At 39.9% G+C, this 72,089-nt stretch overlaps 1 protein-coding gene, 1 long non-coding RNA gene and 1 pseudogene across 3 annotated transcripts; all 3 read right to left on the bottom strand.

The window, feature by feature from the left end:
- Window positions 1-13,607: 13,607 nt before the first annotated feature.
- On the bottom strand, window positions 13,608-15,357 carry LOC148158231 (uncharacterized). Of its 2 annotated transcripts, XR_015763701.1 has the most exons (3): window positions 15,005-15,357; window positions 14,546-14,658; window positions 13,608-13,906 (listed from the first exon to the last, which is right to left on the bottom strand). It is a non-coding gene; the product is annotated as an uncharacterized LOC148158231 (long non-coding RNA). The 2 variants fall into 2 exon arrangements; XR_015763700.1 differs by lacking the exon at window positions 15,005-15,357 and having other exon boundaries at window positions 14,546-14,721.
- A 20,649-nt stretch (window positions 15,358-36,006) lies between these two features.
- kcnq2a (potassium voltage-gated channel, KQT-like subfamily, member 2a) lies at window positions 36,007-71,168 on the bottom strand. Its single transcript, XM_088006873.1, has 19 exons — window positions 70,653-71,168; window positions 58,968-59,058; window positions 54,432-54,558; window positions 54,079-54,254; window positions 51,190-51,315; window positions 50,845-50,955; window positions 49,443-49,538; window positions 47,768-47,862; window positions 47,198-47,257; window positions 46,297-46,326; window positions 44,506-44,559; window positions 43,515-43,684; window positions 42,268-42,315; window positions 41,987-42,004; window positions 41,091-41,196; window positions 39,965-40,096; window positions 39,400-39,468; window positions 38,613-38,706; window positions 36,007-36,949 (listed from the first exon to the last, which is right to left on the bottom strand). Exons 1-19 carry the CDS (start codon window positions 70,949-70,951, stop codon window positions 36,086-36,088), a joined length of 2,766 nt encoding a protein of 921 aa, XP_087862999.1. The 5' UTR covers window positions 70,952-71,168; the 3' UTR covers window positions 36,007-36,085.
- Window positions 64,544-65,748, bottom strand: LOC106910133 (general transcription factor II-I repeat domain-containing protein 2B pseudogene; annotated as a pseudogene).
- Window positions 71,169-72,089: the final 921 nt, after the last annotated feature.

Below are 72,089 nucleotides of genomic sequence, written 5' to 3'. Positions count from 1 at the left end.
ACGACGAACCGATCGTACTGTTATACCGAGGACTTCTGTCGGCTAATGTGTCTCTCAGGTTTTGAAAATGGGCCGACAATCGGCACAACTCGTGCCGTGTGCGCTGGACATTACACTAAGGAAATGAGGAAGGGAGGGTCAGTGGAGAACACCGGAGTTGAGCCTTTTTTCTCTTCCTGCCTTTTTTTCAAGAGAAAGAAAAAAAGGCAGGAAGAGACGATAAAGCCCATATTTAAAATGAGGTCGATAGGTTTAATTTATTGTGCGATTAATTCATTTATCGTTTATCGCGACAGGCCTAGTTGTGTAATTTTTTTTTTTTTCTTTAAAGACAAGGAGTTTCTGGGTGATCTGCTGTTTATTTCCTGAATGAGAACATATCGGGTTCGAATCAGTGCAATGGCTCAGTTTCAATCAGCACACTACAACAGAGCGAGCCTTATGTTAGCTTTTTAACTTAGCACATGAAGTGTTTTATGATCAAATTAAAAGTACAAAAATTGGTGCCAGGCACGTATCTAGTAAATATTAATTACACACTATTTATCTAAGTTAATAAAAAATTATGTTTTATCTGTTGCTAACATTTTTCTACTCGGTGTGCTGCAGAATGCAACTCACCTCTTGTGCAGCTTTCACAGACTGGCACTGAGTGCAGGAGCCAGCAGTATATAACCAACCACACAGAGAGGGGGCGGTATTTCCCCATTGCACTGATACATAAAGCAAGTGGGATTCTACACACTGTTACACTGGCAGGGCTGTTGCTAAAATTAATATAATCAAACTTGTCCCCAACTACATATAGTTAAGTTCAAAAACTGGCATATTTTAAATTTATTTTCCTAACATTACACACCTTGTAATCAGGCAACACACACGCACACACACACACACGCACACACGCACACACACCAACCTGCACACAACTCTTTGGATATGACAGTTGTCCTGGGTTTAACAATAAAATGTTAAAGTTGTTTTGTTCAGCAATTTACGCTTCATTTCTTCTACTAAAAATGTAAGCTAGTTTGAAAAAAACCCACAAACTTATGTAATAATAAGGTCTTAATCATTTAAAAGCTAGAGTGATTTATTAAATAATTTGTGAAAAGTTTATACTAATAAAATGTCATTTGAATCAAAGTCTAAATGTGATTCAGTGATTTGATCTGAAAATCTGAAGATAGAACTGGTTTCTGTCAGATTTTTCTGTGCAGGAAAAGATTCAGTGAAAATTTTTTTTTTTTTATCTGCCAGCAATTTCAAAACTGAAAATGTAAAGTCATAACCTGCTGATGGTCAGATTATGAGCTCAGCCTCCCTCTTCTATCGAGCTAAGTTCAACTAAATCCTCCTTCACAACATCTGAAGTTCAGATTGTCAACTCGGTGTTGGACATAAACTCTGCTTCACAACAGCCCTAACACTATGATGAGGAAACACGGCTTGTTTACAGTCAGGAGACTTTATAAAATCTCACTATGTCTGAAATATTTTTTGTTTTAGTTTGCTGTGTTGGTTTCTTATTATCTGCAGGAGTAAGATATGCTGAGGAAGCACATGTCAAACCTCCCACCCAGAGAGACAGAAGCACACGATCACCCAGGAATGGAGTCTAAATGAAGGCTTGTTTGTTTTTTCACCTTCTGTGTCACTTTGTGTGATACGGGGCCCCTAGGGGACATGGAGGAAATGTTTTCTTTTGTTCTTTTATGTATTTAGTAGTCAGTTCATTCAACATCTTGAATACTGAAAGTCTTTCTCCTACTATATAAGTTTTTTGTAAAGTTTTTCCATGTAGGAATTCTGTGTTGTTACATTGGTGACTTATCTAAAGTTTTATATCTTTGCCTTGTGGATAAAGGCACCAAAGTTAAGAGTAAAATGGTGCAAGTGGTTTTGAGTTAATCACCTGTTCAGGTTATTTTGCCTTTGCATTACAGCCGCTGCAGTTTCTGAACGTTCAATAAACGACGACTACCCTGCCAGCATAGGTGGGCCCCATATGGGGAAAAGGAGGGCAGACCAGATGAGTCTCACATGGGTTTGTACGCGGGTTCCACGGTGGCCCCACATGGGCAAACTCATGTGGGGCCACCGTGGAACCCGCGTACAAAACCATGTAGGACCCATCTGGTCTGCCCTCCTTTTCCCTATATGGGGCCCACCTAGGCATGCTGGCTGGGTAATTATCTCATTCGTCTGTGAGTATCACGTCATTCACAACAAACATCAAACATGGTAAATATGTTTCATTAAGTATTTAACAAACAAATGGCTTCTACCGCGATAATTATGTGAAATTTAATTAATTGTCTAATTAAAAAAAAAAGTTTTATTGCTCTCTGGCATCTTGCTTTGAGCTCAGAGTCTGAGAGGCTTTTCCTCTATCAAACTTTTTTTTTAATCCTCTTATTTAGTGGAAATATTGATGTTGTTGAGACTTTCTCCAAAATAATAACCTTTCTCAACCTTTATAGCTCCACTGTTGAAAATGAGGCTCTAACATTCACAAATGACAGTGAAATAAAATCCAGTCCAACATCTGGTTTGAGGTGATTCCTCTGGAACCTGTTGGAGGAAAAATATCCCAAGTTCAGAAGATGAGCTTTAACCTAACAGAGCTCTGTGGTTCCTCCTGTCAGGATGAGAGTCAGGGTGAGGAGGAGCCATGTTAGGAAGATGAAGCTGCAGGAGCTTCAGAACAAACAGGTCATGATGCTGGGCTACTGATTATCCCTCTGTCTGGACACAGGATCAATAGAACCAGTTTAAAAGATAAAATTAATGGTTATATGCCAGACATGGAAACCTGGGATGGACTCCATGCCATGATGTTCAGAATTTAGGTCTCATGGCATCTCAAGGTGTCAACATTGCAGCCAGTGGGCTGAAGGAAATACAGCTTTATTTTGTAGCAATTCAAGAGCTACCAGTTTTTATCACTTCACAAAAAAATTCATTAGCACATAAAATTTGTCATAGTACCCCCAAAAATTTAAAACTACTTTCAGCCCTGCAGAACACCAGTCATAAACAACCAATCAGAGCCTGGAGGCGGGTCTTAACGCTGTCAATCATCCCCCTGTACCAATGTCCTAATGGTGGATAAACAACTTACTGTGACGGGAAAAACATTTGTCAGCCGTTATTGGTGGCTGTGCTTACTAGCTTTGGCATTTGTGGCAGGCTATGTTATTGTGAGCCAGCTGTAGCTTAGCAAATGTCAGCGCTGTCAGTCACAGTGACTGACAGCGCTGACAGCGTTGTTTCTGACTCAGCGATGATTCAGAAGAATCTGGGAGAAGGCAGATCAGCTCAGGTTTTTCACAGATTATCTGTCTTAAATTATACTGACATAATGATCATTTAACAAAAATTATTTTTTAAAATAAAAGCTACATACTGCAGCTTTAATATATTGATTTTAAACCAGTTTTCTGCACCAAACAGTTAAGAATGTAGAAACACGTTTTTCAGAGGCTCTTTAAAGGTGAACATAAGCCCAACTTTAAATCCACATTTGTTACTAACGGTGTACAGAATAGACCGGAGTGTAGTCTCAAATTTATTGTGAAGTAACGCAAAAGAAAAACAATCCCCCATGTTTCCTGGAGGGTTCTGTAGTATAAGGAAATATTTCAGTGGTAAAAAGTTTAGTTCATGTGACCGTGTTGCTCTTTGTTCTTGTAAAGTTTTTATTAGACATCGTTCCATCTGCTCAGAGGGATGACCTGATGCAAGTAAATTTATGGTTTGCTTAAAACGTCATCCACAGTCTTGTCAACAGAAACATCAGTTCCAACCCTGTCAACAATGAATCCATAATCAAACTTGTAATTAGACAATGTGCTCACCAGATACACAATAAACATAATGAAGCCAGGCTAATATTCATCATAAAAGCAGAAAGGAAAGGCGACTGACTGCAGGCAGCAGCAACTCCTCACCGACTGGGAGGAAGACATTTTTATTACCCAGATTATTTTTTCAGAGTGTCAACAGCCTGGAGGCTTCTCTGCTATTCCATATCCACTTCATTCATTGGTTGATTGAAGTGATACTAGAACAACAAAGCAGGCACTCTAATCATTGGCGGTATAACACACTTTCACCCCATAACGTTAAATTACAGAAAGATGTAAGTCGCCCATCAAAGTGAGACGTTTGTCTAAAAATACTTTGAAGAAGAAACACAGATGGCAGACTGTACTGGTGACTCATTCAGGAACAATGTCTGTTGGATCTCTGCCTTTCTCACAAATAACTTCCTCAGATATAACCGAGGTGACACTTGGGTACATGGAGTGTGTGCTTAGCTTAGCCAGCCTGTGTACTCATTATGTTGCCTTTCTGCCTCCTGCATCAATTTTATGTTTTCCTTCCCTTTTTATTGTCTATTTTTTTTCTGGAAAACAAACAGGCTCATTATGTTGCTCAAAATCCACCTAATGCCATCTTAAAGGTGACCAAGGGAGGAAGAAAATTGGTGTGTGTATGCGTGTGTGTGTGTGTGCGTGTGTGTGAGTCCATCTGTGTCTTCTTGACCTGCTTTTCAGCTGTATCCATGGTGCAGCAGCTGACAGGATCACTCACTGTCATGGCTGCAACAGTAAAGCCTCTAAAGAGCTGCTTCTGCTGAACATAGATCTGTAGAAACTGAGCATATAGAAAAAAATATATTCACATTATTTGTAAGTTTCCTGACAATTAATGAACTTCAATGTACTTTTATGGAGGGTATGGAGGGTATTGTGCAAAATTGATTTTCATCTGCTTCACATCATATCATTTTTCCCTCATCAGAAAACAAAGTGTTGCTTTGATTCTTTCATGCTTGTTTGAGAAATCCTGTTATCTCCATGGCAACCATTCGAGGTGCTGCTTGGTCTCACTGATTTTCCATGAAGCTCCTCCTTGGAGCTGCAGTTTCCAGGCTTCTGCCTCACAGATCATCCCCACTCAGCTCCTTCAGACTAGCCTGCAGCAATTGGCAAACACCTGGTTGAGCTGCTGAGCTCATTATAGGAACTGCTGCTCAGAGCAGCGCTGGTAAAAACGTGATTAAAGGCTGTAGTGATGAGGTGCCGAAGGAGGAGGGTAAGAAAGAGCAGGTGCTTCTTAAAGATACAGACAACCAATTTCAAGGGGTTAAGTTTTGAAGCCAAATTTCTTTTGAGTCATATGTGATATATATACTGCTCAAAAAAATAAAGGGAACATTTCACTTTAATTTTGTGTGTGGCTCCAAATCCAGGCCTCCATTGGTTAATAAATTTGATTTCCATTGATTTTTGTGTGATTTTGTTGTCAGCACATTCAACTTTGTACAGAACAAAGTATTCAATGAGAATATTTCATTCATTCAGATCTAGGATGTGTTATTTGAGTGTTCCCTTTATTTTTTTGAGCAGTGTATATACTTATATAGCATTTCTACAACAACTGAAGGTAACTTAGTTACTTGATTGTGGTACATGGTGCTGGAAAACACAGGGTACTGTCCCTTTAAGCAGTAAATGACGTAAAGTAGGGCAGAATTGTGAAATATAAAGACGGATGGTTTAAATTTTGTTGAAGCATTTTGTCTGCAGTTACAAGTTGGTGACTTCTGAAGGCAACTAGATGCACTGTATTTTATTTTTATTTATTAGTCACTTCCATTTTTATTTTATTTTTCTAAAATATATTGAAGTTTGTGTTTGTGGCATCCAAGTTCACAGAGCTGAAATTCTTTTAGGAGATGCTGCTCCTGCTAATGCAGCAACTGCAAAGCTGACTGAACTCTTAATTTGGAAAATGACATTTCACCACGACTCTTAATTCCTTCAATTGGTTCAGATGGTAATGAATACATATACAGAAAAGTTTAAGTTTCTGAAAAGTAAGAAGACAGAGGCGAGTTGGAAAGTTCAACAGTAGCAGCTTGAGTAGACCAGAATATGATGCACAATACTCAAAATATGTTTTTCCTTCTGTTTTCTGTTGAGTTGCTTCCGATTGCTTTTTCCACCCAGGCATGACAGCTGCACACTGACTCATATGTGCAGTTTTGACAGGATTTGGGGATTTGGGGAAAAGAAGACTTTGTGTAATGAAGAAGTTTCTGAACACAAGGCAGAATAATAGAAGGTGAAGATTATCTCAGAGAGACTTCCCAGCAGACTCAAACACATGGAGCAAAAACGGAGCTGAGATTCACAAGTAAATCTCTATGTGCTTACACAGGCAGAAATTTGCATGTCCATTTTTTTTTTGTTTGAAACAGAATGGATATCCATAGTTCTTTTTTTGAATCTTTTTCTTTGTGAAACAGCTCAAATGATCATGAGTAAGCCATTTACATAAAATAAACTGTTTGGTCCAGAAGTTGTCAGATGAAAACAGCAGCAAAGAGAAGAAAAAAATTTAAAAAAAGGTTCAAGAATTGCATTAGCGATGTCCCGACACCTATACTTATATTGGTTAAATATAAGTTATTTGATGATCCCCTGAAATGAAAAAAGAAAAAAAAAGACAAAAACAGAAGAAGAAGAAGGGAGATGGTGTGAGGGAGAGAAATTATCTGCAGTTTAGAGATATTTGGAGGTAAACAAGCAGACTGTCCTCTGAGCTCAGCTGGGCTGCAAGAGGAGAGGAGAAAAATAAGTTGGATCAGACCTAAAAAGTCTAATAAGTACTAACTGGATAACTATTCTGTATTGGTACTGGGAATCGACACGTACCTAAACTGAAGAACTTTTATTTATTTCTTTTCAGATAAACTTCCCCACAGGAATTATCTTCATTCACTTCATGAACCTTCTGAAATGACAAGGAGTCGTAATAAATAATCCAACAGCAGCTTTTTCTCCTTAGCTTCCCAACAAACCTTTGGCTTGAGGCCAAAAATGCAGAAGCTTCATTAGGTTGGTGCATTTTAACAGCCCTCTTAGACACGACTTATGATTTTTAATTCCAAGCAGTAAATCAGAAAAGGTCCGCCTTAGAAACAACTTCTCCACATTCTGGCTTCGTTTCTGTATAATAAATTCTTCCTGACAGCTTTTTATAAGTTATGTTGTTGATTAGTATCACCTGCATTTATATCATTCTGGGGCATAAGATGTTTCTAATTAAGAAATTATTATATTTAATATGGGAATAAGGAGAATTGGTGCCACAACAGTAACTTTACATCAAACTTTCAGAAAATATATGAAAATTAATCATAAATCACAATAAATTAAGGAAATCCCAAAGAGGTTTTTGACAGTAATGTGAACAGAAGCCCAACAATGAACAGGCTGATTTTATTCAGAGGAAAATCTGTGAAGCTCATAAGAAGGTGAGTAATAAACACTATCAAAAAAGTTATGATAAACATTCATTTCAATGGGACAAATTCAAGACATTTTCGTATTAACATTAAAGGCAGAATTATAGAAAACAATGTTTTATACATTTAGTCCTCCTCCATGATTCCTGCACTCAGCTCCTCCAGACTAGCAGCAGCAGCAATTAGCAAAGAATTAGCAAACACATTATACAAACTACTTCTCGGCTCGGCGCTCCAAACAGTTAAACAGCATAATGAGAAGTATTGTGATGACGTGCTGAAGCGTCTGAAAGAGTTGCAGCTTCTTAAAGAGACAGAGGCCCAAGCCAAGGCAGCAAAACAAAGTTTCCTTCAGGTTTTATATACACATTTTTATAAAAACCGAAGGTAACATGTAACTTGATTATAAAATGCAGTACAGCGCATCTCAGCAAGAGAAGGGCAGCTTAAGAGCACAGTCAACATAAGAAAAACAGAAGTAAGTAAACAAAGAAAAGAGTTGGGGGGGCAGAGGGGTAATTATTTCTAATGTCCATTCTGTCACACAGGTAACGGTCAGAGAAGGTTTGGTTCTTAGATAAAATCCTCCTGCTGCTCAGCGATCAGCCTGAACGTCTGTCCTTCAGTTGAGGAACTCGGAGTTAGGGGGCATTCATCAACGAGTCATCTTCAGTCCAGCATATGATTTATTCGGCCTCAGTTATAAATAAGTAAATAGCATCCAGAATAACTTAGTCATCTGGGACCATGTCACAAAAACAGAAACAAAACAACTTTGCAAGCATGATTTATAAAGATGAGGTCATTCTGCTTGTTCATGCTCAGGCTGGAGATGGTAAGTTAGTTATGATTAGACAATGAAGCTTCAACCATTAAATTCTTTCTTTCTCCTTCATCCACCATCTGCTACACTTCAATACATGTTTTCTGTCAGTAAACATGAGACACAAGGTGAGACCTTTGTAACCATTTTGGTCCAAATCAGAGTTCACAAACACATTCACACCTTCCTAAATGAATCAGAGTTCAAACCAGAATTTGATTAGATTGGACTAAACAGGCCTGATCCATTAGAGTGTAAAATGTCAAACTGGCCTCAGAGGAGGGTCAGACTTGAAGTGATTAATCATCTCCATGCTATGAACCACAATGACAGGATAACTAACCTGAGCTGAATCTGAGAAAAGCCTGACCAGTCCAACCTCCCCACTAAACCACATGAAGCTCCTGCAGCTCAGCTGAGCTCAGACTGGAAAAGCAAAAGGAAACCATGGCAACCCACCACATGCAGGAAGATATGAAGTAGTTCATTCCCAGTTCAGGGACAGTAATTACATTTACTAAACTTTAGGAACAAAATCCAGGTAGTGACCTGCAGTCATGAGATTTGTTTCTAACTTATTTAAATAAAATTGTGAAAAATTGTATGAGTTTTTCAGTTGAAATGGTGGAAAGCAGGAGCAGAGTGGTTCTTCTGACTCTGATCTGGACGTCCCGGGTGGAACCAGAACCACCGGTGGATCCAGCTTCCTGGAAACCACCAGAGACTTTCTGCTGCTCTCAGCTGCTTCTAGTGCAGCACAAAACAGAGGGAAACATTTTGTTTTGTACTTCTGCTACTCTTGTCTTTTCTGTTTGTTTGTAAACTGTTAGCATTGGTAAGGTTCATGTTGATATCTGTTTTTGATTATTGATTTTTCCTTGAGGCTGACCTTGAGGGACCAAACCGGTAATAATGACAGTCACTGTGGATCTTAAGTCACACAGACTCTTTAACTGCAGCACTCTGTTTTACTTTACATCCTTTATATGTTAGAGTTTTTGGTGGTAGGATGAAGTAATTTTTTGGGCAGTATCAAAATTGGTTCCTTTCACAAAACTGAAAAGGAAACACTTTTTTTGCATCTGGTTACTGAGGAAGGAATAGTAACAGGTACATCAGAGACACAAGTCACATGTCACAACTGAATTGAACAAACAATCAACTGTTTAGTAATGTGGAGAAAAATTCAGGAGGTTTGAATATTTTTTAAGACACCGTTTACAAACCAACTTTCAGTTTTGGAAATCCAACAAACTAAACTTTAACATTCCTCATTGCATCCCTTGTAAAAATGATCAAATGAAATAGAAAAGATAAGATTTCCAGCAAATTAAATAAATGAAAACATCACCTAAACCAAAACCTGCATGGGGAAAAGGCACCGCCTTTTGAATTCTGTCCTTTGATGAACCTATTATAAGTCTTTCATAATGCATGTGGATTACCCAGTTTAAGGAGCTTTAATTAAATGGGGAATAGCAGAGTGTGTTTAGTGGCTAATCCTGCTCCCCTGGTGTTCAGGTTATCACCTTCAGTCTGGTGGCCGTCTGCTCTGCACCTCCACCTTCCTTTAACACCAAAACGATTACATAATAAATTTGTGCAATGCTTTCTGACAAAGATTTTTGTTTTTTTTTCTGATCGGTCTATTTTTAGCCGTGCTGATGGAGACAGTGATGCATTTAATTCAGAGTGCAGCCCAACCACAGCCCCAGGTCTTTACACTCCTCCTAATTCATTTGATGAGTGTTGGGCACTCATGCTGTCAGGCTCTTATCCAGTAGCACTTTTAATTTAATGGAAGTAGTTTCAGCACTGTTCATATTAAAAGGACAGATGTTTTTTTATTGTCTCTATAAGGTGCCAAATTCTTGCTTAAAAGTATTATTTTGCATTTGAGTGCAAAAATGATTATTTAGTACTAAAGGTTGGAGAATATTGTGAGGAATAAGATAAATTATTTTTAAAAATTAAGCCTAGAAGGAAAGAAAATTCTGTCCAAAATCATGAAAATTGAGAGTTGAGCACAAAAACATGAACTTTATTCTAATTACAGATTAAAGTGCAGCTGAACGTCTACATAAACACCGTCTGATATTTGGCAAACAACCAACAGACGTACCAACCTGCAGAGCGCAGAGAGCTGTGTCCTTGTTGCTGCATTAGAACCAGAAGCTTCTCATAAACTGGATTTATGATCCATCATCAAAGCTTTAGCAGGCAAGATGTAATCATTTCACTATTGGATTTATGGATCTTCACAGCAATCGACTTGTAAGTGAGACGTAGATCCGCAACATCAAATGTTCCAACAGGGATGGAGGTCAGGACAGGAGTCCGCCGGTGAGGAAGTCACATGGCTGCTAACAGCTTGTTTTCACGATATTTGTTTCAATATTTCAGAAATATTGGTAAGAAATAGATGGAAACAGTATAAAATAAAGATATAAATGTTAAGGTGTGAAGATGTTGCACATTTTAAAAACGATATTTTAATGTCAGACTGTTTAGCAGCTAATCAAAAGAAGGCCTAGGTGATATGGACTTAAAAGTTTTATTACAATATTTTGTTATTATTTTGATAACAATAAATATAAGAACTCTTTATTACATCTGTCTCAGGAAACTGGCTGACTGAGCTGCACAAACCTCTCAGTGCTGCAGCATCAGATACCATAAGACAGTCACATTGATTTAAAAGGAGTTGGAACAAAATAAAAGCATCACCTGAACTGAACCAGTCCTCCAGAAACATTAACAGATGGTGATGAAATCTGCTTAAATCTGATGTGCTGTCTGAAGATCCCTGACCAGACAAATACACAACAAACATGTTATACAGAATGGGAAAAATACAGTATTGTGAAATTGTTATAAGTTGACTAAACATAAAATGAATACAGGGAGATAAATAAACAGTTTATGTCCAAAATGGAAAAGCAATAATAGCTCTAAGTAATGATAACTGTATGTACTATTGGCTATACTGGCTTAAATATCACTGATCAGTGATCATTGATGTAATCAGTATACTATGCTGAATATTAAATAGGAAAAATAAAAGTTGAAGTTTTTTTAATATGTTGGCTTCAAGGAAACAAAAAGTGAATCAGCAGAAGCTTCTTAAAGTTATAATTAAAACTTTGAACGTTATTTGAAAACCATTACCTTCAAGAAAAGTTTTTAAAAAGCAAAAGTCTTAAATGTTTAATGACATTTTATTTCAGACTTTCGGTAGTGGTGTTAATTAAAGGTAAGAGTAAGCGCTCTCCCAAATGTGCAATTCAGTGACGACTTTCAGAACAATATGTGAATAAATAATGAAGTCACTTCACTATATGAATATTGTCAATTATCTTTCTTTCTGAATTTTTTTTTCTCCCTGAAGGAGAAAAAAAAAGATTCATATTTCTAGATGACAGCAGCAGCAGGACAAACTGCACAGTCTCACTGAGCCAAACCACTGAGGATCTGTATTAAGGAAAGACGCTGTATTTGAAATGAAATCAGAATGAATGCATGGCATAATCAAAGAAATGATCTTATAAACCAGGGGTCCCCAAACTTTTTCCTGCGAGGGCCACATAGCTGTTCCTTTCTCTGGTCGGGGGCCGGTCAAATTCTTGTCGACGGGGGTGGGGGGGTATTGGGGCGACTACACATTCGCGCTTTTAGATAGATTTTTACCCAGAATGCAAATGGAAAAAACCGTGAGTGAAACGTTGACTGGGACTGACGAGTATATATTCCATTGAGGGAAAGTTAGTTTCACATCTGCTCAAGAGCTCCCCTGGTGGTTGAAGAAAATTCCACATATAAACCAGAAAATACAATATATGAAAAAAAAAACACTGAATGCTCTCTGGTATGAGGAGGCGGGCCGGATCCGGCATAGTTCAGGGGGCCGGACCAAATGACGTGGCGGGCCAGATCCGGCCCGCGGGCCGTAGTTTGGGGACCCCTGTTATAAACTATCATAGAATGCAGCAATATTTTAACAAAGATGCGTGTAGTCCCCCACAGGGTGCAGTAAACAATCTAAATGCTTTTTATTTTCTTTGCATTTTTTGTCCACATCAATCATTTTTGAAAAGCAGCAGATCTGATTTCTCTAAAGCAGACAATGGCTGGGATATTAATTACAGAGGTGAATACCTCTCTGTAGGAGGAGAGGGAGAAACTGGATGGGATATTAAAGATAGATGAGCTATAATTGTTCTTACAAAGTTTCCTCTGAATCCCCATCTTGTTCTTCCCCAACACCCACAGCAGCACCGCTGGACTTGTCGTGGAAAAAATTACTTTAGCAAGAGTCTGGATGAGAAGAAATAAGAAATTTATTAAAACCTTGCAAGGTGAGAACAGAAATACAGAGTCAAGGGGTCTGTCAAGTCTGCTCTGACCAACAGTGGATCTGGCTTCCTTTTATAGGTTCTGATCAGAGAAGAGAGACTTGATTGGACAATAGGTATGAATCCCTGATTGTGACGTATCAGGGATTCTGTGGAGCCCAACACAGATGGTCTGGCCGTTTGTCTATTGTTAAGGATAGTGGGTTGCTCTTTCATGCTAAAGAGGGCAGATAAGTCCTGGGTTGGGGATGTAACTCAGATAGTCTCCAGGATGAAGGACGTCCCCTGCTGTTATATGACGTTGTGGAGCAGCTTGACCAATCCCATGATGAGACCATCCAGACACATGATCTCATCATCAGACACAATCTAAAGCACAAAAGAGGTGAAAAGCACATTATAAAATTTTCCATTACAGACTCTACTCAAATATAGTTTATGAATTTATTTCATATATGAGATTTTTGTTAGGACTAAAGTTATGTTACTTAACCTTCCAGCAATCTTTAACTTGAAGTTAATTACATCTAAACTGACTCAAAGTTACTAAAGAGCAATCATTAATTATATTTAGCACCAGAAAACTATATATTATAAATAAATCATATACAGCCTTGTTATTGCTTTTCTATCATATATGTGACTATTCCAAAACTTACAATTGAAAACACAGTGGATCATTGCAAAAATGGCTAAAATGACCCAGATAGCACAGAATCATTGAAACAACATTGAATCAACGTTGAACGCTGACATTGAAACAACATTGAAAGTGGTCGGTGACTTGTATGTTGAATCAACGTTAGGGTTTCAACCATTACTGACATTATATCAATGTTGATTCAACCATCATCTGTATGTCAACTTATATGCATATTTGTGTTGATTCTACATTGAATCAATGTTGATTCAACACTCATTTGACTGTGGATGTACATGCAGATTTGGGTTGTTTTTATATTGAATGAAAGCTAAGGATTTATGTACATTTTAGGTCTGATAGGTCTACATCATAACATGCCACTAAAAGTTTCTTCACTGGTGTTAAACACTATATTATTGGCAGATGATGGGTAAACTGTGTACAAAAGGTTAAAAATGACAACATGGGTTTGATTTAACATTTTATTTAAGAAAAGAGGGACAGATCTTTAAACATATTTGATTCCTTTTTGACTGTCAAAACAACAGTCTGTTGTCCACAGAAGAACAGAGTCCATGAAGTTAAGCTTTGTACTGTATGAAGTAGGGAAACAGTACAAGTTGTGGTAACCCCAGTTTGACTCTGGTTGGCGTCACTTTGATTCCTTGCGATGTCTTCCTCTCATTCTGGCGCATAATGAAGCCACTTCTTGACAATTTTGCTGCAGTCCTCAAGAGTCAGCTTTCGGTCAAACTGCAGAGCAACAGCTGAAAAAAATAAAAGTGAGGAGGGTGCCGGTTAGAAATATGATAAACATTTGAAAAGTTCTGAAACACAATGAAAGATTAAACAGTGTACTGGTTACAGGTCTGAGAACAAATACAAACCATATAGTTCCCCATGTACACTCACTGTTAAATTAATATCTTAATCTTTCATTAATATTTATCTTAATGTTTACATATACAACTACATTTACCCATCAAGCTGCAGTATAGTGTAGGATTTATGATATTGATATTAAATCAATATTTAAAATAAAGGGCTGTTTATCAGAAAACCTAACAATAAAACTCAGGGAGGATCAGGTTTATTTAACACACCAGAGACAAATAAATAGAACAAAAGGTGATTTATAGTGTAGTTGGAAAAATTATAATTTTTACAGAATAAACTTCCATCAAATAGCTGGTTCAATCTTCCATCAACTACAAATATTTCCAAATAAGTTGATTAAATTCCTTAAAAAGTGTCTATATGCTAATAAAGATCCCACACAAGTAACAATAGTCCAGTTCAATTTAACCAGTTACCAATCCAAGGATCAACAGACTGAATCAGTCATTAGCAGGTTTAGTTCAGTGTTTCACCTGCCTTACATGTTAAGTGTTTCCCTTCTGCCTCACCTGGATTGAATCTGTGGATGATTAACAACCTTCTGCACTTCTTGATGGCTGCAGACGGTCATGTAATCATCCAACTCAGCTGTTCTGGTACAGAGGCTCATTTAAGCACGACCCTAAGCATATCATAATAAAAAGTTAAAAACAAGTGATTACTATCACAACAATTTAAAGCCCACCTGGAGCACCCAGCCTTACACTTCCTTGTCCACCACATGCTCTCCCAGACCAAACAATAGGCCCTGCCCTATTTTAAAAACTCAAATCCCACAAAATCTCACAGGATTTCATACTTAGGCCTGGAGTGGTGGGTAGGATGAAAATAATACAAAAGGAGACATGATCTCAATTATTAAAAATATCCGTTTTGCCCCAAAATAACCAGGATTACTATGGGCACAAAACAATGCCCTTATTTTTCAATAAACACATTTAAGATCAAAGTAATATTGAAAAACTTACCATAAAAGTGCTCAGCGGAGAATTCAATTCAGAAGCCGGTAGCAAACAAGCCAGCAGCAAAGTGGCTGTTTGGTTGGGACAAACCACAAGTGTAAAATTGGGGAGGTGGACTGTACAACTCCTAGTACAGACTTGTAGATGTTTTTGTGTCAACACATTATGCACAGTCAGTAATAATATTTACAGACAAGTAAGAAAATGTACAGAAAGGAATCACAACCCACTGTTCTCAACATGTAGTGCTTAATTTGAAACATGATTAACCCCCACCTAGTAATAAAATGTTCTGACCCAGAGCTCAAGGAGGGGGAGGGAAGAAGGAATGAGAGGGGGTAAAGAGGAGAAGGTTGGGAGGAGCGGCTGGGTGGGGGAGGTTTGGGAGGGAGTAGGGGGAGATGAGGAGGTTATGAGGGATGCAACAAACTGCCCAGATTGCACACAACAGTAAATAAACGTTGAATTATAGTTAGAATGGTTGATTTTTGGTTGAGGTCAACAACTGACGGTTGATCAACCATCAAACAACCATCCACCTCTAGCCAAGTAACCAATGTTGAAACTGTGTCATTGAATCAATGTTGTTTTGTGGTTGAAATCTAATGAATGAAATGCTAATGTCTGATCAACGACTGATCAATGTTGAATCAATGTCAGCTCTTTTGCCACACCCCTTCCCCTCCTCTCCTCCTCATCAGAGCTCTGGGTCAGAGCATTTTATTAGTGAGTGGGGGGTATTACATTCTAAATTAACCTCTGTAAAGGATAGTGGGTGAAGATTCATTTCTGTACATTTTCTTTCTTTTTCATAAAAAAGTCCTACTGACCATTTGTGTGTGATATATTGACACAAAAACATCTACAACTTACTACAAGGAGTAAGGAGTGGAGCGGTCCACCCCCACCATTTACATGAGTGGGATGTCCCAAACACACAGCCACTTCGCTGTTGGCTTGTTGGCAAAAGATGTTAATTCAATGTTGAATTGCCATCATGTGCAATCTGGGCAGGTGCAGAGCTATGGGGGGGTGGGGCTGGGGTGCGGTTTCAAGTTGCTTAAATGTCTGATTATAGACTGAGAGAGTCTACCGCCTGTTGAGAAAGGTCTATTTAATGTTAAAGTTACTTTCCCTCAATGGAATATATACTAGTCAGTCCCAGTGACCGTTTCACTCACGGTTTAGCCGATGTGTTTCCTGGGTAAAGATCAACCAAAAGACGCAGACCAACCTCCTCGCCCCTCGCTCAACAGTTTCTGGTAGCGAAGGCGATAAACGTCAGGGGCCTGGTGATTCGTTAGGGGTCCGGTAATTAGCCCCGCCCCCCGGCCCAACGCTGACTTGTTCCGCTAGTGAATCTGGGTACAGAACGGAATCACAACTCAGTGTTGTCAACACGTAGTGCTTAAGTTAAAACGTGATTAACCCTCACCTAAAAGGAGTTGTGCTGTGGTGGCGCAGGGGTTAAGCACAAACCACAATCAAGGACTCAGTCCTCAACACAGCTGTCACAGGTTCAATTCCTGACCTTGGCAACCTTTGCTGCATTACCCACCTTCTCTCATTACCCACTTTCCTGTCAATTAACTATCAAATAAAGGCCACTAGCCAAAACAATCTTTTAAAAAATAAAATGTGAAAAATGAAAAACCCTCACTTAAAATTAAAGTTTCACCCAATTGAGGGGTAGATGGGCCCAGGTGGGGGGAAAGAGGTGTGTGTGTGTTTTTGGCGGGTGGAGGGAAGGGGGTTGGGCGTTTGAATGGCAGGCGGTGGTGAGGGGTGCAAAAAACACCTGAACACTTTGATTACTAGTTTTTCCTCAAGGCAAACTGACCTGCATGCTTTCAGTTCAGCAAAACCTTGTTAATCAAATGTTAATTAAAATCATGTGTGCTGAATTAGGGAAATGGCTAAAACTTGCAGGGCAGTGTGCCTGGTGCCGGTGCTGAAAAACACTGGATTCGATGTGGCATTTCAATCAATGAATGTTAATTGGCTAGAATTGAATGGTTGTTTGATGGTTGATCCAGCTTCTGTCGTTGACCTGAACCATACATGCAGCCTTTGTGATCATAATTCAACATTGAATTAACATTGTGTGCTATCTGGGTAGTTCTTCCCCAAACCTTGACATCAATCAAACTGACCTGCGTTTTTTCAGTTCAGCAAAACCCCGTTAATCAGACGTCAATTAATATCATGTGTGTTGAATTAGGGAAATGCCTAAAACTTGTAGGGCCTGGAGGACCAGTGCTGAAACACACTGGATTCGACGTTGGCATTTCATTTATTTGATGTCAACCACAAAACAACATTGATTCAATGACACAGTTTCAACATTAGTTAATTGGCTAGAATTGAATGGTTGTTTTATAGTTGATCCACCATCAGTTGTCGACCTCAACCAAACATGCAACCTTTGTGATGATAATTCAACATTGAATTAACATATTTTCCAACAAGCCAACAGCGAAGCAGCTGTGTGTTTGGGACATCCCACTCATGTAAACAGTGGGGGTGGACCGCTCCGCTCCTTGTAGTAAGTTGTAGATGTTTTTGTGTCAATATATCACACACAGTCAGTGAGAATTGTTATGAACAAGTAAGAAAATGTACAGAAAGGAATCACCACCGACTATCCTCTGCAGTGGTTAATTTAAATGTGATAACCCCCGCTCAGTAATAAAATACTCTGACCCAGAGCTCTGATGAGGAGGAGAGGAGGGGAAGGGGTGCGGCAATACATCTGACATTGATTCAATATTGATCAGATGTTGATCAGACATCAGCATTTCAGTCATTAGATTTCAACGACAAATCAACATTGATTCAATGACACAGTTTCAACATCGGTTACTTGGCTAGAGGTGGATGGTTGTTTGATGGTTGATCCACCGTCATTTGTCGACTTCAACCAAAAATCAACGATTCTAACTATTTTTCAACGTTGATTTAACATCATGTGCTATCTGGGGACAGATTAACACATCAGGTGCACATGATAAGAACATATTTCTAGAATACTAGAAGGGCACTTTCTTTCAAATATTCATATTTTCAATTTTTACAGTAACTCTAAAAATTTCCCATTTAATTACAATGTATGTTCTTTATGACTACCTTAAGTCTTTAGGACAGTTTGTTGGTGTTTATTAGGTAAGTATTTGCTGATTGCGAGCCAGGCTCTTGGATCTGCTCCACTATAATCAGTTCAGACCTTGAACAGTTGAGGGACATGATGTTGAAAAACAAGCCAGTGCAGTTCTGTTTATTCTAGTGTTAAATGACGCTGAATGATTAGCTCACCTTGTTTAGACAGCTTGTAAGATAGATTAGTATGTAATCTATGTACATACTTTACTGTAGATTTAGAAATGGGACGAGTTCCTCACAAAATAAATGAGTGGCAAGACCTCTGAAACAGCAGAATATTTAACGCCCAACAAAGTTAAGAGTGAAAACAAAATGTCCTTGAGTGGATTCTGCTCCAACACAAACTTCCTGTGCAGATTCCTCTTCCTCTGCTGCCATGGCATTCTTAAAGCTGCAGTAACATTTGTATAAAATGTCACCATGTTGTCACAGTAATCTGGGAAACAGATAATCTGGGAAAAGATCAATTTCCTTCATCTGTAATCAGAGGTGGGAGGCGGAGTCTTAGCGCTGTCAATCATCCTCATGTACAAGCTGCTAAATGTGCTAGTAGCAGAGAAACAACTCACCGTTCCAGGAGAACTGTTTATCCGACGTTATCGGTGGCTATGCTAACTAGCCTTAGGTATTCAGTCAGGTGCTGCTGATAGGGAGAAGCTATAGCTTATCAGAGAGCAAGAGGCATAAAAGCTAAGACAGCGCCAAGACCCGCCTCCTGGCTCTGATTGGTTCTTTCTGGTTTGCACAGGGAGAAGGCTGAGGAACTTGATTTTTTTCACAGATTAGTTGACTCATACTGTCACAACATGGTTTCAACAAATAAGTAAACAAATATTTTTCATAAGAGTTGCAGGGATGCCCAAGCAAAATGTTTGTGGCTCTGGTTTAGGAGTTCTTGCAGCTGAATTCATAACCTGAGCAGAACTTTTTTCTGTGGGTTTTCTGCAGCAGCAACTCTACAGAGACACCAATAACTCTGAAATATTCTGCATAAAAAGAACTCAGCTCCTGTTTTGGCAGAGTTGTGTAGAAAACTGGGTTCAGTGCTGTGTCACAGTTTGTTTAAATGTTCAGTTTTTGCTTTTTATTACAGCTTTAGGATTTTTAATGATTTCTTGCTTGTTAAAGTTTGCTCAGTGCATTTCCTGAACTCTTTTTATTTATTTATTTTTATTTTTTCATGAAATGTGCCTGCCATCACTCAGACTTTCCTGCAGATGTTCTGGTTTTTCCTGACAGCAGCTGCCTCTCTACATCAGATCGACTCTCTGGAAGCTTCCTGACTGAAAGCAGAGAATTTGAACCGGCTGCAACCTCTAAATGCAATCTTATCGATGCCACAGTCAGACTTTAACACACGTCGGGTTGGAAAAGTTTTGTTACTTCAATTTGGCGATTTTAATGTGTTCATATCTTTTTTCCTTGAGCTTCATCTCTAATGCCCTGAACTGCACCCCTTCACAGCATCTTTATTCTCTTTTCCTCATTTTTCTTGGAAACTGCTGACTTCTTCTTTAACCTTCATCTTCCCATTTTCACATGGGACTGAGACATTAAAACCTCTTTCGCCTCCATAAAGCCTTTATTTTTTTCCTTTAAGGCCACAATGTCTGAAATGAACCTAAACTACAGAAACTGTTTCACTTTGAAAGTCCAGCAGCTTAGGTTGTGTTTGTGAAATATGCTAATTATGATTTTTTTCCATCAACTCTTCCTTTTCACAATCTCTGTTCAGGTCACCAAAGACCTTTTAGTTTCAGGCAATCTGTTAACGTAAGATGGCAAATTGCTGAGGCAATAATTAGGGAATCAATAAATTATTTTCTACCTGAAGTGAAAAAAAGAATGAAACCAAGAGTCACATTCACACTTTAACATTTCTGGTTGCTTTTTCTGCATGAGTTTTTATTGTCCCCCTGTCAAATAAAAACAAAGAGCAAAGCAGTCAGTCTCCTGATGCCTCTTCACTCATCCTTTTCAAAAAGTTTTACCGCAGATTCTCCACTGGGTTCATGTCTAGACTTTGACAGGGTCATTCTGATTGAGCAATAAGTTTAGATTTAAATTATTCTATTTAACCTCTAGCTGAATTTATACTGAGATTATTTATAAACACTAAATTAAAACAATGCATGCTTTTCCTTCTGCATCAGTTATATTACTTCGTGCACAAACATAAAAAAAAATATCCATATAAAACACATCAGAGTCTGAGCTGAGGTGGTACTGTCACACAAAATAAGAAAAGGTTTATATATATATATATATATATATATATATATATATATATATATATATATATATATATATATATATATATATATATATTTATTTATTTATTTATTTATTTATTTTATTTTATTTTATTTTATTTTTCTTCATGAACCTTCTCAAAACTAATTTTCTTTGAATTGACATGTCTGTCATATATTATTTATGTTTTATATTGCTTTTATTTTTCGTTCCTAGTGTGTAAAAATCCATCCTCATCTATGAATATTTGTTTTCCTTTGTTTTTTAATTGTATTTTATTTTGGTGGAGAAGCTTTTATTTTCTTACTTCCTGTTGTTGTGTCACATCCTGTGTGTTCCCGCTGCCCTCCTCAGTTCCGCCGAGTTGCGCTGAGGAGAGGTGAGCGTTTTTCTATTTGTGTATTAAAATATTGAAAATGTTCTAAAAAGTATGTTGTAAACTCATACGTTTTTTATATTATTGTTTAATTGTTTTATGTTTAGATCAGCACCTCACTGGGCATTTAATTCCCACGTTTGTAACGTCTATCAAGTTTTCCTTGCCAAGGTGATTATTTTGTGTGGTTTTTTTTGGTTGGTTAAGGTGTGTGTGAGGAAGCTGAAGCCCAGGAGCTGCTGGAATAAAAATGTTCTTGTTTTGAACAGGAACAAAATTATCCTGGGTGAAAGTAAGGGGGTACAGTCGGGTACTGCTACCCCTAAAAGATTTAGTGGGGCTACGCAGTATCTGCAAGAGAGGGGAGCGGCTGTCTGCTATAAAGAATCAATGGGTTCACTGTGCATGATTAGTTTTTCAAGAACAATCTAAAATAGGACTTAATCAGTTAATGAATAACTTTTTTTTCATTTCATATTGTTTCTGAACTGTTCGTCCTTTACCACAGCAGCGGTGCAACATGTCGATCTCAGCATTAAGTGACAAACTGAACACAGCCAGGAGGCTGAGACCAGCACATCCTCCTCTGACTCGCTTAAAACCTTCGTAACTTTATTAAAGAACAACAAAAAAAATCAACAAAACGTTTTCAAATTAATGACCCAACAACAATAATAATTTCAGTAATTATTGTTTCAACAAGGTGTTAAGTAATTCTGTGCGTTTCGGTTCCATTATTAAAATATCGAGCAGAACAGGAGATTAAATTAACTAATCAACCACCAATGTGTTCATGAGAGGTTTATTAATAATCTCAAAATAAATATCAAGCCTGAAAACCTGATATCATAACGGACTGAATGTTATGTTTTTAACATAATCTCTGGTCTGCTTGTGGAGGGCAGGCGGTTGCCATGGCAACGGCTGTGCTTATATGACAAAGAGGGAGAGAGTAAAAAGCTGCGAGTGGTTTAGAGTTGATCAAGTTGTTTTACCTTTGCTTACCTTTGTCTTGGCTCTTCACAGCCGCTGTAGTTTCTGAACGTTCAATAATTGGACTAATTACCTCGTTCTTTGTGAGTATACGTCATTTACAACAAACGTCAAACATGGTAAATATGTTTCATTAAGTATTTAACAAACAAATGGCTTCTACCGTGATAATTATGTGAAATTAAATTAATTGTCTAATATAAAAAAATAGTTTGAGCTCAGAGTCTGAGAGGCTTTTCCTTTATCAAGCTAATTTTTATGCCTCTTATTTAGTGGAAATATTGATGTTGTTGAGACTTTCTCCAAAATAATAACCTTTCTCAACCTTTATAGCTCCACTGTGAAAATGAGGCTCTAACATTCACAAATGACAGTGAAATAAAATCCAGTCCAACATCTGGTTTGAGGTGATTCCTCTGGAACCTGTTGGAGGAAAAATATCCCAAGTTCAGAAGATGAGCTTTAACCTAACAGAGCTCTGTGGTTCCTCCTGTCAGGATGAGAGTCAGGGTGAGGAGGAGCCATGTTAGGAAGATGAAGCTGCAGGAGCTTCAGAACAAACAGGTCATGATGCTGGGCTACTGATTATCCCTCTGTCTGGACACAGGATCAATAGAACCAGTTTAAAAGATAAAATTAATGGTTATATGCCAGACATGGAAAACTGGGATGGACTCCATGCCATGATGTTCAGAATTTAGGTCTCGTGGCATCTCAAGGTGTCAACATTGCAGCCAGTGGGCTGAAGGAAATACAGCTTTATTTTGTAGCAATTCAAGAGCTACCAGCTTTTATCGCTTCACAAAAAAATTGATCAGCACAGAAAAAAAAAAATATATATATATATATATTTACATATATGTATATGTATATACATATATATATATATATATATATATATATATATATATATATATATATATATATTTTTTTTTTTTTTTTTTGTGGGGGAAACATACATTAGACATTTGAATCGTCATCTTCAGGAAATCACTGAAAAACTTTTGTTAGAATACGTTGTCAGGCTCAGGAAAAAGTCCCTCTAATATTTTATTGAGCCGTTTTATGTTTTATTGCTGCCACCTTCTCTGTGGCCTTCCAACAAGCTTCCTGAATGTCACAACGTTCATTTCTGTTGAGAGTTGCATTGTTTCATTGCTGGGATTTATGAATTATTCAAAGAGTTAGACTCTGTTTAAAGTCATCCCATTGTTTCTAAATGATATTATTTTGTGACATAATCCCCGTTTAAAAATAAAGTCTCTTTCTTTTTTATCCACTGCTTCCCAGTTTCAAGCAGTTTTCCTTCTGTTGTCCTGTTGGCGCGTCCAGCCATGTTTTATCTGTGCCGCCTATCTTCACTCCAGCAGTGATCGAGTGAAAAATTCACTAACCATTGGTCAGATAATTGGACAATCTGACATTTCAAAATAAATGTGATAATGGTGTTAGACTGAGAGGTGTGGTGTGGAAGAAAAACTCCTCAAAGTTGGCTGTAGCATAAACAAAGGTGGTTTAATAGGCCTCCTTCAGCATAGCTCACGGACAAGACAAAATGACATCTTTCCCAACAGTCTCTTAGCTTTCAATCTCTCTGCTTCAGACTCTCAAGCTTTCTCCCTCTTCTTCTTGGCTCAGCCAACAGTCTCCTTATATACTGTTGTCCCCACCTTCTCAATTAACTGCCCAGCCAATCAAAGTCCAGCAAACATGGCCCTTTCTATAAAAGAGCTGGGTTTGAGGCAGGCCTCCTCTTTGGTAGGTTCCAAGATGGCCGCTACAAGGACACACCCAAAAGGTAACAAACATTTCACAAACAAAAGGATCACATACACACATTCTAGAGCTTAAATGTTACAAAAAATATTATTGCTTCTTAACAAATGGAAACACACCAACTTTGAAAAAACGTTTCAGTTTCTATGATGAGGTGGTTTATTGATTTATTTTGCATAACTGCAATGGAAACACTTTTCTTTGTTGATTTGTTTGATCACTGAAGGCCTGTATGAAACTAACTATGTTATTTCACTTTCCACTGGAAGCATCAGCAGGGTTGCACAACTTGTTGCCAATGGAAACAGAGTTTGAGGTGGATATAATCACTTCACCTTGAAGCTGCTGGTTAAACTGGATGAGAGGTTCAGTTAAAATTGTCTCAACAGAACATGAATCTAAATTGTTCATAGAATATAGCAGGAAACATGAATATGAGTATAGGCGCAGCTCTTTAAGGCTATCACTAGTGGGTTTATCCCTCGCGCGCAGCGCTGCACTGAAAAAAGCTTAGTCTGGTCCACCAGGGTGAGGCCTACCTACTGGGTGAGCCCCTAACCCAGCTCCCTAACAGCCTTTTTCTTCAGCTATTCAGGAATCAGTGAGGCCCACAGCTTAAAGGGCTGCGCATGTACTCAAATCTGGGGTTACAATACATAACCAACGTTCTATTTCATATAGGCTTCACCCTTTAACCCTTGTATGTAGAAATGGGGTCCAACCAACCCCACACACGTAAAACCTGTATCATTTGCCACAGTCCTCTACGTTTGCTTCAGTCCTCGCACACACAAGGGTTAAGGCTATTGCTAGTGGGTTAATGGTGAAGCAGGATGTAGTCTATGCCTCACTGGGTCCATCCAGACCACCACCATGAAGCATCTGCTCGCATATAACAAAAACAGTCTCAGCCTAGAGTGGGTAATTACGCACTCCCGGCCTCCCATACAGCAGAAGACCAGAGAGGAGAATAATATCTCGTCAGAAAGGTTGAGACAAACAGACCTGCTGCTGTGAACAGGAACAATGAACATTACGAACTGTAACAGTGTAACAATGAACAGAACAGTTAACTTATTATACAGCACTTTGGACAACCATGTTGTTCTCAAATGCTTTGTAAATAAACATGGCAAAAATAACTATTCTGTCAGAACTCTGAGGACAGAATGGGTCATAGAGAACGTGGAAACATCATACAGGTAAAACCGAATAAATGAGCACAGATATGACCAGGAAGCTGCTGCACAAATGTCCTCCACAGATATTCCTCCACGCAGAGCTGTGGAGGATGAAATCCCTCTGGTGGAGTGAGCTCTCAGATTCTCTGGAGGATCCAATCCAGAAGAAGTGTAAGCCTGTGAGATGGCCTCACACAAGCAGTGAGAAAGACGCTGGGCAGACAGAGGACGCCCCACTGAGTTATCTCAGTAACGCACGAACAGATGCTGAGATCGACGCAGTGCAGACGTGAGCGCCACATAACAAGAGAGCGCGCGCACGGTGCAGAGAAGATGAGAAGCAGCTTCTGTCTCAGATTTATGAGGAGGGGATAAGAACCCTCTAAAGATATTTCCCTTGATCTGAACGAGCTTGTGATGCTTCTATGAGTAAAAGCAGGGTTGGGATCCAGCACAGCTGAGTTGCCGTCGGCTCATATTCCGAGACGAGGTAGTAACAGAGAGAGCAGAAAAAAATTGCTCACTCTCTTTGCAGACATAAGGGCCAACAGCAGAGCAGTTTTAAAAGACAGGAACTTAAGAGGAGCCTGGGCTAAAGGCTCAAATGGAGCTTCAACCAGAGCATGCAGGACCAGTATTAAATCCCACAGAGGAGCAAGTGGGCGTGACATCTGTCTGCTTCTGCACACACCTCTCAGAAACCGCTTCATCAGCTGGTGGTTGAAGACCGTTATGTCACCAAAAACACTCATAGCAGGAGGAAATAGCTGCAGCATACATTTTAATGGTGCTGAAAGCTAAGTTTGTCCATCAGCTGCTGGAGAAATGACAGCATTCTGTTATCTGTTGTCTGTGTGGATCAAAACATGTTGACCCTTCAGCAGAGGAGCAAAGTGCTGACTCACCTCCAGCACCGTGAGGAGCTCCAGCACCTTTATGTCATGTCGTCTGGCCACTGTGCTCCACCCACCTGAGACAGACACATTCCTCCCCATCCCAAAGCGTCTGTGAACACCAATAGGTGTGACGTGGGTCTGTTGAGGGGAACTCCCTCTGCCAGAATGGTGGGGCTCCCCCAGTGAATGAGATCGGCTCCTACCGAAGGAGGAACAGAGATCATGCACAGGATCCAGGATCTACGCGCAGGCAAGCGAACCATCTCTGAAGGTGTCTCATGTGCAACAACCCAGCAGAATCACAACATGAGACACTGGCATCATCCCCAGCAGCCGCGTGACTGAAAGAGCTGCCACTACGCTGCAGGCCTGACACAGCAGAGCTGCACTGACAGAGCCTCGATTCTCATCATACCTGAGTTCAGCTCCACTCCCAGATAAACGATCATCTGGGACGAAAAGCCAAACTATTTTCCAAGTTGATGGAAAACAGTAGATGTGATGAGTTCCTCTGGACCGAGCCAGTAAAAGCAGGTCGTCCAGATAGAAGAGGACTCTCATCCCTGCCATGTGCAGTGGCTGCAGCGCTGCTTCCACACATTTGGAAACGTGCGTGGGGCGAGAGAATAACCGAATGCCAAAGGTTATACTGATACTGGGTCCCTGGAAGGAGAAACGCAGATACTTCCGGTGTTTCAGTAATGATGGAGACATGGAAGTATGCGTCTTTAAAATCTATGAAGGTGAAACAGTCGTCCTGGTGAACGTTTTCCAGCACCTGTCTGATTCTCAGCATGTGGAATGACCTCTCCGCGATTGAGTTATTGAACAGGAACAGATCGAGTATTTCCAAAAGGAGGTCTCACTCCTGTTTTTGGGGACCAGAAAATAGCGGGAATAAAAATCTGCATTTTCTTCTCCCTAGGGATGTGGAAATAGCACCTTTCACCACAAGTTGCTGCAGCTCTGACATGAGAGCGGCGTTCTGCTCTAGAGGTGGTAGAAGCCTCTCTACGATCCCCTGCTGATCCATCCACCTGTCCAGGGGACATGTGCGCCGCTACTCTGAATAATCTTAAAGCGGGCGTGCATTCATGTGAGGTGCTGTGGTTCGCATGAGCTATAGCCAAGTCAGAGCCTCTACTGCCGTCTCCTGCCTCGGAGATTCTCCGGGGGACTCATGGGGCCAGAAAGGGCTGGTTGTTGCCTCCATGCCGCATGACGCGACCGCGTTCATGTCAGGCCGAGGGCGAACCCGCGCACTTCCTGACGGGGAGTCAGGGTGCTTAAGATGACATTTTGGCGTGGACCGCTGCTGGACCAATGACAAACAGTCGTGAGATGAGTGCGAAGCTGCAGCCGGAAACACAGTAGGCTTTGACTGTTCACAAAAAGCGCTCTCAGATTCAGACTGCTCAGAAGAGGAAGACTTATCCACTGAGACAGAGAAATTCTGTGTAGAAACCGCGGAGCTGTGGTCCCTCCTAAACAGCTGTCTAGAGGCCGCCGGCTCGCTGTGTGTGGGGAATGTGTGCGAGGAAGCTGCTGTGAGATCAGCTGATCTGACAGTTGGAACATGCAGGGATTTTGTTCTCAGCGATATGTTTGTGTTTTATTTCAAAACATTTCACATTATCACACACATTCCTCCCAGCTAGTCATTTCCTAGCTTGACTTCTCCGTGGTCCCTGCGGCTGGCCGGTCCGGATGGTTCGGGCTGACGTCTTCTGGGAAGACTCTCGTCCTCTGGTCGCTGGCTGTCACACTGGGAAGAACCGCAGAGAAGTGGAGGATGGTGGCAGAGTGGAACCGGAAGAGGCTGCAGCAACTGTGCAGCCTCTCTCACCGGGTAATTGGGGAACCTGGCAATCAGCTGATCGCGCAGATTCGTGCTAAGAAGGGGCACAGGCCGCTGGACTAATCCTGACGTCCTGGCCCCAAACACGTCAGCGAGGCCCTAATCCAGAGGGGTAACAGAGGGAAAACTCCGCTCAGTTAACCCTTCCACCCTGGTGATAGGAGCATAAGTGGAGACACGCCCCCTCAGCTTCTCAGGCTCAGCCGCTGCCTCATTTATGTAAGCTATTACGGGCAAAAACTGAGACCAGATGGGGTCCGGATGGCGACTCAGGGCTAAACTCTCCCGCCAGGTTATTCGAACGTGGCGGAGGAGGTTGAGAGACGGGAAGCCCCTTAGCGCTAGCCGGATCAAGCGAGTTAGCTCAAAGAGGAGTGAGTCCACAGCTAGGAGCGGGGTTGAGTCGGACATACGGACCCCGGGGTTGACTGAGTATCCACTCAGCCGCCTACCTTCCACCACGGTGCTTCCCAGCTGGGAAGCAACAGCCGTCCTCTCTGCCAGTGGAATTATCCGATAAACGCTCAGCGTAACTAGCATCTCTCACGAGCAGCGACCGGACTCGGTGGGCCCGGTGCCCCGTCTAGCGCCAGCCTAGAAAAGGCTAGCTCCGGCTCCTCTCTAACAGCGGGAGGAGAGAATAAGAGCAGCAAGAGAGCTGAGGCGTTAGGGCGAGGTTGGCATGCTGGGGACCCAGGCATCCCTCGAAGATCCGGTGCCCATCAAAGGACATGATGTACCCTGTCTGACAAGATGGGCAAAACGGACGTTCGCTCTTAAAACAGTGGTATCTTAAGCTGAAGAAAAAGAGGGAGCAGTTTGTCCAGTCTGACCGCTATTTATACAGACTGGGGTGGGGGTTGGGGCCCATCCAGTAGGTGGGCGTGGACTAAGCCTTTTTTCAGCGCTGTGTGCGAGGGATAAACCCACTAGCGATAGGCTTAAAGGGCGAAGCCTATACAAAATAGAACTAAAAGACTTAGGAATGTGAAATGTCTCGAGTCAGTGTTTGAAAGAAAGAAAAAAAACAATTGTCTTTATTGCTGTCAAAGCAGTTGTTACTCTGCCTGCTCTGTTTAATGTGTGCCGACGTTACACATAAAGGGATAAAGTGATTTTCATAAAATTATTTAAACTGTTGTATGTTTTGTCATTGCTGATGTGTAAAAGGTGCTAAAAACAACCACAAATCACAGTAATAATGAACGTAAACAGGCAGCAAACACGACTCTTCAGTTTTCCTCACAAACAGGCAGCCAGTGACTCTGCAGTCCAAACTAATGAATGAAGCTGATTTTTCCAGTCTCTCTATGCATCAATAAAATAGTGGTGTTTTCTCTCTGACCTGATAAGTGGATGGACCGCGCCTGTTCTGGTAAAAGCTTTGAAGATCAGCCAGCATGAGTGTTTTTTAAATACTGTTGATGCACGACTGGAATATTTTTATTCTTCCGGAATCTTTTGCTCTTTTAGCTCTACACCTGAGAAGAAATATTTATAGTAGTATAAATCACTTCATAAAAGCTGTTTCCTATATGTCACAGTGTAATTCTATGTGCATGAATTCATGTTTATTATTTACGGCTTCATGTACAGAGTCCTATTCCTCTGTAGCATTACAGATTACTTCTTGTCTCCTCCAGAGGCTTTTTTTCTGAAATGCAGCCACTGTGTAATGGCTGTAATTGAGATTTATGCTGGCTGATATTATTTCCACCACTAATGACCGCGCCGGCCCTGATGTTGAGCGGGAACGAAGGTCAGTTGTCTGGGTTCGCCCTCCATGGACACTGAAGACTTATTGGTGATTTTTACCCAACACCATTCAGAAAGAAAGTGTTTACATGGAAACCAGCAGAGCTGAGAACAAACACCAGTGAAATCAAGGACATCCAGTTATTTCCTCCACTCATCCGGAAAAGCAGATTGTTTTTTAATATTAAAGCTCTCGGTTTGATCTGAGCTCATTTGGTTTTGCATTCTTTTCGTCTCTGAAGTGAAAGACTATGGTAATGGGAGAACAAAGTGGCTTTTTTTATAAACAGCAGGAAAAGACACAGAGTTTTGTATCAACATGCATCCTGTCAGTCTGTTTCCACTGGATATTTATCAGACTTCTGTTAGAGTCAGGGCCGTAATGGTTTCATTGATTGTTTATCCTTCACATCCATCAGAAAGGCCTCAGTCTTCTGTCGCTGCATAACAACACTGATTAAACACGCACGCACGCACGCACGCACGCACACACACACACACACACACACCCACCTCATCTTTCAGAGAAATGTTGCACAAACATGTAGAGGTAGCTGAAGGTTTACCTATGCTGGAGTTGGATGTAAAATCCTCTTGCATTGATAACTGTGTAGGTTATCATAAATAAATCTATTTCAGTCAGAGGCCTGATATTATGCAGCAATAGGTGGGGGTAGGACATTGTTATGTTATTTAGTACAGTCACAGATCACTCTGGCCAACTCCTTCTGTGGTGTCTCATTAAAAACATTTTGAACCACATGATATTTATGACAGGGATGTTCTATCATTTTTAAATGGCATCTTTTAAACCTTTAGTGTTGATTCCTGAACCTGTCCCTGTCAGGAATGTTAAAAAGAAAAACACCTTCCTGGTGTTGTTTTGTTTTCTAATAAAAAATTCATATTAATGTTTATATGCACAGTTAGGGTGCACAGTGGCGCAGTTGGTAGAGCTGTCGCCTTGCAGCAAGAAGGTTCTGGCTTCGATTCCCAGCCCCGGTCTTTCTGCATGGAGTTTGCATGTTCTCCCTGTGCATTCGTGGGTTTTCTCCGGGTTCTCTGGTTTCCTCCCACATGACTGTCAGGTTAATTGGCTTCTCCATATTGCCCCTAGGTGTGAGTGTGTGTGCATGGTTGTGTGTCTCTGTGTTGCCCTGCGACAGACTGGCGATCTGTCCAGGGTGACCCTGCCTCTCACCCGGAATGTTAGCTGGAGATAGGCACCAGCGGTAACACTTTATTTGAAGGGGGGTGAATAAGACTGACATGACATAACATCTGTCATAAACATGAATAAGCCTTCATGAATATTTATGACTGTTGTCATAAAGCGTCATTCGGTAAATTATGACACTTTTAATACAAAGTTGACATTATTCAAAATGTCTTTGTTATGACAACTTGACATTAACTAGGAAATCATTACTGATATAAATTTGTTATAAAAGTATTACTGATTAAACTTTAAAAATGAGGTAACTTTATGTTATTAAAGGTAAAGTTTAAACAGTAATGATTTCTTGGTTAATGTCAAGTTGTCATAACAAAGACATTTTGAATAATGTCAACTTTGTATTAAAAGTGTCATAATTTACCGAATGACACTTTATGACAACAGTCATAAATATTCATGACATGTGTTATGTCATCTTTATGATGGTGTCATGACAGTCTTATTCAACCCCCTTCAAATAAAGTGTTACCGCACCAGCGCCCCTCCCGACCCCACTAAGGAACAAAAAGCAAAGTCTGTTCCTCTAAGTGTCACACATGAAGCCCATGTGGTGAAACCAAAAACAGCCCATCAGCATCCCTCCACACTTAAAGCAAATGGCAGACCACGCCCCTGGTAGTGTTTCCAATATGGAGAGGATGGCCATGTTGTTTCAGTTTGTGATAAAGCACCAAATCCTTCCCTTGTAGCAGCTAAGAAAAAACAGCTAAAAGAAAAGCAGGTTGCTTGGGAAGCCTCTAATGCTTCTCAAAGTGAGACACATTTAAACTAGTGTCGGCTCCCATAGAGGGACGTATGGGAGCAAAGTTACAAAACCCCAGTCCCAAAACCATGAAATCTGTTGTCAAGAGTGTTGACAACTCTTGGCCTTGTGGGAACTAAAACCACAGCTCAAGTATCCATTGCAGGGAAAGACACAAACTGTCTACTGGACACAGGTTCACAAGTCAAAACTGTGCCCCAGTCATTTTATGAAAAACACCTTTCTGATCTGACCATTCATTCTTTAAACGATTTGCTTGAAGTGGAGGGTGCTAATGGCCAGTTTGTTCCCTATTTAGGATATGTTGAGCTTACCATCACCTTTCCTAAAGAGTTTGTTGGCTCTGATATTGAAATTAATACTTTGGCCTTGATTATTCCACACCTCTGCTCTACAGCCCATGAACAGGTACTTATAGGCACAAACACACTTGATGTTCTTTATGCTGATTACCAGAAACTTTAATCTTTTCAGCCTTTGATGAATGGATATCAGGCTGTTTTCAAAATACTTGAGATACGACAAAGGGAGTCTAACCACAACAGCCTTGGTTGTGCAAAACTAATAGACAAGCTGCCTAAAGTCGTTCTTGCAAGACAGACTGCTGTCGTTGAGGCTTTCGTTCATGTTGATCGTTTCAACATTCAAAGAGATGTCATTATTGAGCAACCATCAGCTTCTTCTCTACCGAATGGGTTACTGGTTTCAGCGATTGCAGTGACTTTACCAAGCAAGCGCTCATGTCATCTTCCTGTCGTACTAATAAATGACACCAATCATGACATTGTCATTCCCCCCAAAACTATTGTGGCAGATGTTAATGCTGTAGTACAAGTGTTACACAAAGAACATGCTGCCAGTGAGCCAGACTGTTCTCAGTCTCCAGCAAAGTCTTCCCGAGAGCTAAGCTTTGATTTTGGAGACTCACCCTTATCCACTGAATGGAGAGACTGAATAACAAAAATGTTAAACACCATGCCAAACGTTTTCTCTCAGAATGACCTGGATTTTGGCCATACTGATAAAGTGAAACACAGAATCAAGCTCAGTGATGAGACGCCTTTTAAGCAAAGAGCCCGTCCGATACACCCCAATGATGTGGATGCTATGAGACAACATCTACAGGAACTGCTAGATTCTGGAGTCATCCGGGAATCTGAGTCCTCATTCGCTTCCCCAATCGTTGTGGTTCGCAAAAAGAATGGTTCTGTTCGTCTGTGTGTAGATTACAGAAAGCTGAATCTACAGACCATTAAGGACGCCTACGCTCTTCCAAAACTGGAAGATGCTTTCACTGCACTTGCTGATTCTAAGTGGTTCTCTGTCCTAGACCTCAAGTCAGGTTACTACCAGGTCGAAATGGAAGACGCAGACAAACATAAGACCGCATTTGTGTGTCCAGTTGGATTCTGGGAATTTAACAGGATGCCCCAAGGAATAACAAATGCGCCTTCAACCTTCCAAAGACTGATGGAAAAGTGTGTTGGCAATATGAACCTAAAGGAAGTTTTAGTGTTCATTGATGACCTGATTATTTTCTCATCATCACTGGAAGAACATGAACAGTGCTTGCAGTGTGTCCTTGAACGACTGATGCCATATGGTTTGAAACTAGCACCAGAAAAGTGCAAATTCTTTCAAACATCAGTAAAATACCTTGGCCACATTGTTTCTGAGAGAGGTGTTGAAACCGACCCAGAGAAAGTTCAGGCCAATCCCCACAAATCTTGAAGAGCTTCAATCCTTTTTAGGATTTGCTGGATACTATCGACGGTTCATTCAGGGGTACTCTACTATTGTAAAGCCACTTAATGAACTAACTTCCAGTTATCCATCACTCTGAACCTGCATTTATCTTCCGTCTCTTGTTCAACTTTCTGAGTATCGCGATCCAAAGGAGTCCTTTGGTCAGCGGTGGACATCCCAATGTCAGGGAGCCTTTGATGATATAATAAGAAAGCTATCATCAGCTCCAGTCTTGGGATTTGCAGACCCCCAACTTCCGTATGTCCTACACTTGCTTCTTCGATTAATGGACGTTTATGTTTGCAGTTTGTGCCAAACTTTGTCAGTTTTTAGAAGATGGACTGAACGGTTTGTGGGATTTTAAGTTGAGCATAATTTTCCTTCCACTTCATAATTATTGCGTGTCACAAAAATATCTATTAATCATTTAATCTCATTTTTAAAACACATTTTAATCAATTGACAGCACATGAAATATACTGAAGTTTGTAATGTGACTAAATGTAGAAAAAGTTCAAGTGTGAATGCTTTTGGAAAACATTGTAATTCTAACCAACAAACCAGTCAAGCAGAAAAAAACGACTCCTGAACTGAGAAGAGATTATTTTTGTCTCCAGGGCATTACTGTATCTTTAAATAATATAGAGGAAAATACAGAGGAAACATTTATTTTAGTTCCAGAAAGCTGATTCCCAAAGAGTTGTGTACTGTAGGCAATGAACCGAAGAACTATCCCAGACCGCGAAGGTGGGTTATTTCATATTCTGTTTATGTGCTGTGTGCAAACAGTCTCCAGAATGACTCAACAAGAGCCTTTAAAATACTGCCAGAGTCCGGCTCTTTGGCAGCAAAATATGTTGTTCGTGGTTAAACCTTTTGGTCTGCAGGTACCGTTCGAAGTCATGTTCTCTGTCGCCATCTAGTGAAACATTTCCGCTATTGCACCATGGAGACGTCCTTATGAACAGGAAAAAGTAGAAGCAATAAAACTCAAACTTTTCAGTAAGGTACAAAGTTTTATTCTTGAAGAAGGTGAAGGTGCAGCAGTTACATCATGTGTTGAACTTGAATCTGTTCTCTGGGGTCCAAAACCTTTTAGATTTAATCAATTTGCTATTAAAAACATGCCTGCAGGTTTTTGTCTTTATTTTACTTTTGGTAAAAGGTGGATTTTGTACTAACAGTCTCTAATAAATGATATTTCTTGATATGATTTTCATGTTAGAGTATTAATGTTAAAATGTTGGGGGTTGGTTATAATGAATAGGAGCTGTTCATGACAGAAATGCTTAAATGCTGCATGTTTGAACTGAATTGAAATGAAAATGTTTAATCTGTTTTTTAAATCAGACTGACTGAAGATCAACTGTCACCTCTTTTACAAAACATTAAAAAATGAAATGATTGATTTAATTATAAAATGGAGCCGGTTGAAAATAAGGCTTTGAGTGTTTAAAGATGGTTCTCATTTGCCCCGTTTGCTTTTTTATTGCATTTCCTTTTTTTTGTTGCAGAACCAAAGTAGCAAGAGAAAATCTACTGGAAAGAGCAAGAGTTCAGGATAAACACCATCATGTCTGAGTAAGGTTACACAATCCAACTTCAAGGATGTATTTGGTGTGAAACCCAGAAAAATCTATAAGCTGCATCAAACTCAGCCCTTTTTTTTTTTTAACTTTGCACTCAAGTCTGCCCAAAAACGTTGTGTTGGTTTTTGAATTTTGCAAGCTCAGGCAGCATTTGCATGATTGGAAATCAAGCAAAGCCTTTTAGGAGCATTAAAAATGCTGGCTTGAAACCACTCGTGCATTCATATCATGTTTTACTTCATGTTTTATTCACCCCTTTGTCTCTGCAGAACAGTAAAACAACATAGTTGAGGGGTCTTTTTTGCTGCTGCTGCTTTGGTTTGTAGTCTACCTAACAGTCCTAAAATCAACCGTTTAACATGCCATGCAGGAGGTTCTCTGTTTTACCGCTGTGCAAACATTGGTATTACTTTAAGGGGAGTTGCTTCTTTGTCTTTTTCTTTTTACTGCAGGCTGAATTAACCATGTTGTAAGCAAGCATATTTGTTTTTACTCTGTAAGAATCTAACCAATTGCCATAGCAACAGGTTTGGCATCATAATACCTCAAGTCATTCAAAGGTATAGAGGTTTATAGGACGCTAATGCTAACAACTTTGCATTACACAAACTCTCCATATTTTTTTTCAAATGCAAAATGTTTTTAACATAAAAAAAATGGCGTTATGAACTTTTAAAAATGACAATCTAAATCATATTCAGATATCAGCAGAATGCAAAAGGTTTATATTTCACTCTTTACCTAATACAATGTCCATCGATCTTATGCCTGGTCTTCACTTTTCCACGTAATGTTATGAACTGATGAAGAAAAAAAATCTGCATTTGTGATCTGGGATTCCAGTCAAAAACGTTGTAGTACCTCAGTTGTGCCAGTAGGAGGCAATAATATCAACATTAACACATTAAAATTCAAGCCATCCTTTGCTTTGACACTGGCTACCCTTTGCTCTCAGTCTTACAACGTTTTGAGTTCCATTTGAAGTTTATAAGAAAGAAATATTAGAGAGGATGGAGGAAGATGTTGGAATAATCTCCAACCATCGAGTTAAAGCACTAATGGAGATTTTAGGAATTTTTTCGGTGGAAAAAATTCCTAAAATTCCAAATCCAGAACTGCTGACAGTTGTGGATTTGAACTACCAGAACAGTTGAACATCATCTTTTTGCCAAATATCGGTGTTGGTATTGATGGGGCCTCAACGTTTATCCAATATTTTAAGTTCCACAAAATATATGAAGCAACTGTCAGTAATCAATGGTAGTGAAATGTTTGATTATTAACAGAAAAAGTGAGAAAAGATGTCCTCTGATTTTTCGAAGGTCATCTGACTATCACTTGTAGTAATATAACCTCTGTCATAATGTGCAGCCTCTCGTGTGAATCCACTCAGAATTGTCTAAAACATCATCATAGTGGACGGTAAGCCGGTTGGACACGAGGTCTGATGATCTCGTCTTGGCACTGATGTGTGACCTCCAGCCTGTGTAGAGCAGTCCTCTGGCCTACTTCAATCCCGGCCAGCCCCTCTCACCACAGGACGCTTCTCCAGTGAAGGACAGCGGTGACGGAGCATACAGGTCCGAGTCAGTATCCGACTCCCCTTCGGCTATGAACGGTCGGACCCTGGCGCAGATTGAGCGTCCGCCTACAGCTTCAGCCGCTGCACCGCCTCCTCCTCCTCCTGAGCCCGCAAAGAAAGACGGCCCAAAGAAGTCCTCTTTCGCCTGAGAGATGCTGAAGCCGCTGAAAGAGCGCTCCAGCTCCTCGTGGTCAACAGACGGGATGGAGAGGGAGGTGTCGCTCTCCACAGCCGTGGCATCGTGCTGACACCTGTGCCTCCTGTGGCGCCGCCTGCCCTGAGAGCTGCTCTCCCTGCCGCTCCCGCACGCGCCCGAGGATGACCTGTCATGTGTCGGTGCGGGTGGTGGAGGCAGGCGGAAGACGGTGGGAGACTGGTCGCCGGCGGCTAAGACGGGCGAAGGGGTGTTGGCCATGCTGCTGCCCCAGGCAGGCTGGCTGAGAGGGTGCTGCAGCTGGTGCTGCCAGGAAGTGGAGGGGCGGCTGTTGCTGCCAGATGGAGTGCCAACCGGCCACACCACGGACTGACCGAGTAAAGGATCTTTCTTTTCCAGAGACCTATCAGAACGGGAGACATCTGCCACGGCAGAACATGTCTTGGCTTTCTTTTCCACCTTGGTCGCCTCGTCTTCGTCCTTCTCTTCCTTGGTCTCCTCCGGGCTGTGGTAAGGCGGTGCTGGGTACGGCTCCTTGGAGTTAAAAAAGGCTTCTGTTTCTGAATGAGTGATGCCCATGCGCTGCACATACACATTGACCAGGAAATCAAGTTTCCTGTCCATGCAGAAAACCTACAGGAAGAAGAAAAAAACAATACAAATATTACAACTCAGAATTGGAACAAGGTAACCAACAAATACCTTCTTAAAGGGGCAATGTGCCATACTCTAAAATGGCACATTGTCAAGTACCTATGTTACCTTCAGTTACAAAAATGCTGTAAATATCAAAAATTACTTATATCTGATTTTGTAATTTCATGGCTAGAAATTGGGCCTCTGTCTCTTTAAGAAGCTCCTGCTCTTTCTGACACTTTGCCTTCAGCATGTCATCACAGCAACATTCCTCCATAAAGTGTTAACAACGTTTTTACCAGTGCTTCATGGAGAACTAACTCGTATGATGAGAACAGCAGAGCAGTTCCACCATGTGTTTGCTGATTGCTGCTGCTGCTAGTCTGAGGAGTCGAATGGGGCAAGAGGAAGCTTGAGTGAAGCTCTAAGGAGGAGGAGCTTTGGGTAAATGGGCGGTGCATAGTAGGAGCTAGCGTTTAGGCAACCCTGAATGGTTGCGATGGGAGATTCAAGCATTCTCAAACATGGACCAAACTTTTTCCATATTTCCCTTCTCTGGTGGGGGGCCGTAGTCAGTTTGTTACAGAAAAATTGTGACGATTGCAGGAGTGCCTAAATGTAAAAATGTGTTGTTTTCCAGAAAGCTCAATCAAATAACCCTCTCTGGGTTCTTCACAGAAAAAATCCAGGAAATAACACTATTTATGAAATAAATACCGTATTTTCCGGACTACAAGCCGCAACCCCAAAGTTTTCTAAAAAAAACCCAGTAAACATACATATATAAGCCGCAGAGATATCTGTGGCTATGAGCCACAGATATCTCTGCCGCTCCAGGTTTTCCACAATTTTGCAGGGTGAAAGAATCACCTGGCTTATTCCAAGAGACGAAAGTTGCAGCAGAGGGGGGTGGACACCCAAAATTTGAATCATAACAGGTCAATTGAATATCACATTTATGACGGTTGAAAAAGAAAAAGTTGCCAAGTTTAGATTTAACTGAACTGATTACGGTATTTTCCAAACGGTAACTGTAACAGTAAAAGTGCTGATCCTTCGTGTTGCTACTAGCATGTGCTAAATGAAATGGGCCCTTTCTTCTTCTTCTTCTTCTTCTTCTTCTTCTTCTTCTTCTTCTTGTTCTTTAGATTTCAACAGCAGCTTGCATCCATTATTGTTGCACTACTGCCATCTATTGGATCCTAATATCTATACCTCAAATTCTCATAATGATCCTAGTATTATTTAAAAAACCGAAAAATCTTCTTTTTCCCCTCAGTGCTATTTAACTGATCAACAGCTTTCTCAAATTTTAATTCCCTATTAAAACCTAATTCCGTTTTAATGGGCGCTTTCTTCTTTTATTTCCAATTTTGACTTCCAATGATTCATTTCCTGCTAAAGAGCCCCCTGGTGGCTGAAGAAAAATCCACATATAAGCTGCACTGGGCTATAAGCCGCAAGGTTCAAAGCTTAGGAAAAAAGCAGCGGCTTATAGTCCAGAAAATACGGTATATGAAAAAAAATCTAAATGCTCTCTGGTATTGTTCAGGGGGCCGGATCAAATGTGGAGGCGGGCCGGATTCGGCCCACGGGCTGTAGTTTGGGGACCACTGGTGTAGATGTTCTCTGAACTGGTGGACAGTTGGGACACGCCCACCTGTTTCTCCACTTTGACAAGTCGTCCCATCATGCTCTGGTCCTCCACTCCCTCTCCATCCACTTTGGATCCTTTACCAATGATCTGGTCAACTCTAGGGTTTAAAAAAACGTTTAGTCAGATGGGATAAAACAAACAATTCCATGTCAGCCAGAAAACTTCAGAAGTTTACCATTAAAAATGTTTAAAATGCAAAGATGTAAATGAGTCTGACATGAGAAAATGAAAAAAGAATTCTGTCTTCAAGCTCCACATAAATGACGGCGTTTTAAAAAGTAGTAGCTTTCAATGAAATGTGTGGATCCATGCATTATGAGACAAAGTATGAACAAAGCCTGAAAGACATATTCAGTCTGAGGCCATAGTGCATCACTGGGCATGCCTCTGTGGTGCTGGTCATGCTTCATTTCCATTGCATCCTATGGGGGGAATCTATTCATCTGTCTCTCTGTTGGGAGAACAAGCATCTAGCACTTCAAACCCCTGTTGAGTGAGGCCATTGGCTCATTAACATATGTAAGTAGTAGTTTTAACTAATTGGTTTGTATCTCCTCCTCTTATTGGTGGCAGGTTGTTAAAGAGTATAATTTAACAAACAAAACTGTACATTTGACCTTATAAAAAAAATAAAAATAAAATTTGTTATCTTGTTAATGTAATGAGACAAATCAAGAGGCTGAAGCTCAAAAGGGGTTCAGTCAAAATGAAACTGCTCCAATATTTGAGCTATGGTACACAGAGGGTAAATGCTGATAAATGGTCTAAAGGTGCAGTCTATTAACCTAACCTAGGACCTTCAGTGGACTTCTTATGGCGCGGTGTTGTTGGGGGAGGGGGCCCCACAATCATATCTATCCTGGCAAGGCACACAGAGACGATATGAGGGCAATGCAAAATGAAGCAACGTGTGAATCACATTAGCTATGAAGAACAAGTTTCAATATATTCCTCTGACACACATGCACGCACACACACACACGCACACACACACACACACACAGGGACACAGTGAATCTGACTAGCTGCATGGATGAAGTGTAGGCATTTCACTGCTGGAATATATTTTTTGTGCATGTTAGACCTTCGGGGCGTCAGGATTTTGAGGAGGCTGATAAAACTGACAAAACAAAAAGAAGACAATGTTACACTGGATACTTTTGTGAAGGAGTGAACTGTACTGTGGTGCTGGATAAAAGCTGCAGATATAGATCTGAATACAGCACATGTAGCTGGACAAATGAAACAGGCAGGTCAATGGCGCGTGTGTATCACAACATGTGTGTATCCGCCGTGAAGTCCAGATTTCAACCGTGTTCACACCAAGCCACCCCCAGAGTAAAACATGTACTTGCCTGGACTGCAGGTTCTTAATGCGACACAGCATGTCCAGGTGGCCTGCAGAGTACTGCTCAATCACGTCCATCACATCATAAGGCCGCAGACTCTCCTTGAACCTCCTCTTTGACACCAGGAACTTCATGACACTGTGGGGGATGACACCTTGTTTTCACAAACCACGTGAATTTATTTGCTATTCAAAATATCAATGTATTTAAAGTGACCAGCTTTAAAGGTGTGATTGGACTTTTGTTTGTGTTTGGCTGAAAGAAGCCATTTATTTCAAACATGAGAAAAACTAATCAGAGCAGAGACCACCAGGTTCAGACTGGGTCTTAGATGGACAGGGGTGAACTGGGAGGGACGTCAGGCTGGTGATAGGAATCTACCCATGTCTAATATTTAAGGCCAGCACTCTAATGTGTTAATATGTATCAATTAATCACATACATCTTAACACGTAAAAATTTTAAATGAAATTAATGACATTTATTTTTATCTACAAAAGTGAAGAGGCAGAACCCTTGTATTCGCTTGTTTCTAGTACGCCCGTAAATCTGTTGCACAAGAGACATCCGCAGACAACAAAGATGGAAAACAAAGGCGCTTTGATTGACACATTGAGGTTCATTTTTGCTTTAAAAGACAATCTGATGGAACGCTGGAGAAGACTGTTACTGTGTACAAGTTCTGCTAAAAGGAGCTGGCCTACGAAACTATTCAAGCATTAAATACTCAATGCTAAACATGTTGCAGCAGCACAAACGTCCCCAACACTAATGTCAGCATCGACAGCACACATTTCTAAAGAAGTACTTTTTCAAAAACGCTACATGAATGATCACACTTCTTGAAATCTGAACAGAACTAATTTGATGGCTAAATAACCTAAATATAACAGATTAAAAACAATAAACATCTTTGTTGTTTTGTTCATATTTATTCAAAAAAGTGAAAACGTTGCTTACTTTGTCAATATATGTTTTTTGACTAAAATGCAATTAATTGCTGATTAATGAATTACATATCTTGCCATTAACTCAATTTTTTTTAATATAATCCCACCACAACTACTATTAGCCTGTTTTGCTAGCATTAGTAAAAAGTCAAAATAAAATGCTATGGAAAGATAATCCTTACCAAATAGCCCTAACAGTAACCTTGAGTCCTGGAGGTAATTCCTGGGTGAAAAACTCACAGTGGCAGCTCTTATCATCACCGATTTCCTCTCCGGGGAGGCTCGCCTCTGGAAAGCAAAGACAAAAAGAGGGAATATTTTTACCTTTTCTTGCATGTGAACCACGAGCAACAGAAGCAAAGCGTGGTTCTTGCTTTTATCCTTACAGGTTACACTTTGGTGTTAAGCCAGTTAGCCTGCTGTAAATGCAATGAACGACCTTTGAGGAGAACCACAGAGTAAAGGATTGTGTGGAGCAGAATTGAAGGATAGAGCTGGAGTGATAAAGGAAGCTACTGAGACCTTTAATGACAATTACTCTCTTCCCGCCACCAGTTATTGGATTAGCACAGTCAGCATTGGATTTCACATGTTTAGCTTAGCCACTAGGCTAAGCTAAACATGCTAAAGGTGTCATAAAGGTGTCAAGACCTAACTGCAGAAATAAGTTGAAACTTTTGTGGTGAAAATGGGGCCTTTTTCATGCAAAATAAAGCAGGATTTTTGACTACAACATATCTGTGTGAGTTTGTCTTAATGCTTGACTTGAACCCGCTGTTAGCTTAGCCTCCGTTTGCTGGGGGGGGAAACAAGCTTCATAATTGTGTGTTTTCCAATATTGTGTAGAGGTATTAAAATCATACCATGCTCTCAGATATACTCATGCTTTACAGCCTTCAGTCAAAACAAGGAGAAAATAAATATAATAGAAAATTATAGAGGGGTTCAGGTCAAGTCAACAAATGTCAGCATGCAGTTTTCTTAGAAACGGGTAAAGCCAAATTTTTTCTTGTTTTTTTTTTTTTATATATAGTTTCTCTGTAGAAGCCAACCAATAAAAATACTTCCAATATCTTACTTATTAAACCTTCAATTGCTGCAAAGAGAAAAAGAGGAGAGACATGAGGGGAAAAGATTTGTTATGGATTCTGTAGCTGGATGACAATGGTAGACAAATCTGTTGTAAACATGGATGCATGTGGATCCACTAAATAGTTTCTGATTCAGGTTTAAATTGCCTCTTCTGTCTAAATGGCGATCAACTGGTTGGTATAAATTTACAAAACACTACACACTAAAGAAACTTACAGATTAAATCAGAGGTAAAAACTCAAGCTATGTCATGGTGACTTGTCTAACCTGGAGAACTCTTCAGTCCAAAGTCTTCATCCTGCATTTCAATCAGCACTTTAACATGTCATGAGGTGAAAGAAGAAAACATACAGCTGATGAGAGTTGGTTCAAACTGTTCAACAGAAAATGTAAAGAGATGATGAAGAATCTTTCTAGATTTGTGGCACAGTGTCCTGGATGATGCATGGATGTAAAGTGTAGCAAACAGTCATTTTAGTCTTTAACCTGGAAAACATTTTTCTGAAGCTGTGAATTTTGAAAAATTACAGACCATCAAGCTTAAAATATAATTGAATAATATAATTAATATTTTATGTCTAATTTAAAGGAAGATGACTTTTTCTAATGGGGTTTCAGATCTAAACAGACAGAATAATGTAATCTATTAGCCATGTCCACAGCTTCCTGGTTTTAGCTGGTAAAACGCTGAACTGCTGTTGACTCTGATATGGCTGAACACTCAGGGCAGAAAGGCCAGTGGGGCGGCATGAGCGCTCAACGGAAAAAATTAAATACATTAAAATGGCAAATTTTCTCAATAGTTTTTCTGCATGTCCATTCAATGGTTTCGTGACTTTTACAATCTAACATATACTATTAGTGATGTAATAATATAAAAAACCAGAGGAGCATCTGAATGGGTTTGGTGTTGTCTGGCCTCCACATGTTCTTCACCTGAACCAGTTCCTCCAACATCAGTTGCTGCATTTCCATTAACCATGAAACTGGGCAAACTGAAATTCTGAAAATAAATTTGCTTTGTGGGAACACGGCAATTTAATTTTTTCGATAAAGCATTTTCAGTAAGATCAAAACATTTTCTTCATATTGCAATGCATGTCATCAACATGTTACTACTGGGGAAAATCATGAAGGAGAAGACGACAGGAAGTGACAGTTTGTTTTTGTTTTTCAGACAGCGTGCAGCCGGCTCCACCAGCTCTCACAGCATCACGGTTCATAAAAAGTTGGGTGTCATTTGAACGTGTTGAATCCATAACTCTTCTGGAAAATTACCAATTTCTACAAATTCAAATTCTATTGAAGCGGAATTACCATTTCAACCAAACAGACCTACAGTCTATTGTTTCAACCGTGACATGAGATCAGTCACGCTTAACAGATAAAAAGTACCAATAACTTTTTGTCCCCTGATCTAAATAAAAATCACTGAAAATCATGCACACTATATTCATCTCAGCTGCACTTTAGCACTCTTTGTTATTCAGTTTTACTGCATTTTGTTTTCTTACCATCTGAGTTTTGGCGAGAGGCGCCGCCTCGGACTCTGCTCCAGCTCTTGGTGCTTTTGCTCGGGCTGGCTTCAGCGCCGTCTTCTGCCCCCGGAGAGGGGGCTTTCCCCTTAGTCACGGGGGCTTTGGAAGGACTGGGAAACACCTTGTCCTTCAGACTGGCTTTCCGACTACGCAGAGCAAGGAAGGAATATTCAATGAATGTGACTGAGTTATTGCTGTACATCATGCCCAAATGAAATCACAATATAAAATGTATTTATCTTTGTTGTTTTTTTGTTTTTTTTGCAAAACCTTTGATAAATTAGCACTTGCGATAATTTTTCTTACCTCAGAAGAAACTCAAAAAGGCCAAAGTCCTACAGCAGAAGAAGCCATGTCCACATACGAGCATAGTGGAGCATTGAGTGGGTCAGGCAAGCAGCAAGAAAGCTACAAGCAGGCATGCATGTGAAGCAAAGTTGCAGCTGTGGTCTCACTCTACGCAAAACAAAAAAAAAAGTGAACACTAATCATGCAAAAAATAAAAATAAATCACCCTGATACTGTATGCTCTGTCAGATACTCTGGAGCTGTTAGGCACTCAGCAGTGTGCAGCTGCCTGCTGTACAGAGTTTCACAACGGCTGATCTGGCAAAAAAAAGTCAGCAAGCAAATTAACTGCAATAAAGACATTACTAAACAAAGCCATAAATCAACAGTGGCAGGGACCTAAACAGGGGGTGAATATCTGCATGTTCTCTGAGGGGGGGAAAAACACGTGAAAGGTTGAGGGAGAGTAGCTTTTGATTCTTAAATACAGATCACTGACAGCATTTTTACATCCTATAATCATCTAGTCATCTAGTAATCTTGACCTAAAAACACGTGTGCTCATCATTGAGCCATCTTGGTTTAGCTTTAGTTCAAACAAAGAAGGAAACAAGGTGGGGAATGAAGGAAACACAAGAACTTGCAGTGCAGCTTGTTAGAATCTGTGCAGCAACTATACCTAAGAGTTCTTGGGCAGCACCCACAAAGTCTGTCTTTGTGTGCATTTTCACTACTGGAGGGGTGGGCAGTAGAGGAGACACAAAAAGATACAACAGCAGTGGAGACAGTCACAAAAACACCAGTGTGCCATAATATGATGCCAGTAACACTTTACTATAACCACAGTGTGAAATTCAATTTAATTCACTATCCTTTTTTAAATGGTTCTCATTATGTTCTTTTTTAATTATTATTACATTCCATTCAACAAAATCGGAATTATCTAACTAAGGGGTTAGCTATGATAGAGTGTTACTACATCGTCAATTATTTCACATGTTTTCTTGACCAAAAACAGTGATGTACAGTTCAAGCGCAGCTCTTAAAGTGATCCAAAGAAATAGTACTGAGGCAATGCTGGAAGCTGGAGGGGCGGGGGTCAAAGAGCAGCTTCTTTGTGAATATTTAGGGTGGCCAGGTGCCCCTCTTATGTGAGACTGAAAAACAGTTTAAAACCTTCTCATACAATTTCAGAAATGATCAACATTTTCCACCTTTCAGAAGCAACGCAGCAAGGTGACACTTACAAACAGCAATTTATTGAGGGGTGTCAGATTACAGAGGACTGCATACATGCCACGCGTTCTGGTTTTTGTTTGCTTTTTTTTTTTTAAATAAGGAGTTTTGCACCCACTCATAAAGGGAGATGATGAATTGTATTCACATCATGAAGAAGATGAGATTTCAGCAATGTTATTAAATTCCCATGTTTGATCAGAGATTTCACAAACCAACAAACTCTATTTTACATGGTAATGTGTAATCACTGTGGAATAATTGAAGTTAACGGGAAGTTACCATTGGATTAAGAATCTCTTCTTCAAGGGACAGTATAGCAAAGTAGCCTTCTAATTTAGCTTTAAGTTAAAAATCAAATGCTAACTGCAGCATTGCAAGCAGCTAGTCTGTAACCATATTCTAATAGGGCTAAAAAATCATTTGTATCTTGTCTCTCGCTGGCTTTATTTTATCAAGATGAAAAAGTTTGAAGTGGTGGGAACTTCTGTGTTTTGGTAACAAACTCTTGTCAGCTAGCTGACAACAGCCAGAGGTCTTTACTAGTTGACTCTGCCTAACAACAGAGGCATCTGCTTCCTCTCTTCAAAATAAGTCGTAAACATGTAGATTCAACAAGGTGCCAAGCAGACGGCAGTGACAGTCATATCCGCAGCCCAATAAAAGGAGCTCAGTATTATTTTCAAACTACAGATAAAAAGTTGTTACCCATGATGCCATTTGTCTGTAACTGACAACATAACTGCTGCTTCAGCAGTAGCAGCTGAAGTCATTGCCAAACTACAACACACTGTGGCGCTATTAGACAAATTTTTCTCAGACTTTCCTTGCCTTGTCTTGCTCACCCATCCTCCATACACAAAGTCTCACAGAGAGTTCGTTGGGATCTGGTCACCCTGTGAATATCTTGTAAAGCTGTGAGAGGCCAGAATGAGCTGATCTTTGAGCGAGAGAGCAAATGCAGCAAGACCATTCTTGAAGGAGGCACTTATCGCTCAGCCACGATCATGTCCGACACACACACACACACACACACACACACACACACACACGCACACACACACACACACACACACACACACACACACACACACACACACACACACACGCGCACACACCCATATACTTCGCACACTCCCCCCCCAAGAAGAGTGCCTCAGCAGCATCTAAGAGCCAAATTGAAGTGAAGCCAAAGGAAGGTGAAAGAGGAGAATAAAAGAATCATTTCACAGACCTGGGTGAGGTTTCTGCCTGAGAATCTTTCCTGTAAGGAGAAAAAGGCACAAACTATCAGCTGCAGCTTCTCTGCATTAGTAAATGATTGATCAGCATCACTCTATGATGTTAGGGTGGAGATTCTTTAGAACTACAAATGAAAAAACAAATGAAGAGGACACAAATTATTGGACCAGGGACATTTAATCTCCTGCAGTTACAGCACAACATGTGGATCTGCAAGAATTATTATTACTATTTTTTGAGAAAACATCTTTGTTTACAAATATAAAGAAAAACCTAAACGTGAAATAAAGTATGCCAGGAGTTCAACATTCATATCTGCTTACAGCATTTTGGTTTGTATTCTTGGAAAAAGTGAATAAGTATAGTCTGATGTAGTTAACCAAAACTATAAAAAAAATAAAATGAATACATAAATGGGTGACAATGAAAGAAATGTACATTTGTAAACATGAAATTTGCCAAATATCATAATTAGATTAATTGCCAGTCATCCAGCTGCACTCATATTCTTTCCATGAAAACCAAAAATAATATGCCCATACCTTAGTGAAAATTTTGTGTCAATATTACAAATAATAAAATAATTATTTTCAAAATGTTCCAGAATAAATGATGTCTCCTATGAAACCAGCAGGGGGCAGCAGTAGCTGCATGAGTTTTACCAGTTACAGATTCACTGATGGACATACAGGTGAAGTGGTGAAATGCTTAAAAACATTCACATACTGTGGCACAGCTGGTAGCACTGTTGCCTAGCAACAGGTTGTGAGTTTGAATCCCAGCCTGTGTTTACTGCATGGAGTTAGCATGTTGTCACTGTTCAAACGCTTTTCTCACAGTCCAGAAACATGACTGGCAGGTTAACATATATAATACATAAATCATATTCCTACCTGAATGACTTTCCCTTCAGATTCCTCAGCAGGTCCAGTTGATTCAGTGGTGGGATGATTCTAGGAACACAGAAATAGGATTGCATCATTCTGTTAAGATGGTTTAACCCATTTAAAATGGTTAAAGCTTGCCTTCAGGGTCCTTTCAAGCTTAACACATCAAATCTGGCATCTAACCCTAACCCTTTCACCTCAAATTATGATTTAAGGTTAGAAGCAGCACCAGATATTTTCAACACACTGTGAAAGTCATAAATCTGTTGTGTGAAAGTGAAGCTAAATGCTTTTTTTGCTGAGTCATTGCAGCACTGGACATCAAATTAATTTCTCAAAGTGGCTGCAGGGAGAATCGTCTTTTAAAATGTCTTTCAGACAGATATCTCTGCCAAGGCTCCGCTGGGCAAACAGACAGCCACATCTGACCCCACAGAAAGACTGAATGGGAAAAGGACAGTCTGTGTTCTACTGTGCTTACAACACCAATAATGGTAGCAGAATGTGATACAGTAAAACAACAGGATTTCCAGAAAACGCTGAGTAAGCAAGCTGCGCTTGTAAGGCATCTCTTACCTATACATGGGAACAGCGACAGTCTGCTCGTAAAAATCCCAAGTGCACAGCAGATCTGTACGGGAGAGGTTAGTGGCATAAAACCTCCATGCAGCCTGCAGGGAAATAGTTTTACTTTAGCGTTCAATCGAAAGCAGAAAGCACAGAATTTGGTCTGAATATGTTGTGATGAACTCTTTACCTTTATCAAGCAAAATAATTAAGAATATTAAAAATGTAAATTTCAACTTTATTTGGAGAAATAAATATTATATTGCAAAACAGGATTTGATTAAATCATATGAAGATGGTGGAGGCAATGCCATAGATTTTGATGTTATGAATGGAATGTTAAAAATAAAATGGCTTAAATTGTGTTTGCAGAATCTAAATTCTATTTGGTTTGTTATTCCCAGTATGGTCTTTAAAAACTTGGGTGGACTTGATTTCCTGTTAAGATGTGATTTTGATCTTAGAAGATTACCAGTAAAACTTTCAGATTTCCATCAACTGGCTCTTTTGTATTGGAAGTTCATCTTCAAACACAACTTCACTCAACATAACACTCCAATATGGAACAATAGATACATATTGATCAATAGAAAATTCTTTTTTATCGAGAATTGGTTTCGTAAAGGTGTGTGGGCTGTTGCTCACTTTTTGGATGCAAATGGTAACATACTATAGCATTCTGAGTTTTATGATAAATTTCAATGATATTGTACCCAGGCAAAATACAAAAAAATCGTTAAAGCCTTCCCTCGTCAGCTTGTATCCATGGTCAGACAAGATTTAATGTATTCTAAGGTTTGTCCTCGTTTAAGGACTCTTTTGATTGATTTTTGTGACAACAAATGCAATAATAAGTTTATAAGAAGCTGTTTATCCAGTTATTGTGCCACGGATGTGCTTAAAAGAGAGTATATCCTTAGAGACTTTAACAAAGAACAAATTAAAAGGATTAGATCAAAATATTTATGTTTTCCACTTCCTTCCAAAACAAAAGATATGCAATTTAAAATTTTAAATAAAATTTATCCAACTAACAACTTCCTGAGACCCAGGTTTAAAATGGATGTAGATAAGTGTGGATTCTGTGAAAAAGTTACTGAAGATTTAAATCACCTGTTTTTCACGTGTGAAATGGTTCAGTCTTTTTGGCAAGATCTTCATCAGTTTATTCTCAGCCATGGTATACAATTAGCAGATATAACCATACAAGATGTTAAATTTGGTATTTTCATCAATGAGCACTTCACTGACTATGGAATAAATAATGTTTTATTGGTAGCTAAATTTCATATACACAAATGTCGCTTTTCTAAAACCATTCCTAACTGTAGACAGTGGATGAATGATTTAAACTTGTTTTATAAATCTTTATGTCTAGTAAAGTCAGAAAATGCGTTTAAGTTGTCCAATTTTTTGAAAAGTTTTATACTTATATATACTTTTTATTTATACTTTTATATTCTGTCTTTATTTATTTATTTATTTATTTATTTATTTATTTATTTATTTATTTATTTATTCTTTTTCTCTTTTCCAGTTGTTGTTTGGCTCTGGTGACACTGTGTTCTGTGATCTTATGATGTATACATTACGGTACCTTTATGGAGCTGATTGTATATGTTTATATAATAACAATAAAAAAAGAAAAAATATTGTTGTGATGAAGCTTTTCTTTAACTCATACCTGGATGAGGCCTGCTGCAGGGTTACGGCGCTTCTCAAAGTGTTTCTGCCTGTGCTGCTCCTGAACTTTGAGGGCAAAGCCAGAGCCCAGGATGCCCTAATAAGAAAAAGGTAGAGTTTAATCTGAAAGAGAAAGTACGTTACACCCTGAAATAATCAGCTGTACTCCTCAAAAACATGTCAGACCTTCAGTACATTGAAAATTTAGTCACACAGTCTGTGTGGTGCGCCTAAAAAAATGCCACCACAGTATTTTGTTTTTTTATCATTTTGAAATATTTTTATGTATTTTCTAAAACAATTAACAAATTACATTTTATTTGCAGTTCGGCATGTTAATCTGCCTGTATTTATAGTGCTTTCCTGAGGTGGGGACGGGAGCGGTAATTGCGAAGCGGAACCTTTGTTTTGGGGGGCGTTGCTTCCAAGTTGGTTTTGGGATGGACTTCCGGTTTGCCTCAGACGCAATCTGGATGTCAACATCATCGCTTGGTCGTTATTGCTGACTTTTGTTTATTTTCTCTTCAGGTCAGTATACGGTTAAAAGAAAACACCAAAACTACCGTGTAAGATACTTAACATCTTAACTGACCAGAATATGTCGTTTAGTTAGGTTTTTGTTCACTTTTTGGCCAGTTTTATCAGGCGAGGTTAACGTTGACTCGCTCTGAGGGCCGTTAAATCTTAACGTCTCCATGTTGGACAAGTTTTATTTTGTTTTAATATTATTCAGTTAAAGTTAGTTAGATGCAGTAAAGCTTTGTGGCAATTGACTTGTCGTGTCTAATGCACAGGCCGTGGTTATCTTCATCTGGGTGGGGGATGGAGGTGTGAGAGGGTGATGTGAGGTTCATTGTTGCTTGTGAGGGAAATACACCAAATTTATGAGACCATGGCAATGTAAAACATTAACATTAAACACTGAAAGGTTTGTCTGTTGAATAAAAAAACTCCGCAATCTGGATGTCAACAGCAGCGCTTGGCCGTCATTGCTGACTTTTGTTTATTTTCTCTTCAGATTGTGTGTCATCACTGTTACAGCAGTCCTGACACCCGGGACCTGTAGCATCTGCCTCAGTGTAATAAATCTAAATGAATTGGTTCTGTAAGGTCCGAAGGTTTGAGAAGGAACACTAGTCAAGAAAAAGGGTCCATGTTGATAAAAAAACAAATAGAATTTAACTGAATACTAAAAATGTTGAAGTACTGGACTGAAATGAGTGAAACTGTAGGTGATTTACTCTGGGGAGAAATTCAACCTTCATGAAAGCACATCCAGAGAAATGCCCTTGGCAAAACTAGATCTACGGTCTCTAATGAAGACATAAAGCAGCAGCATCACATCAACAGGAACTCAGTCAGTGTTTGGGTTTAAAGCTTTCCCCACAAACCAACACACTCACAGCAGGAAGGGCAAAGAAAGCCACCCCTATCATGCTGAATGCAGCTCCCAGCAAGCGTCCGTTCCACGTTTTGGGAACTTTATCACCGTAACCGATGGTGGTGAGCGTGATCTGATGGACAAAAGTAGAAATAAATTATAAAAACACAAAAATATCAATCTAATTCAGGTGTATTGATCAAGAGATCTCTTTGTAAAACATCATTCACATTTTTTCTGTTTCAAAACATTTATTTTCAGTTCCAGTTTCTTTGTTTCAAACTGTTTTCAGTTTCAATTTCTTTTTTTCTTTCTTTTGAACAAACATCATGGCCCCCTTTAAAACAGCACAGTTATTCTGCCTTACCAGTCCCCACCACAGAGCATCAGCGTACGTCTCAAACTCCTCATTGGACTCTTTTTCCACAGAATAGACCAAGAAGGAAGCCAGGATGAGGCACAGGAAACCAATATACCAGGCTGTGATGAGCTCCTGCAGGGGAAAACAGTACGGTGAGCATCAGGGGACATAAAGCAATAAAGTGGCATCAAGACAGGAGACTACTGTCGACTGGTAAAACAATGAGCACATAATAATATTGGACACAATAATCTGAGCCCTAAGCCCTAAGTGGCGTTTCATAATGTATTTATTTCCCTTGATCACACACATCCTGCTTCAACTTATCGCCTCCCATAGGGTGCGTTCACACTGCAGCCTGAAGTGACTCAGTTCCGATTTTTTTGACGTAATGCAACCTGTATCCGATCTTTTCATGGCAGTGTGAACAGCACAGGTCGGATTCTTTTTCGAATCTGACCCATATCTGATACGTATCCGATTCTAATGCGACCTAACGTCCAGGTCGCATTCAACCGAACTGAACGTCACTTTTTCTCAACAAATCTCACTGTTCTGCGTCCTGATAAGCGCAAATGGGAAGAAAAACAACAACCATGACGGATTATATGAGGATTAAGTTGTTAATATGTTGCTCCGGCCGGATAACAACTTCAAATATGTAAGCAAAGCTCCACTGTTAGCCTCCATGTTTACTTCCGCAAACACTGAGCACTTCTTCTTTTTATGGCGGTTGGCAGAACACTGAGAACTCTGACGCTATGGCGCCCTCTACTGCGCAGGCGGGACACTTTCAGGTCGTTTGCCCGTTCAGACTGCAGAACGCATACAGGTCGCATTTACTGGCAGTGTGAACAGCCCCGGCAAAAAAAATCGCAATTGCCAAAAAATCGGAATTGAGTCACTTCAGGCTGCAGTGTGAACGCACCCTTAGAAACAGCAGCAGCGCCTGTTAGTGCAAGCCAGCCATCCGGTTTGAAAGCACATTAAATATGTTTCCTCTCCACAGCAGAACTTTATGTGTCAGAGTGGACACAACTGAATGCAGTGGCTTTTTGCTGTAATAAAGTAAGAAAAGTTAAAAACTCACAAGAAGTTCCAGTTACCTAGAGAAAAAGATTGTAAGTTTAATTCCAAATTTCTTCACCAGATGTAAATGCTCACCAGATGGATTTATTATTTCCCAAATACAAGCTGATTAAATTATGTTTATTTCCATTTTATGTGTTTAAAAAGACTTAGAGAACATCTCTACAACACCATACCTGCTGTTTTACAATGATGAGATAATTTAACTGATAAACAATGTTAGCAAAAACATTTCACTAATGAAATATTTCAATAATTCTCAGTAAAACAAGCAGTCCACTATATCCACCGTTTCACAGTTCTGTATTTGAGAATTCACCAACAAGTTTCTGTAAGACGTGACGTCCAAATTGTTTGGAGAAAACTTGAATATTCATGGTTGTTTTTGTAAAGTTTAAGAAAATACAGTTTAGGACAGTCTTTCCCAACCCTGGTCCTCAAGGCACACTGTCCTGCTTGTTTTAGGTATTTCTTTCCTTCAGCCCAGCTGATTTCAGTCGATGACTGATTGATTAACAGGCGTTTGCTGAACTGCAATCAGTTGAATCAGGCACATTAAAGCAGGGAAACCTCTAAAATATGTAGGACAGTGTGCCTTGAGGACCAGGGTTGGGAAACACTGGTTTAGGAAATTGAAATATCTTGGTGCAGTGCTGCTATTGGCTGGTATTTACCAAGCAGAAAATCCATTAATTTCCTTGGAGACTGATTGGCTGAACCTCAAAGAGAGGAGATAAGGAAGATAGCAGGTATTAGCGTCTGTGCTAGCGCTAACGTATGTTACGGTATATTTGGTGTCTGAACCATTAAAATAGGCAGTTGTAGGTATTTTTTGAAGGTGTCTCAAATAATCATGGATTAGCTATTCACAGGCATTTAGTTTAGTCCCTAACTCCTCTGAATACCAGCTGCCCTCTTTATGTTGAGAAAATAAAACCAGTATTACTGCAAAATCAGACCCAAATCCCAATACGACAGGTTTCAAAGGAAACAGACTCCAGAAAAGGTCCAGCTACCTGAGCCACTATTTCCAGACAATGTGTTCATTTAACAAACTTTTTCTCAACATGATGAGACAAATAAATTGATGAATATCTGGAGAAACAACGCCTTATCTTCAAAAACCCAAAACTATATTTGAAGGACATTCTTTGCTCAGCTTCTTTTGACTTCAATACAAAGTACATAAAAACAAATCCTTTGGTAAACTTACACTTACAGCTGCAGTATGTAACGTCTGTAAAAAAAAATTTTGTTACATATTTGTTGAAACTGTCACCATAGTGACAGTTTGTTACTCTGTAAAAAAAAAAAAAAAAGCATAACATAAAAAAAAATCAAGCTCCTCAGCCTTTTTCCAGTGCTAACTGATCAAACAACCAATCAGAGCGAGGAGGTGGGTCTTAGCGCTGTTAATCACAATCTCATGTGGCTGATCATCTCCCCTCCCCTTAGCCTCTTGCTCTCTGCTAGGCTGCAGCTAGCATAGTCTGTTGTGAATGCTAAGGTTAGTTAGCATGGCCAGTGATGTCAGTGGATAAAGAATTGTTTCTCCACCTTTAGGACATTGAGCAGCAAGTGCATGAAGATGATTGACAGCACTAAGACTCTCCACTAGGCTCTGATTGGTTGTTTTTGGTGCATTTCTTCAGATTGCAATAGCAGCTCAGGGAGGAGGTGGAGGAGACCGATGTTTTCACAGATTACCTGTCTCATAGCAAACTGTCAGGACATGGTGACAGTTTTAACAAATATGTAAAAAACACTGTATAAAGTTACGTACTGCAGCTTCAACGCCTAGCTCACCTTGCTGTGGGCATAAACGACAGATCCGAGGAGCTTCCAGGTGCCTCCACGGCGGTCCATCCGAAGCATACGCAGGATCTGCAGGAATCTCAAACTCCTGATGGCCGAGGTGGCAAAGACATTCCCCTGAGATCCGGCTGCCAGCACCGACACGGAGGCAATCAGCACCATTATATCTGAGGAGACAACCACAAGATGATATCTGTGTATAATAATTAATCCTCTTCTATAAAACAAAAGACTATTGTGAACGTTCTTCAAGGATTCATTGAGGGGAACATTGAAATAAAAAACCAAAAAGTCTGAGTTATGTTCAGGGTAAAATAAATGACAATACAAACTTGATTCCTCACCTATGACACAGAAAGGCTTTCTGGCAAACTTTAACCTCCCCCTCCATCCTCTGTAGCGACAGCAACATCCAGCGGCCCATATCCGCACAATGTACTCAACTCCAAAAACCACAATGGTCACAATCTCCTGCAAAGCAAATGAAAAACCAGGGAACAGCAGAAAGTCTGTTATGTGAATATGAAGGTGAAAAGAGAAATGAGCTTGTCTACCAGACTGCTCTAGAGTTTAATGCTTATTTAGTTATGCAATTATCAAAAGATTAGGAACAGTCTGAGTTTATTTGCTATTTCTTAAGAAGTGTTAAGGAGGACCGTTTCCCAGGCTCTTAAAATACAGAAATGTTTCATTTTAAAAAGGATTTGTTAAGCAAAATTCACATTTTGCATGTTTTTATATTTCAATTTTAGTCTCAACTGCTTCTAAAAACAGACCAAGAGCATTAAAAATACATTAAATCATTTTTTTAGCAATAAGTTAGTATTTTTAATGTCTGAAAAATTAGCTGTTTCAAAAACCTCCTGATTGTTGAGTCACACTGTGCTGTTACCTAGCAACCCAAGCAGAGCTCCAGCACGTTTGGTCAGCTGGTTTTACTGTTGTGTTTGATGGCTACTGGAAAAGACAAATGTTCTGTTGTAGGTTTACCATCCACAAACCACTTGCTGCACTTGTTGGTTGTGCAGGAGGCTCCACTTATGTTTTTCAAAGATGTACAATTGAGCTCAAAATATGCTGAACTGAGCAGAGTAACATCCCCTTATCTAAGAATGATTTTGTCTGAAACGTGTTTATAATAATAAACACGTTTTATTATTATAAAACATGGCAGGTGGTAGATGACTGCACTGGGTTAACTCGGGGAATCTTATCTGTCCTTGTGTCAATCAACTCCAAACCTCTTCTTTGTTCTGTCACAATTATCGATTTATTTCATTTTGATTATCATGCTCCAAACTTTGCGAGGACTGACCACCCCGCTCACCCGCTTCCTCATACACACACATCCAGCACACCATTCTTTCCCATTCATACTTGATGACAGTCACGCCCACATCGACACACCCACCACCAGGTGTCAAAGCCATGTGTCAGATCAGTAACTTATTTCATTCATATGTCTCTTGTAGAGCTTCAGTGAAAACGTGTTTATTATTATTATTAACTCTTTGGTGCAAAAGACTGATTGACAATCGATTTATTTACTGCATGTTTGTGTCTGTTAAGGCTAAGATGGAACGGCACTGAAAGCAGCACTTTAAACCATTCAGACTATGAACACAACGGAGACACAATCAGATGGCTGATTACCCACGATAATAACTCAGAAATAGTCTAAATAGTTTGGATGTATTTTTATTTCTTTCCTACTTACGGAAAGTTTCTGTTTATATCATAGGTTTGTGGTGCCTTTCTATACTAAAGAAAAAGATATAAAACGTCAGATATTTCACAACGAGATATTAACATTCATGAAAAAACTTTACATAACTTTATATTAAAGCAGAAAGTACGGCGGCCACCGCAAGAAAGGCTTACAGTATTCAATTATGCCGCATGAACTGAACGGAAAAGAAAAAAAATTCCCCATGTCTCCTGGAGGGCTCCGTAATAAGCTTCTTTGTGTGCTTTGGAGTTTCTGTGCTGATAAATTTTTTTGTGAAGCGATAAAAGCTGGTAGCTCTTGAATTGCTACAAAATAAAGCTGTATTTCCTTCAGCCCACTGGCTGCAATGTTGACACCTTGAGATGCCATGAGACCTAAATTCTGAACATCATGGCATGGAGTCCATCCCAGTTTTCCATGTCTGGCATATAACCATTAATTTTATCTTTTAAACTGGTTCTATTGATCCTGTGTCCAGACAGAGGGATAATCAGTAGCCCAGCATCATGACCTGTTTGTTCTGAAGCTCCTGCAGCTTCATCTTCCTAACATGGCTCCTCCTCACCCTGACTCTCATCCTGACAGGAGGAACCACAGAGCTCTGTTAGGTTAAAGCTCATCTTCTGAACTTGGGATATTTTTCCTCCAACAGGTTCCAGAGGAATCACCTCAAACCAGATGTTGGACTGGATTTTATTTCACTGTCATTTGTGAATGTTAGAGCCTCATTTTCACAGTGGAGCTATAAAGGTTGAGAAAGGTTATTATTTTGGAGAAAGTCTCAACAACATCAATATTTCCACTAAAGAGGATTGAAAAAAAGTTTGATAGAGGAAAAGCCTCTCAGACTCTGAGCTCAAAGCGAGATGTCAGAGAGCACCAAACTACTTTTGTCTAAATATAAATTTAATTTCACATAATTATCGCGGTAGAAGCCATTTGTTTGTTAATGAAACATATTTACCATGTTTGACGTTTGTTGTAAATGACGTGATACTCACAGACAGACGAGGTAATTAGTCCAAGTTTGTCGTTTATTGAACGTTCAGAAACTACAGCGGCTGTGAAGAGCCAAGACAAAGGTAAGCAAAGGTAAAACAACCCAAACAGGTGATCAACTCTAAACCACTCCTACCTCTTTGTCCGTCTCTCTTTGTCATTTAAGCACACTCATTGCCGTGGCAACCGCCTGCGCTCCGCAAGCTGAGCAGAGATTGTCACCTGCTGCCAAGATCAACTCAGACCTTCTGCAATTGACGTATTGCAGCCCTGCTCTAGTAAAGCACGAACAGTTCATAAATAATATGAAATGGTGGGGGGTTAGGGACCCTTCTTATTAACTGATTAAGTCATGTTTTAGATTGTTCTTGAAAAACTAATCAGTCACGGCTGATTAGTGGGTGTTCTCGTGGCTGCACAGTGAACCCACTGATTTTTTACAGCAGACAGCCGCTCCCCTCTCTTGCAGGTACTGCGTACCCCCGTTAAATCTTTTAGGGGTACCATAGCCCCATACTTTCACCCCTGGTCTTACTGTTTGTGACGGAGGAGCCGTCACGAGCTGGGACTTAATTAGGAGTCCGTGTCAACATGCGTACACATAAACCTACACAATCGCTAATTTACTTATTTCTGTTAAAGGTTGAGCTGATGCGGTTCATCGTGGTGCACACGCGGTGTTCCTGCTTCCGTTTGCATCCATCCTAACCTGTTTTCACTTCCAAACACTTTCCCAGTTTTTGTTTACAAGCAGAGTTATTTCCGGGTGTGGCGCGCCAGGAGTCAGGTGATGACGTCATTGGAACATACCGAGTGTTCTCTATTAAATTGGTTATTGTATTTTTGATTACAAGTTCTATTAAATTGATTATTGTATTTTTGATTACAAGTTTATTTATTTTCCTTATTTTGATTTGTTTTGTATCCTTTAATAGTTCATTTGAGTTAGAAGTAATTGTTGGTTTTGTTTGCTTGATTGGTCTTTCTGTGGGCGGAGCCTGTGGCTTTAAAAGCAGGGCTCTGCGCCACAGGGAGGCAGTCTGTGGCTAGACTCCTGCCATATCATAGTGAAGGTGATGGACTCTTACCTTGAAGGTACTGTTGTTTTGTCTGTTTTTAACCTGCCTGGACGTCCCTGTGTATATATTCTTCACCTGCCACCTTTTTGCTCACTTGAAGAATTGAATAAATGTCACTAAAGTGATATCTGGCCTTGGGCAGTCATTTTTTTGTTTGTCCAAGCATAAGAGGACCCCGCCACACTGTTAAATATTGTTTTACTGATTGCAGGTTTTTCAGTTGTTCTTTTGACTGTGTAGCTGCTGTATTGTGCCTGTAAGTATTTTGCATGTTTACGTTAATTAGGTGAATTTATTGCCAGATTATTTTTTTAATTTTGCCAGATCACACAGTAGCATTTATAACTAATGCAAAAAATAAACAATAAATCCAGGCAATTGGCAATGACTGGCCCCATTGGTATAACTAAATGATAATGGCGAACCAACCGGACATTGTGGTGGTGGATAAAGAACAGAGGAAAGCCGTTGTAGTGGATGTAGCAATACCAAGTGACCACAACATCAGGAAAAAGGAGAAACTGGAGAAATACCAGGGCCTCAGAGAGGAACTGGAGAAGGCCTGGAAGGTGAAGACCACAGTGGTGCCTGTGGTCATCGGGGTCCTCGGGGCAGTCACCCCCAAACTGGAGCAGTGGCTCAAACAGATCCCAGGAACAACATCAGACATCTCAGTCCAGAAATGTGCAGTTCTAGGCACAGCCAAGATACTGGAGGAGAACCTGAAGCTCCCAGGCCTCTGGTAGAGGACCCGAGCTCAGAGGATGAAAGAGACCACCCGTGGAGGGTGAGAAGGGAATTTATATATATATATATATATATATATATATATATATATATATATAAGAGGTCACCTTTAATTAGTTTTTATGGTGAGACTACATCAGTGATACAAGTCTTATTCTTATTTAGGTTTCCTGCTGAGTGTCCATGAGATCAGATGACATAAGTTGTCATTGTATAATAGAGAACAGACTCAGAAGTGAGGGAGGGAGCAGCTTTTCACAGTATTTACAGCAGTTAGACTTTGAAAGTTTCTGTAGCTAAGGGTCAAAACACAAAGCGGCACATACCAAGATGTACAAAGCGTTTTCTGAGTTGTCTTTATATTCTCTGATGGTGGCAAACACTGACAGGATAAGGCAGGAGAAGACCAAGAAGAAGCTGCAAAAGATGAATGAGAGAAGAGTTAGTTAATTAGTTAGTACAACCACAAGAAGCACAGTTTGCTTCAGCAAGGCGGCTCAAGGGATTTTCTACTCATCACATTAGCACGTACAAGAAAATATTTGCAATTTTTTTCAAACTTTTTACCAAGAGATACAACACAAATTTCTAGAAGAAATTCCAGTATCAAAACCTTCACTGTTTTCAGTGAATGGTTATTTTATAAATTAAACTCTGGGAGAGGCTGTGATTGACGATCACGTTTGAAAGGTTTGTTGAAACTCCAGTAAGTCACTGGTGTAGAATGAGAAACAGCTGCTGCTTTTGAGTTCTGTAGTTAGCATGGCTCCAACAGGGTTTTCCTCATAAGGCTCTGTGACCAGATTGTTGTGCCGGATTGTGGCAGTGTGGAAGAGTTTATTTTTGTCTTACACTTTCTGATATGAAACCTTTAGCTTTGTTCTCTGAGTCTGCAAATATCGCCACTGATCAAATAAACTTAAAATGTTGCCTGATAGTTTTTTGAGCTGGTAATGTAGTTCTAATAGCAACAATGTAGTTAGATATGCTGTCACTATTAGCCTGTAGGTAAAGAGTTAGTAAACCTCTAAGCTTTTGGTGATAATGACACCTTAATTAAAACATTAAGGTTAAAATAGGCACCATGCATCTTCTGTAACATTAAAGGCAGAATATACAAAAATATAAAGGTACTTTTAATTGATCAAACTTTATCCAGTCTATTTTAAGCTTTTCTTTCAACTTTAGCTCTTTTCTCACTTTTTTCAGCATGTTCCATGACATCATATCAACCAGAGCAAGCTTAAAAAAATACAAAATAAACATTTATCTACAGTCATGGTCAAAAGTTTTGAGAATGACACAAATATTATATGTTCACATGATCTGCTGCCCTCTGGTTTTCATGTGTGTATGTCAGATGTTTTCATCACATACAGAAATACAATTGCAATCATATGAGTAACAAAAGCTTTTATTGACAGAATGAGTTAATGCAACAAGTCAATATTTGCAGTGTTGACCCCTCTTCTTCAGGACCTCTGCAGTTCTCCCTGGCATGCTCTCAATCAACTTCTGGACCAAATCCTGACTGATAGCAGTCCCTTCTTGCACAATCAATGCTTGCATTTTGTCAGAATTGCTAGGTTTTTGTTTGTCCACCTGTCTCTTGATGATTGACCACAAGTTTTCAATGGGATTAAGATCTGGGGAGTTTCCAGGCCATGGACCCAAAATCTCTATGTTTTGTTCCCTGAGCCAGTTAGTTATCACCTTTGCTTTATGGCAAGATGCTCCATCATGCTGGAAAAGGCATTGTTCATCACCAAACTGCTCTTGGACGGTTGGGAGAAGTTGCTCTCGGAGGACATTCTGGTACCATTCTTTATTCATGGCTGTGTTTTTAGGCCAGACTGTGAGAGAGCCGACTCCCTTGGCTGAGAAGCAACCTCACACATGAATGGTTTCAGGATGGTTTGCAGTTGGCATGAGACGAGACCGGTGGCAGCGCTCACCTCGTCTTCTCCGAACAAGCTGTTTTCCAGATGTCCCAAACAATCGGAAAATGACTTTACCCCAGTCCTCAGCAGTCCACTCCCTGCACCTTTTGCAGAATATCAGTCTGTCCCTGATGTTTTTCCTGGAGAGAAGTGGCTTCTTTGCTGCCCTCCTTGAGACCAGGCCTTGCTCCAAGAGTCTCCGCCTCACAGTGCGTGCAAATGTACTCACACCTGCCTGCTGTCATTCCTGAGCAAGCTCTGCACTGCTGGTAGCCCGATCCCGCAGCTGAAACACTTTTAAGAGACGCTCCTGGCGCTTGCTGGTCTTTCTTGGCGCCCTGGAGCCTTTTTGGCAACAATGGAACCTCTCCTGGAAGTTCTTGATGATGTGATAGATTGTTGACTGAGGTGAATCTTTCTAGCTGCTCTTCCCTGTTGGGCCATTTTTGTGCAGTGCAATGATGACTGCACGTGTTTCTTTAGAGATAACCATGGTTCACAGAAGAGAAACAATGATGCCAAGCACCAGCCTCTTTTAAAGTGTCCAGTGGTGTCATTCTTACTTAATCATGACAGACTGATCTCCAGCCCTGTCCTCATCAACACCTACACCTGTGTTAATGGAGCAATCACTGAAACGATGTTAGCTGGTCCTTTTAAGGCAGGGCTGCAATGAAGTTGAAATGTGTTTTGGGGGATAAAGTTCATTTTCTAGGCAAATACTGACTTTGCAATTAATTGCTGTTAAGCTGATCACTATTTATAACATTCTGGAATATATGCAAATTGCCATTATAAAACCTGAAGTAGTAGACTTTGTAAATATTAACATTTGAATCATTCTCAAAACTTTTGGCCATGACTGTACATTAGATGAACAGAATCTGAAATATAAGAAACAGGGGAATGCTTCAGTAAAGATGTAAGACCGGACTTGTGAGGTGAAATCATCTGATTATCTACTGTACACTAAGCTTTTATTTCCTTATTATTTTTGCTAAAAAAAATATATATATATATATATGTATATATGTATATACTCTACTACTACTACTATAGTATGTATGTCAAACTGTGTCATTCAAGGTATCCTCATAAATTCAGCTAAAGAAATGGGCACAGTAAGCTTGCTAATAAAAGAAACATGCTTTGTGGGGTTAAATTGACTGAATTTCCTGCTGTGTATTCTCTGAATCCCTTGAGTTGTCTGCTGGTTCTGACTTTTTGTTTTGCAGTCTGGAAACACAGCCTTCCATTTCCAGTACTCAGACTTGTCACTATGACTTCCCTAAACACAAACACTGCTTTGTAGTGATATCACTGCTGTCAGACTGCTGCCTTGCACTTTGTGATACTGTAAATACATATGATACTCATTATCTGAGTATCTATGATGTCACCAGGCAGACATTTCACAAAGTCAGCAGAAAAATCAACATTCAGTTCGTGAAACACATAAATTGCAACAAGTGGCAGGGAGGAAGGCGTTTTGAAATGCAGCAGAAGACGCAGCTGGCTGCAGGATGAAAATCGTTCCTACCTCGACCTTGCTGAGTTCATCAGCAGCTGCTAGTCAGGAAGCCTGTGGATAGCGGAGAGGGACAACCTGCCTCCAGCGCCTCCACACACCTCGACTATCCATCAGGCTACCGTCAGCTGAGCACGGCTCCAGAAGATTGGAGTCATCATTAAGTGGAAAGCAGAGTCAAATCAAAGTCTTGAAAAATGATTTGAAGTGAACTAGAAAGATATTTTTGCAGCAACACTTTGATAAATCCCTGTTGGGTTTGTAGCTACAGCTAGCTCTGCTTCACATAGCACTAGGAACAGGGGAAAAGTTAGCCTGGCTTTTAGCACATAAATAGGTCTTAATGTGTTAACATGTTTTGAAAACAAAATTGATTAAGATATATTGTAATATTTTTTAGTCTTGCTTGCTCAAGTTACCATGGAGCTAAAATGCTAAATCCTCTAGCCGAACTAGCATCCTGAGCTAATGCTAACACTCACATACAAATATGCAATCTAAGCTAAATACATAAATAACTCAGGTAATGCAAAGACATAAAGTGTATAAACCTTAAGAATTTTTTTTGAAAAGTATCATCAGTATAGTAAGAATAGTATAGTAAAATTATCAGCACAGAAAATTCTAACTTTTTATGGGTTTTTATAGTTTCTGAATTATCAATGTGGGTGAAACGTGCTGAAGAGGATGAGCTGATGTTGAAAATGGATTGATGATAAAAATCTCATTAACAATATCATTATAAGTTCAGTTTCACTTTAAAAACATTACATCCTATGCCAACATTTCACACTGTTTCAGACAAAAACGAACTTAAACATAAAAACTTCTCATTCGTCTGTCCAGCTAAAAAATGCTGCAGCAAACATGAGCATCCACGTGTTGTCTGGACCTCAGGAATGTGACGGTAGGCTGGTCAGGGTGAAGGGTTGCTGTTGTTGCTGAACCGTTTGCTTTTCCTTCTGGGCTGCACATGGTGAAACATTGATCTGTGGCGCTCAGCACAACGACGCCGGGCCAAACGGCCTCATCACTAAATTTAGACTGCAACAAACCCAGCAGGACTATATGGAGTAGGTTTCCACTGACCACACACAGAAACATGCAGCAGCAGTATGTGGTCATCTCATGACTTTCTGAGGGATTATTTCTGCACGACACAGCAGTGATAACACAGAAATGATTTAATAAAACCAGCCACTGACTGGTTTTATCTGTTGAAGGAAAATGAATTTCTTTTAAAGCATGGGCAGAAAACTCAGGGGGATTCTAACCCCCCGATCTTGGAAAAGTCTAAATTGTCCCCCCACCAAAAAAAAAAAAAAATCAAATACATAAGAATATATCACTTTTAATACTCAACTTTTGCACCGAGAAAATGCTAAGTTTGTAGATTTTTTTTTTAAATAAAAAGACTAGATACTATAATAATTATATTAGGACCAGCAGAGCAGGACTAGAGCTCCTCTCAGCCGACCTCTGTCCTGTGAAACACTCAGTCAAATCCTCGGCCTATGGCAGCCAACATCTGTCTCCTGTTTGTCCTCGCCTTTATTTCTTCCCACAGTTCTTCTTCAGATTGCCAGCTCAGCAAAACGTAGAACTGGATCACGTCCTCAATCTGCCTCCCACATTCACTAAACAACGTGATTCTGCTGCCACTGATTGATCACAAACTGCAGTCTCAGTTCGCCTCCTCCTTACCGTCTGTTTCCATAATGTTCTTCCGTTGAGCTCTGATGAAGACCTGAGATAATCTGGTTTTGCTGAAGCTTTTCTCCCACTCAGCAATCAGGAAGGAAATCAGAGCAGGAAACTGAACTGGAGAGATTTCAGATCCAAATATAGTCTTCAGATTCTTATGAATGGAATTTTTTCCAGTAAAAAAAGAAAATATTAAGGTCAAGATTTAGATTCAGATTAAACTTTCTGGATCAGTTTGTTATCTCTTAAATAGATTCTAATCTATGACATAATGACAGGAAAAGATGCAGAAGAAGACATTTCCTGAGGAGAATTAGAATCCAGATTCTACTAAAATATGACTTTATGAACCTTAATGCTTCAACAGCCATGACCTCTAACCTCTAACGCAGGGGTGGGGAATTATTTTTTCCATGGGGCCACATGAGAAACAGAAAATATTGTGGAGGGCCGGCCAAAAGGCTGATCTCAATTCTGCATAATATGAACTGTACTTCTTTGTAAAAAGCAGTAAATAGCATTGTTTTGACAAGCTGGTAAGAGTACAAGTTATAATTAAGCAATGAAAACATGAGGTTGCTTTCCAAAAAATGTAATTTATTCAAGCGAATTTCACAAAACAATGGGAAAGGCAATTAATCCCTAAAACGGCATCATAAAAACACGCTAAACATGCAAATAAAAATAACCACAATACAATTAAAATCATGCACAACTCAACCATTTAAAACTTTTTACATTTTTAAGTTATTTTTTCTTGTTCAGTGAGAGAAATCTAGTCTCTGCTGGGCTTGAACGAGTGCATCAAAATCAGGTTGAATGTCTGAGGTGGAGATGCGAAGCACAGCTGACAGATGATCGTCAGTGAGAGATGATCTGTACCTGGATTTCATGAACTTCATCATTGAAAATGTTTGTTCACATATGTAGGTAGAGCCAAAGAGAACCAACATCTTCTGAGCATGTCTCTTCATGTTTGGAAAGTTCTCCTCCTTGAGAGAAGAGTAGAAATCCAGCAGAGATCCTGATTTAAAGAGCTCTGCCAGTACTGCATCAGACTGCAGGTCAATGAGTTCCAGCTGAACATCACTGGGTGCATCATCCACACTGCAGGTAAAGGGAGAGGAAATCATGTGCATTTCATCCTCGATTGTTCTGAGATCTTCAAATCTCCTTGAAAACTCACAATGCAATGCTCCTAACATGGATGAGTACCTGCGGAGGTGATCGGCTGATGGTGTGACTTCTTTCAGGGTTTGCATGTGAGTGAGATTGTTGTTCTCCAGTTGGCTTGAAAGAAACAGCATCTTTTTCATGAAAGCCTTCACCAGGGTGTGCATTTCATGAACAAAAAGGCCCCTGCCTTGCAGTTTGGTATTCAGGTCATTCATCAGTGCGGTCACATCAACAGCAAATGCAAAATCTGCCATCCAGTCCTCATCTGAGAGCTCTGGGATGTCTTTGCCTTTCATCTCACAAAACTCTCGAATCTCTGTTTTCAGATCCCAAACTCTTTTTAGCACTTTGCCCAGGCTGAGCCATCTGACAGGTGTGTGGTAACTGATGTCACTATGCTCAGACCCATGGTCCTCCAAAAGTGCGACAAACTGTCTGTGATTCAATGCCCGTGCCCTGATGAAGTTTACTATGTTACTAACAACATTAATAACATGGTTCATTTTTAGCACTGACTTGCACAACACATGTTGGTGTATAATACAATGCAAAAATATTAATTCCTGATCTGTGTCGATTTCAGACACTTGCATACGTTTTAAAAGTCCCACATTTTTCCCTGTAAAATTTGGACAACCGTCCGTTGTGACACCTGCCAGTCTGTCCCATTTCAGTCCCAGTGTGTCCATGCACGCATTCACCTCCATGAAGAGATCGCTCCCTGTAGTTGTTCCTTTCATCGACCGCATTGCTGCCAGCTCCTCCGTAATCTTGAAGTCCGGCGTTATCCCGCGGACAAATACAAGTAACTGGGCTGTGTCACGGACATCACAGCTTTCATCCAAAGCCAAGGAGAAAAAGTCAAAATTTGCCACTTCACGTTGCAGCTGAAGCTCCAGATTGCACGATATGTCACGTTCTTGTATTTCTCCCCGTGTTTCGTCTCGTAATGCCGACTCAAATTGTAGTCCTTAAACACGGCGATCTGCTCCCCGCAAACTAAACACACGGCTTTACCTCTCACTTCAGTAAATAAACACTTAGCAGTCCAATTTTTGTTGAAAACCCTGCATTCGGCATCTACCTTTCTTTTTTTAGAATGAGCAGACATTTCTGAGGGCTAAAGTCGTCTTGTGACTTGCTAGTGACAACGATCAAATCACGCACATGCCTCAATATACGTTTTGCGTCATCATGTACGTAAATAAAAAACAACTTCAAAATAAAATCAATGCAGCTTCAGTCCATGCATCAGGTAAAATAAGAAAATATGTTTATTTTGTAATTTCCAATTAACGTTACACGGGCCGGTCAGAGTCAATCAAAGGGCCGTATGCGGCCCGGGGGCCGTACAATGCCCAGGTTTGCTCTAACACAACCCATGGCTTTCTTTACAAATAAATTCAGACAGTTTCAGTAAATGAATCTTAAAGCAAACAGTCATGGAGTTCAAAACAAACCGGCCAAAAAGAGAGAGATGGCTGAAAATGTGTAAACGCACAACAAATTTATTTACACACACACACACACACACACACACACACACACACACACACACACACACACACACACACACACACACACACACACACACACACAGAGCAACACAGATGATTTCATGTGGTGTCTGACGGCCCTGAGTGGAATCCAGACCCACAGCTTTGGAATCAACTACAACTCCAAAGATTTAATGGATTCTCTACTCCAGTATACAGACACGTGCTATACAACCAAACTTCTAATTTATTTGATCAAATTTAGTTTTTTGCACAGAAATATACAAAAAAAAAAAAGAGCTAAGTACACTCACTGACTGGAGCAGTCAAAGTTTAAAGGGAAGCACGTCTTTGGATGGGCTACTGAGACGAACTTCACTGAGCTTCTCTATGATGACAATAAAACCTGATTTTGACTCTGACATTAAGGACGCCTCAGTGTAATGCACAGCATCACCAGCAGGAGGCGGGGCTTGACTGAGGAATGAGAAATGTCTACCAAAATGGTTCCTGCATAACCAAAAAACACAAACACAAACATAACTCTTGAAGCAGTTAGGTTTTATTTTTATTTTTTCATCCAGACCAAGATTTCTAGATTTTTCCAACAGTTTTTAGAACATTCTGGAGATTTGAGGTTTTATCCTGTTCATGCTGAAGAAACTTGGTTTCAGGTTAGAAAAAGCTTTTTCAGTGCTTTTCTTTTAGCATCTGATCTAAAATACATCAGTTCTGTTTCAGATTATGTGACACTATAGAAGCATTCTAAGATTAACTAGTTTACAAAAATAAAATTCAACATAAATTTGAAAAACTTTTGTTAAACTGTTGTTTAAAAACCACATTTGATTTCAGATTCAAAGCTGCCCAAGCAACTGTCAGTAGATATGTTAGGAAACACACATATTTTTCTGTATCTAGAAATGAATAAAAACAAATTCCACCTTCTTCCAGACTGTGTAAGAACTCCTGTTCTAACTTCCCATAGCAGCTAGCTATGCTGCAGTGCTACCATTAGTTTGTACATAAGCTGAAAACATGAATTATTATTAACAGTGCTACAGCTCTGCTTATCAAACAAAACCTGATATTTGCTGCTGCTGCTGTTTGTAAAGTTAGAGGCTGTGTGGCTGCCATCGGCGGCAGTTACACAGTTTGGTTTAATTTCATGATTTTAAGTTGGTGTAGACAAAGTGATGTAAAATATTTTATGTTTATTATAAGTTGTGCAGAGGTTACCGGAGTGGAACCAATGTTTAATTTGCTGTTTCATTTAGGCACATATTTTTAGTTACACGCTGCACTCTGTATTTGGCAGCATGCTTTATTTTTTCTTAATTGATGGAGAGGTTTGGTGAGACACCGAGGCTCATAGCTGGGCTGCAACAAGAGGCTACATGGAGTTTCTGTATTAACCCTTTCACGTTGAAGCGGCCAATGAGGTTCACATTTTTGTATTTTAGTTTTGTTTGCAAATAGAATGTTTAAGAATTTGTCGAGTTTGTTAGCCACAACTTCAGGAAGAAGTCTGAAAAAGACGTGACTGATGTTTCCACATGATAGCTTTATAAATCATCAGGGCTGAAGCAGCGAGTTGGAAGATTAAATGAAGTGTGAGGGTTATGAATAATTCATAAAACAAACACACAAAGTTGTGGTTTGCTGTGCAGAAATCCTTTGGAATAAGATTGAGATTGAATGTTTTCTGTGTGAAGCTTCACTTTGCGACAGCGCTGCTTTGTTCAGTTACATTTACCAGTAAGATCACATTTTAATCACCTGAATCCCATTAGAAACAGAAACATTCAAACAAAGAACAACACTGGTCAGCAAAAGTCTGCCAGAGAGCAAAAAGACTGTTAAAAAGCTGCTTGCTGCTACTGGAGCAGAAAACCGTTAATATTTCAAAAGTCCCCCAGTAGTGTGTGTGTGTGTGTGTGTGTGTGTGTGTGTGTGTGTGTGTGTGTGTGTGTGTGTGTGTGTGTGTGTGTGCAGGGTCTCCAGGATGCCAGTGGAGCCTGATTGCTGTTGTGGCCATTTTCTCTGCTGGTTGCCGATCACAGTTCGGTATCTGACCAAAGCAAAAAGCGACGGACGCTTTGAAACAAATCCAAACACGTTTTCATCTGAGCACTGTACAAATACAAACCACAGGAGGTTTAAACTACATGAAGACACTCAGGAGCTTTTTATATTTTATTATATCACAAACAAACTTTGATGTATTTTACGAGGAAATTTTGTGATTGGTCACATAAAGTAATGCATGTTTGTGAACTGGAAGAAAATAAACTATGGTTGCTTTTTTGTAGAAAATAACAAAGAGAGAACATTAAATAAGATGCAGCATCATGAAGACAGATTAGTACAGGAGATGATAAAGCAAAACAATATACGAAATAAATCTCACAGCTCTGTTCAGTCAGTCACTTGAATGTGGACTTTTAGTTTCTGTCTTTCCTAAAAAAAATAAAGAAAATGTTCAGTTTGGCTGAACTGCATGTCAGTATGTGTAAATCTGAGACAACGCTGTGATGGCAGGAGGGCAGGAGTACTTAATGAATTAGAATTTTTGTATTTTTCAGCTCTTAATTTGGAAAAACTGAGTTTATAAATTCATTAAAAGTACATTGAGTGCTGAAGATCCGAGATGCAAAATATCAGGAGGCGTGAAAACTTTTCCAAAGTTCTGCATGTAGATATGAGGTGTCTAAAAATTAAAGAGAGTTCAAACATATTTATTTTTAATTATGAAAAGCATTAGGGGAACCTTGAGTTATAATTCTTCTGACTATTTTAACAGATTTAATCTTAAATTATTGCGCTACATCTTTAGCAAAATATCCATCTGCTGTTTACTCACTCATTTTGTTTCAGAAAATGAAATAGCAAAAGACAATTATTTAAATAGAAAAAACAGATCACAGACTTTAAAGTCTCTAATTACACCATTATTACATCATCATTGATGACACACAACTTCCTGTTGCTTTTTCATCATCTCAGCAGATGGACAGAGCTTCCTTCAGCTTAATGCAGGAAAGACTAAACTTTTTTGATCCAAGATCCAAGAACTCAGCTTGACTTGATGCAGAGCTAAAATGCCAGAAAACTAGATGCAACTAATCAAACCTCAACCTTAACAGCCTCTTAAAGTCCATTAGTACGTTTGCCAAATACAAACAAAAATCTGATAGAAGAAAAAATATGTGTATGATTTCACTTGCAGTAGGTGAGATTACTGTAATGGCTCAGTCATTACAGTAATCTCAAATAAGGCTGAGTCTTATTTCCAGGCTCAACCTGGAAATAAGACGTCATCAAATCAAAACTCTTCTGACTCTGCATGTCTAATATGTAGTCACCTCAGGTCATCAGGGATCTGGTAGCTAATAAATGTTCTCAGCAGCAGATTTAAACTATGAGGAGAAAGATTTAGTTTCTTTGCTCCTTGAGCCAAGATCCACCCTGGGAGCCTAAAATGTGCAGAATTTTACAGTTTAATGTTTTGTTTTTTTTCAACTGTTTGTTTAATCAGTTCTTTTCTTTGTTCAAAACATTTTCTTTCTTTACATGCAGTGTCAAAAATATATATATTTTTTTACTGTAATCCCTTAAACTTAGAAGCCACTAATACTGAATGGAGGAAAATAAATAAACAACTTCTTCATGATCAGAACAAACCTTAAACAGGAAATAAGAACCCAGACGAACTTAATCCTGAGTCACAAAGACAAGAACTAAAGTGCTTGTAGCCGTTTAAACCCCATAAAGCTTCAGTTTGACTGCAGAAAGCGGCAGCTGGATAAGTGTGGAGTCATTCCGGAGCAGAACCTCTGCGATGTTCGGACAAAAGTACCGAGGCGGCCCGGAGCTGTCCGCACTGAGCGGTGCTGAAAGCTGCCGCATCATGACAATCAGCATGAAGGAGCAGAACTGGAGGCTGAAACAGCGAACAGACTGACTGCAGGTGAGCAGAGACTCTCCAAACTCCACCAAGCTTCCCCCACCCCGAGTCAGTCAGAAAGGCCACGATAACCGACACAAAAAAAAAATTATATATATATATATATATATATATATATATATATATATATATATATATATATATATATATATATATATATATATATATATATAGCCAAGTAAAACTGGAACAGCACTTACACGTAAGCGTGGTAGACGAACGCCCATCCCCGCGGTCTCTCCAGCGCGTTGTAGAGAAAACTCTGTAGTTTCCGGTAGCTGGCATTTTTCTTCGACGGTCTGGGTCTCCCGCAGGAGATGCTGGACCTGGGTTTGCTGAGGATGCCGCCCCGCTTGGTGCTCTCCGAGCCCGCAATGAGCAGCGCCCCGTCCCTGGTTGATTCCGGAGCGCCGGGGTCCAAGCCGACAAAGCCGACTTTGTGCTTTTTCTCTCCGCCTTCAGTTGGGTAAACCCCGCCGTTGAGAGATTTCTGCACCATCCTAAAGTCGAGGCGACTCTGAGGAGGAGTTGTCGGTGTCCTTGCCGCGGGGATGCATCACCGGCTGAGGGGTGTGTGCTCCTGCTGCTGCTGCTCCTGCTGCTGCTCCTGCTGCTGCTGCTCCTGCTGCTGCTCCTGCTGCTGCTCCTGCTGCTGCTGCTCCTGCTGCTGCTGCTGCTGCTGCTGCTGCTGCTGCTGCTGCTGCTCCTGCTGCTGCTGCTGCCGTGTCGGTCCCTGCAGAAACCCAATGTGTGTCCTCCTGTCTATTTATCTTCCCTTCCGGCAGCCTGACGGGCACAGCAGGAGGCATGCACATGAAATACAGTCATGATCAAACTAGAAGTAATGGCTTTAATGACTAAGACGTGCATTAGGATGTAAATTCAAACCCAACATGCAGACCAGGCTTTCTGTTCTGGTTGCTGATGCAGAAAATTGTCAAAAAATCATTACAAGTTGTCAATATGAAGGAAATAACAGGTATCAGTCTACTTTAGTCTACTTTTTAAAAGTATCTGCTCTGGTCTTAAAAACACAGCCTGATGTAACCCCGGCTTCTCTCTACTCAACTTCAGCCCAGGAGAGCCGCTACAATGAAAGCTTTTATTGAATGATGCACTGCTATGCAATATTCATATGTGTAGCTTTCTACACTATGAGAAATGGATACCAGAAGGCATATATGTCAGGATGAATTAGGGCTGGATTTCACTGGAAACAATAATGACACAAACGTCCATGCAAACGCTTAAAATTATGTCCTCTTCAAACACCAATTTACCAATTTTTATAATATTGTCAGCAAAAATGTATTTTATCAGCTTTATTGGAATTCTGTGCAACTGCCCAGTTCATGAATGATGATATTAAGACGTTAGGCTTATGTATAGTTTACTGGTGGTATGCTATCTAATTATTTAATCTTGGTAAATGAAACCAAATATTATTGGACTGCCAAAAATAATTTTCATGTTACGGAGGTTCCAGCTTAGGTAAAGATAGAAAATAATGCAAATAGAATATCCAACCTGCTTTGGGGGTTGTATCTTTACAAGCCCTGGACGTGTAAAGTTACATATTTAGTATCTTTTGCTAGCTTGAGGTGCAAAGCAGTTTGGAGAATTTGACTGGCAGCAAA

This window comes from Poecilia mexicana, unplaced genomic scaffold (genome assembly GCF_051168715.1).
Source record: "Poecilia mexicana isolate PSO_F unplaced genomic scaffold, ASM5116871v1 scaffold_7, whole genome shotgun sequence".
In the NCBI taxonomy this organism is placed as follows: domain Eukaryota; kingdom Metazoa; phylum Chordata; class Actinopteri; order Cyprinodontiformes; family Poeciliidae; genus Poecilia; species Poecilia mexicana.
The sequence above is the reverse complement of the archived record's forward strand: the minus strand, read 5'-3'. Positions and strand labels throughout refer to the sequence as shown.

Coding starts and splice junctions, on each gene's coding strand:
- kcnq2a (XM_088006873.1), bottom strand. CDS start 70,951: ATGGTGCAGAAATCTCTCAACGGCGGGGTTTACCCAACTGAAGGCGGA. Junction 51,316..54,078: donor TCGTTTATGCCCACAGCAAG/GTGAGCTAGGCG, acceptor TTTCCCCTGCAG/GAGCTCATCACAGCCTGGTA. Junction 43,685..44,505: donor TGCTGCCCAAGAACTCTTAG/GTATAGTTGCTG, acceptor TGCTCTGCGTAG/TCGGAAAGCCAGTCTGAAGG.